The sequence below is a fragment of the Trichosurus vulpecula genome, chromosome 6 (assembly GCF_011100635.1).
Source record: "Trichosurus vulpecula isolate mTriVul1 chromosome 6, mTriVul1.pri, whole genome shotgun sequence".
Taxonomy (NCBI): domain Eukaryota; kingdom Metazoa; phylum Chordata; class Mammalia; order Diprotodontia; family Phalangeridae; genus Trichosurus; species Trichosurus vulpecula.
Window position 1 is genome coordinate 45366240 of NC_050578.1, and position 72089 is coordinate 45438328.

Here is a 72089-nt window from a genome sequence, read left to right on the forward strand (position 1 = left end):
TAACTTGGTAAGAGAGATACAAAAAAATGCTAAAGAAGATAACAACTTGTAAAAGATAATTAATTGAATGGAAAATGAGGTACAAAAACTCACTGATAAAAATAACTCCTTAAAAAACAGAATTGGAGGGTAAGGCGGGGCCAAGATGCTTCAAATAATGCTTTGAATCAAACTCTAGAGTGGTGGAGCCAACTAAAGGTCGGAGTAAAACAATCTTCTAGCCTAGGACAACCCAAGAGGTCTTTTAAGAAGGGTCTGTCTCACTGGGATGATGGTAAGACCAGAACCACAATGCAAGCCATGCTGCAGTAACACCCACAGCAAGCAATGGAGAAGATTGTAGAAGTAGCAGTAGCATAATTAATCAATCAATAACAGAAACAGCAAAGACTATACGATTATCTCAACAGATACAGAAAAAGCTTTTGAGAAAATATAATATTCTTTCCTGTTAAAATATTAAAAAAATAGGAGTTAATGGATATTTCCTTAAAATGACAAATAACATTTATATGAAACTATCAGCAAGCATTGTGTGTAACACGGTTAAGCTAGAAGACTTCTAAATAAGACCAGGGGTTGAGCAAGGAGCCCCATTACCACTACTATGTTTAGTATTGTAGTAGAAATGCCAACTATAGCAATAAAAGAAGAAAAAAGAAATTGAAGGAATCAGAATAGGAAATGGGGAAACAAAATTATCACTCTTTGTAGATGATACAATAGTAGACTTGGAGAATCCTAGAGAATCAACTAAAAAACTAGTTTAAACAATTAACAACTTCAGCAAAGACACAGGACATAAAATAAACCCACACAAATTATTAGCATTTCCATTTACTACCAATGAAATCCAACAGGAAGAGACAGAAAGAGAAATTCCATTTAAAATAGCTTTGGAAAATATAAAACACTTGGGAGTGTACCTGCCAGGACAAACCCTGGGATCATATGAACATAATTACCAAACTTTTTCACAAAATAAAGACCAGTCTAAGAAAACAGAGCAATTCTAAGCAAATCTAAGCAATCTGTTGCTCATAGGTAGACCAATTTAATAAAATAAAAATGACAATTCTATCTATTTTAATTTACTTATCCAGTGCCATACCAAACGAACTACCAAAGAATTATTTTATAAAACTAGAAAAAATTATAACAAAATTCATTTGGAAGAACAGTATTTGGTGGAAAAATTATATCTCTAAATATGTATATCAACAAAAGAGAGAAAGAGTAGATAAATAGATTGGGCATGCAGCTAAAAAACCTGGGAAAAAGAACAAATTAAAAAATTCCAATTAAACACCAAAATATAAATCATGAATACCAAAAAAGAGATTAATAAAATTGAAAGAAAGAAAAACTATTAAATAAAACCTGGAGCTGGTTTTGTAACAATGAAATAAAATAGATGAGCTTTTGGTTAATTTGATTTAAAAAGGAAAAGAAAAAAGAAAAACAAATCACCAGTTATGAAAATAAAAAGGGTGAATGCACCAGCAATGAAGATGAAACAATTATTAGGAATTGTTTTGCTGAATTATATGTCAGTAAAATTGAATATTTAAGTGAAATGGATGAATATTTACAAAAATATAAACTTTACAGATTAATGGAAGAGGGAATAGAAAAAAGAATTTGAACATGCCACGAGTTACTTAAGAAAAAAATCCCTAGGAGCAAATGGATTCACCAGTGAATTCTACCAAGCATTTAAGAAGCAATTAATCCCAACACTAAAACACTATTTGAAAAGATAAAAAAGGAGTCCTAACCAAATTCCTTTTATGACAAAATTATGGTTTTGGTACCTAAACCAGGGAGAGCAAAAACAGAGAAAAAAGCTGTAGACTAATTTCCCTAATGAATATTGATGTAAAAATTAAATAAAATACTAACAAGCACATAACAGCAATATATTGAAAAATTTATACACTAGGACCACATGGGATTTATACCAAGAATGCAGAGCTGGTTCAATATTAAGCAATCTCTCAAGATAATGGACCATATAAATAAAAACAAGAAAAAGTATATGATTGCATCAGTAGATCCAGAAAAAGTCTTTGACAAAATACCATGCCCAATCCTATTTAAAAAATAAAAATATTAGAAATGATAGAATAAATGGATGTCTTCTTAAAATGATAAGTCATATCTATCTAACACACTATCTGCAATGGGGATAAACTTGAAGCCTTCCCAATAATATTGGGGGTGAAACAGGGAAGTCTATGATCACCACTATTATTCAATATTGTACTAGAAAGGCTAGCTATAGTAAAAAGAGGGGGAAAGTAATTGTAGGAATAATAATAGTCAATGAAGAAACAAACAATTGCTCTTTGCAGATAATATGATGAAATACTTAGAGAATAATAGAGAATCAACTAAAAAAATAATTGAAATAATGAACAACTTAGGAAAGTTGTAGGATATAAAATGAACTTGCTTAAGTCATCAGCGTTCCTATATATTATCAACAAATTCCAGCAAGAAGAGATAAAAATAAAAATTCCATTTAAAATAACTGAGGACAAATATAACATACTTTGGAGTCTACCTGACAAAACAAATTAAGTAACTATATGAAAACCATTACCAAAAACTTTTCACACAAATACAGAGCTAAACAACTGGAGGGACATTAATTGCTTATATGAATTCTGAGCCAATGTAATAAAAATGACAATACTGCCTAATAAGAGATAGAGAGGATCATGAGAAGTAAAATAGATACTTTTGATTACATGAAACTTAAAAGCATTTGCATAAAATATACTAACACAGCCAAAATTGGAAGGAAAACAGGAAACTGGGAGGGGGAGGAATTTACAAGTTTTTCTGATAGTGGGCTTATTTCTTAACTATATTGGGAACTGATACAAATTTATAAAAGAATAAGAGCCATTCCCTATAGTCAAAACATATGAACAGGTCGCTTTCAGAAGAAGAAATCAAAGCTACCAACAGTCACACAAAAAATGTCCTAAATCACTGATGATTAGAGAAATGCACATTAAAATAACACTGAAATAACTTTAAAATAACACTTCATACCTATTAGATGGATAAATATGACAGAAAATGAAAATGACAAATACTGGAGGGCATATGGAAAAATTAGGATATTCATTCACTATTGGTGGGGTTGTGAACTGTTCAAATCATTCTAGAGAACAACTTGGAACTCTGCCCTGGGAGCTATAAAAACATGCATACCCTTTGACCCAGCAATGCCATGACTATGTCTGTAGGCCAAAGAGATCAAAGAAAAGGAAAAAGGAACTATTTGTACCAAAATCTTTAGAGTGGCTCTTTTTGGAGAATTGCTGAACAAGTCGGAGTATATGATTGTGATGGAATACTATTGTGTTTTAAGAAATAATGAGCAGGATCATTTCATAAAAACTCAGGAAGACTTACATGACCTGATGCAAAGTGAAGTTAGCAGAATCAGGAGCACAGTGTACACAGTAACAGCAATATTTTAAAGATGATTAACTGTGAAAGACAGTTACTCTAATTAAGACAATGATCCAAGATAATTCCAAAGGACCTATTATGAAAGATGCTATTTACCTCAAAAGAAAGAACTTATAAATTCTGAATGCAGATTGAAGCATAATTTTTACTTTACTTTTGCGTTTTTTGCAACATACCTAACGTCAAAATATTTTGCCTGACTTCACATCTATAATTGATGTTACAGATGCCAAAATAGAAGTCAAATCACTTGGTTTTTGAAGAAGGTGGGACTGATTAAGAAAAGAGTAAGAATTTGAATCTCAAAATTTTTAAAAATGAATGTTCAATTTTTTATATGTAACTGGGAAATATTTAATCAAATAAAATATATTTTAGAAAAGAATGGTTATTACCTCAAGTAAATATGCCAAATTTGTAGCCCTAAAGGCTATATACCTAAATACATGCTATAGAAATAATGTTATTGCTCTTGGTTTGGGCAAGTCAAGAAAGATATCATTTCTTAAGTCCACAGTCATGAGAGGTCAGTCACAGGTCAGTCACACCAATTCGAAATGAAATAGCAGTTAAAATGAAAAAAAAATCCTCCAAAATTGAGACTAAACTTTTACCGGTACACAGTTTATTAAATTCTCAGAAAATAAGCAAAAGCCTTCAGAGAAACTATACCTGTCGGGGTTGTTTGTGATTTCTACTGATGCAGTTTTGTTATTTGTTTGTCTTTTTAAGTTGGAAGTACATCAGGAAAACTAGCAATACAAGAACTATTCATTCTTACTTATAAAAATAAAAGCTTGGCATGGGTAAGAATGTATAAATACTAGAGTACTGGGTATTGTATGACAAAATGCTGCTTTAATATTATTCAAAAATCTGCTATTTATTTTTACCATTCTTTTAAAATTTTGATTTCTAGATTTTCCTCCTCTCTCCCATCCCTCACCTACCTGCAGAGAGGGTAAACAGTATGATATCAATCATACATGTGATATAACAAATTTCCACATTTCCATATCATGAAAAAGCAAGAAAATTATATTTAATTTGCACTCAGTTTATCAGTTCTCTCTCTGGAGGTGGGTAGCATTTTTTCATCATGAGTGCTTTGAAACTGTTTTGGATCATTGTATTGATCTGAGTAGCCAAGTTTTTCACAATTGATCATCATTACAACATTGCTGTTAGTATGTACCCTAATCTCCCAATTCTCACTTCACTTTGCATCAGTTCATACAAATCTTGCCATATTTTTTTTTTCCTGAAACCACTACCCTCATCATTTCTTATAGCGTGATAGTTTTCCATCACAATCATATGCAACAACCTGTTTAGCCCTTCCCCAATTGATGAACATCCCCTCAATTCCCAATTCTCGGCCACCAAAAAAAGATCTGCTATTGTACATGTAGGTCCTTTTTCTTTTTCTCTTTTGGGTATAGATCTAGTAGTGGTTTGCTGGGCCAACGGGTATGTGCAATTTTTTAGCCCTTTGGGGTTCCAAATTTCTTTCCAGAATAGCTGGAGCAGTTCATAGTTCCACCAACAATGCATTAGCGTCCCTATTTTTCCACATCCCTTCCAACATTTGTCATTTACCTTTCCAATTCCACAGGCGTGGAATGGTACTTCATGGTTATTTTGTTTGCTATTAAATAGACTAATGGCTGTGTAATCAAAGCTATAGTTTTTCTAGTAGCAATATATAGCTGTGAGAGCAAGCTAAGCACCACAGACTCAACACTTTCAAATTGTGGTGCTTTTGAAAGTCTTCTGAGCAGCAAAGGGGTCAAATCAGTCAATACATAAAGTAATTAATCACTGTCCATTGGGAGGTCAAATGCTGAAGTTGGAACTTAAATACTATGGCCAAATAATGAGTAGATGGGACTCACTTAAAAAGACCCTGATGCTGGGAAACAAACATTTAAGGCAAAAGGGAAAGAGGATGGTGAAGGATCAATGGTATCATTGCAGCAATGAACATGAACTTGAATAGACTTCAAGAGACATTGGAGGATATAAGAGCCTGGCATCATGACTGAACGATTGAACAACAATCATTAGTAATTTAGAGCGTTTTTAAAAATAAGATTATACATAGCTTTGCTGCTGCTGCTGTTGTTATTTTTTTGAAAACTGCCTGTTCATATGCTTTGATCATTTATCAATTGGGGAATGGTTCTTATTTTTATAAACTTGACTCAGTTCTTTATTTGTTTGAAAAATGAGACCTTTATTAGAGAAACTTGCTGTTTTTTTATATTACTTATCATCTGTGTTACCATTTATAGCAAACTTTAGTTTCCTTAATTATGTCCATTAATTAGGTTCATTTTTTCTTTTGCTTTGTCTGAGATCATGACAGCTACGCCTACATTTTTTAAAGCTCAACTGATGCATAATAGATGCTACTCCAACACTTTATTTTATATTTGTGTGTCTCTGTTTCAAGTGTGTCTCTTGTATATAACATATTGTTGGAATCTGATTTCTAATCCATTCTACCCTCTGCTTCCTTTTTGTATGGGTTAACTCATCCCATTCATATTCAGTTATGATTACTGTGTATTTCCTTCCACCCTATTTTCTTCTATTTGTTCTTTTTCTCTTTTTATACTGTTTCTTCTCAAAAGTCTATTTTCCTTCTGACCCCTGTTCTCCATTTATCATCACTTCCTCACATATCAATTATCCCCTCACCCTCATATTTCCCTATTGTGTAAGACAGATTTCTATACTGAACTGAGTCAGCATATATATTCTTCTCTCTTAGAATCAATTATGAAAAGAGTGAGGATTCAAGTATTGTCCACCACACCCCGATTTTCCCCTGCACTATAAAAACTCTACCTTGAATGCCTTTCATACGAGAAAAATTTCCCCATTCTTCCTCTCACTTCCCCCTTTTCCCAGTGCATCTTTTTCCCTCAATCCCTACATTGATTTTTGGAGATCATCCCACAATAATCAACTCACACTCATTCCCTCTGACTATGTAGAAACTTTTTAACTCTCCTAATAATGGTAAAGTTCTTAGGAGTTACAGGAATCATCTTTGCATATAGGAATATAAATAGCTTACTTTTATTGAGTACATTATTACTACTCTTTTGTGCTCACCTTTTTATGCTTCTCTTGAGTCTTCTATTTTGATGTCAAATTTTCTATTCAACTGCGGTCTTTTAATGCTTGGAAATCCTCAATTTCATGAAATATATATTTTTCCTCTCAATAATTATACTAAGTTTTGCTGGATGTGTTATTCTTGGTTATAATCCTAGCTTATTTGCCTTTTAGAATACCATATTCCCAGCCCTGCATTCCTTTTACATGGTAGCTGCTAAATATTATGTAATCCTGATTGTGGTTTCATGATATTTGAATTGTTTCTTTTTGTCTGCTTCAGAATGTCATTTTTAGAGATGAGAGTTATTTTTTTCATTCAAGAGTACATTAAAACTTGTCTGAGGAAGGCCAGGTGAGCTTGTAAGATCTTGAAATTTTCATTTAAACATAAACATCTCCCTGCTACCTACATACACACACACACACACACACACACAATTTTAAAGATCTTTTATTTTTTGTGGACTCTAAAACTTGACAAATTCTAATATTTGACATCTTAATTAAGGGAATAATAAACACTAACAAATGCTTTATATTAAATGCTTCGTATTAAAGTGAAGCAAAATTGTTTCAGAATTACATAAATCTCTAAATGAATGTAGAATATTGTGACCTGGGGCGGAGCCAAGATGGCGGCGGGTAAGCAGGGACTAGAGTGAGCTCCATACCGAGTCCCTCCAAAAACCTATAAAAAATGGCTCTGAACCAATTCTAGAACGGCAGAACCCCCAGAACAGTGGAGGGAAGCAGGGCTCCAGCCCAGGACAGCCTGGATGGTCTCTGCGTGAGGTCTATTCCACACGGAGCTGGGAGCTGGGAGCTGGGAACGGAGTGGAGCAGAGCCCAGCCTGAACGGCGTGGAACAACCAAACTTGGAGTCGGGCGGATGGGGCCCCTAGCGCCCTGAATATGTGAGCTGCGGCAGTTACCAGACCCCTCGACCCACAAACACCAAAGACTGCAGAGAAGGTTAGTGGGAAAAGCTGTGGGAGTGGAAGGAGTTCGCGGTTCCGCTTTCAGCACTGGGGGCAGTGGAGGTGGGGCAGCTACAGCTGTTGTTACTTCCGGCTCCAGGCCCACCTGGTGGGAGCAATTAAGTGGCGGATCAGAGCAAGGGTACACAGCCTGCCGAAGATCTAAGCCCAGTCCGGGTTGGGGGTTGGGGAAGGAGCAGTGCTGGTGTGGCAGAGCTGGCACCTCCCCCCCAAACATGGAACATAGAACTCGTTAGTCTACAAGCAGTCATACCCCACTGAAAAACTCAAAGGTCAAGTTAGTTGGTTGGGAATATGGCCAGGCAGCGAAAGCACACCCAGATTCAGTCTCAGACTTTGGATTCTTTCTTTGGTGATAAAGAAGACCAAAACATACAGCCAAAAGAAGACAACAAAGTCATAGAGCCTACAACAAAAGCCTCCAAGAAAAACATGAACTGGCCCCAGGCCATAGAAGAACTCAAAAAGGAGTTGGAAAAGCAAGTTAGAGAAGTAGAGGAAAAATTGGGAAGATAAATGAGAAGGATGCGAGAAAACCATGAAAAACAAGTCAATGACTTGCTAAAGGAGACCCAAAAAAATACTGAAAAATACACTGAAGAAAACAACACCTTAAAAAACAGACTAACTCAAATGGCAAAAGAGCTCCAAAAAGCCAATGAGGAGAAGAATGCCTTGAAAGGCAGAATTAGCCAAATGGAAAAGGAGGTCCAAAAGACCACTGAAGAAAATGCTACTTTAAAAATTAGATTGGAGCAAGTGGAAGCTAGTGACTTTATGAAAAATCAGGATATTATAAAACAGAACCAAAGGAATGAAAAAATGGAAGACAATGTGAAATATCTCCTTGGAAAAACCACTGACCTGGAAAATAGATCCAGGAGAGATAATTTAAAAATTATTGGACTACCTGAAAGCCATGATCAAAAAAAGAGCCTAGATACCATCTTTCAAGAAATTATCAAGGAGAACTGCCCTGATATTCTAGAGCCACAGGGCAAAATAGAAATTGAAAGTATCCATCGATCACCTCCTCAAATAGATCCCAAAAAGAAATCTCCTAGGAATATTGTCGCCAAATTCCAGAGCTCCCAGATCGAGGAGAAAATACTGCAAGCAGCCAGAAGGAAACAATTTGAGTATTGTGGAAACCCAATCAGAATAACCCAAGATCTGGCAGCTTCTACATTAAGAGATCGAAGGGCTTGGAATGTGATATTCCGGAGGTCAATGGAGCTAGGATTAAAACCTAGAATCACCTACCCAGCAAAACTGAGTATCATGTTCCAAGGCAAAATATGGATTTTCAATAAAATAGAGGACTTTCAAGCTTTCTCAGTGAAAAGACCAGAACTGAATAGAAAATTTGACTTTCAAACACAAGAATCGAGAGAAGCATGAAAAGGTAATCAAGAAACAGAAATTGCAAGGGACTTATTAAAGTTGAACTGTTTTGTTGTCATTCCTACATGGAAAGATGATGTGTATGATTCATGAGACCTCAATATTAGGGTAGTTGAAGGGAATATGCATATATACATGTTCATGTATATATATAAGTGAATGTGCATGTATGTATATATCTATGTGTATTTGTATGTATGTGTATGTATGTAGATATATATATATATATGTGTGTGTGTGTGTTTTATATATATATATATATATATATATATATATATATATGTGAAAGAGAGAGAGCAGACACAGGGTGAGTTGAAGATGAAGGGAAGATATCTAAAAGAAATAAAATGAAATTAAGGGATGAGAGAGCAACATACTGAGAGAGGGAGATAGGGAGAGATATAATGGGGTGGATTATCTCATATAAAGGTGGCAAGAGGAAGCAGTTCTGTGGGAGGAGGCGAGAGGGCAGGTGAGGGCGGAATGAATGAACCTTGCTCTCATCAGATTTGGCCTGAGGAAGGAATACCATACATACTCAGTTGGGTATCTTACCCCACAGGAAAGAAGAAGGAGGAAGATAAAAAAAAATAAAAGGGGGGGGGATGATGGAGGAGAGGGCAGATGGGGGTGGAGGTAATCAAAACAAACACTTTGGAAGGGGGACAGGGTCAAGGGAGAAAATTCAATAAATCGGGATGGGTTGGGAGGGAGCAAAATGTAGTTAGCCTTTCACAGCATGAGTATTATGGAAGGGTTATACATAATGATACATGTGTGGCCTAGGTTGAATTGCTCAACTTCTTGGGGAGGGTGGGTGAGAAGGGAAGAGGGGAGAGAATTTGGAACTCAAAGTTTTAAAAACAGATGTTCAAAAACAAAAAAAAAAGTTTTTGCATGCAACTAAAAAATAAGATACACAGGCAATGGGGCGTAGAAATTTATCTTGCCCTACAAGAAAGGAAGGGAAAAGGGGATGAGAGGGGAGGGGGGTGATAGAGGGGAGGGCTGACTGGGGAACAGGGCAACCAGAATATATGCCATCTTGGAGTGGGGGGGAGGGTGGAAATGGGGAGAAAATTTGTAATTCAAAGTGTTGTGAAAATCAATGCTGAAAACCAAATATGTTAAATAAATAAATAAATTTAAATAAAATAAAAAAAAAACAGAGAAAAAAAAAAGAATATTGTGACCTGGCATATATATATATATAAAAGGCTCAGATACTTATCCAACAAATGGACATAACCATGCTTCTACAGGAAAGGAATTCACTTCATGTAAATTAATTTGATTTTCATCTTGGGTGTTTTGGTAATTAGAATGGGACTTTTTTGTTTTCTCTTTTAAAATGCTAAGGTAATCAAGTACCTTTGATGAGTCTTCCCTTTCAAAGTGGACTTTTTTTGTCATTTGTTTCTTTTATCGAATCAAGAGTCTTTGACCTTCTTAAGAAACAAGAAAAGCTACAGACCCGCAAGCCCCACACCTTTTTGCTAAGTAGGCTGTGAGCCCTCAGGACCCTGAATAGGGTATAAGAGCTTTGAGATTGGCATTTTGTTTAGGGGCTCTCACTCACTGGAAAAGTGTTGTGTGATTTGACCAGACAAGACTCTGGGTAGCCTTTGTTAAGGAGCTCCCTGGCATTGAACACCCAAATGTCAGTGCCTCTTTCTCTGGTGATGATGTAATTCTTTGGTCAGGCAGCTAGAGGCCTGTGTGTTGATAACTGTGTTTTGCTCTGTTTATATTGTTTCTGTTTATAATTTCTCTTTGTATTTGCTCTGAAGTTCAGGGTGCTGGCTTTTCCCCCTGAACTAAGTGAATGATATATGTATGTTTGATTAAAGTGAGATTGTTAACCCCTTAAAGTTGCTTTCCTTAGAAAAGCAGATCAAAGAACCTGTGTTGACAGCCGTTCTGTGTGCTGGTGTTTGGTCTTACACCTCTACAGTAGCTACTAGCAACACTGTGGTTACACTGTGCTATGATAAATGTTCAATTTTTTCAGACTTCTCCTTAATATTCATTGTGATAAAAATGTAGTTTCTCAACGAATGAAAGAATGTGTATTAAAATCTTGTGAATTCAATGCCAACTCATGTAGTACAAATGATTGAATAAAAGGATGACATTTCACATTTAAAGTCTTTCCTAGGTATAAAAATTGTAAGGCTTACTGTATGTCAATAAATTTAGTTATTTTTCTTTGTTCCAGGAAATTTATAAATCACTGTATATTGCTTTCTTTTCCCATAGAGATCCATCCCTTGTAATAAAGAATATATCCAAAGAAAAAGAGTAACAAAAGTAATTTTTCAAAATTAACCAACACTGAATCCAAACGCATGTATGATTTTCCACATGTACAGCATAGTAAGAAAGTCATATGTACCTTTTCCTTTCTTCTTTTGGCCAAACTTGACATCTAAGTACATATTTTATCTAGTAATAAAGTACATTTCTGTATTAAAGAAATAGTCAAAGGAATCATTTGAAAGAATATAATTTAGGCAGAATGTTCCTCCAGGCAAGGAAGATATAATAATATGTTCAATTTCCCAAGATTTCTCATTATTGAAGATAATTTTCAAATCATTTTAACATTTCTATCCCTTTGCCCTTTGATTTTCAATTAGATTTTTAAAAATAGAACAATAACAAAAATAAACACTTACTTTTCCAGGCAGGATTCAGAAAAAACAAGATGATCCTCATAAAATCACACTATACACAGAAATGGAATTTCAATTCAATAAACATTTATTAAACACCTACTATCTGCAAAATACTTGATAATGTGCAGGAGACACACAGACAAAAATGAAAAAAAAAATCCTAACTTTAAGAAGCCTACATTTTACTAGTAAGCAAGAACAGGTACACAGACAATTAAATCCAGGATACTTTGAGAAAGCAGAAGACAGGTTAGGATGATTCTGAGATGGGGCTTTGAAGGAATTTCATACTAAGCATGGGGATCACTTATGCAAATGCATGGAAGTAATAGATGAAATACCATATTTAGAAAATAGCTAACTACTTTTAGATTATAATATATATGGCCTAGAAACTAATTATATGCAAGAAGCTTGGAAAAATACATTGAAACTAGTATGTAGAAGACTTTAAGTGATAGACCAAGTATTATGATTTATATCATCTAAGTAATAGGAAGCCTCTGAAGGCTTTGGAGAACATAAATGACATGATCATACCTGTTCCACAAGAAGAGAATTTTTGCAGCTATAGGGAACATACATTGCAGAAGGGATTCTACTTCCATTTTTAACATTTTCCTTACATTTTCTGGAGTATTAAGATGCATGTGAGGTTACGAAGCAAGAAGTTTGTAGCAAACTGATAATATGGTTACAGTATGATAAATACACCTTGCCTATTTGTTTAGTCTAGGGTTGCACAATAGAGATGACATTGGTAATTGGATCAATTCAAACTGTGGGGACAAATAAGGCTCTGAGGTGTTTAATGATTTTGAATGATTCATTAAAAATGTATTTTATTATCATCTGTTGACTCTATGGTCATTTATCTGGAAAGTTTTCAACATCAACTAATGCTTCCTTTTTATTTCCCTTTAACATTCATTGGAATAAAATAATAAAAATCACACATATAAATGTGTGTGTATGTGTGTGTGTGTGTGTGTGTAATGTCTAGTACTTTATTCACAACAACCCAATGAAAGTATTATCTCTATTGTGATGACTAGGTAGCATAGTGGCTTCTAGGCCTGGAATCAGAAAGACCCGAATTCAAATCCTCCCTCAAAACTTACTAACTATGTGGTCCTCAGAAAGTCACTTAATCTCTATCTTCCCCAGTTTCCTCACCAGTTTCCTGAAAATTGGGATAGTTATAGCACCTTTATTTCAGAGTTGTCACGATGGTAAGATGAGGCAGTATTTGTGAAATATTTTGCAAAGCTTAAAACACTATACAAATGTTTATCATTATTATTATTATTAGAACAGGGGAGCACTCCCATATTAATAGGAAACTGAGGCTGAGAAATATTAAATGAGTAGCCTAAAGTCATAGGGCTAGCTGGTAGCAGAGCTGAGATTCAAATCCAGGCTATCTGACATCTTTTTCAATGCTTTTTCTCTATGCTGACTTTTTCTTTTTTTATTAACTTTACATACAATATTCCATTTTTATCCCCTCCCTAATTATCTATTTCCAGGGTAAGATTTACTTTTGAATTATATTTGATGATTGTGATAACTTTGAGCTTAAAATTATCTCCTATTATTTAGTTTTCTTCCTTACTCATATATTTTAATAGATCCACTGTACTTCACATTCACTAGATTTTTAAACTCAATCAACCCCATTTACTTCTGGAAATTGAATATTATTACACCACACTATTCTACAATGAATAAGATAACAGGATTTCAAGCTGGAACCAATCTCAGAGGTCATCTGGTCCAAATAATTTATTTTAAAGAATGAGTAACTGAAGAACAGGAAAAGATATGGAATTATCCAAGGTCACACAAATAGTAAACAGGAGATCTAGGCTTGGTACCCAAGTCTTCAAATTCCAAGTTTAATCATTTTTCTTTAGCACTATATTAACATCTCCCTCCCTCCATGTTACTTCAAAAGAAAGCCTTCAAAGATGGCAGGCTTTAATAGTTGCAGCACATAGGGCCTGAGACATGTGTGCATTGTATACAATCAAGCAAGCCACTAGATCAATAAAGTGATAGATTTGGGAGAGGAGAAACATGTAAAATGTATAATATTCTAAAAGTTCAGATCTGACCATATCACTGCTCTATTCAATGAAGTAGCTTGGCTCCCTATTCCCCCTCATATCAAAGATTTATGTTTTCCTTTAAGTCCCTTTACAATCTCATTTTCATGATTTACTAGCTTCTTACATCATGCCCCATGGCATGTTCCCCTTGGACTGATTGTCCCCCAAACCTAGAATGTGCTCCTGCCTCACTTGACCTTTTAGCATTCTTAGTTTCCTTCAAGACTCAGCTCAGGATCCACGTATAGTGTTCCTGTTCAGCTAGCTGTTACTGCCACACCATCAAATAAGCTTCTATTTTTCTATCTATCTGTCTGTCTGTCTATCTACTAACTTCTCTAAAATTAACTGACCACCTAATTATTTTATAATTGTTGTTTAATAGAAGCTTTTCAATTTCAAATAGTTTAATGGCAGTTTGTCACAAATTAGGTTTAGACAAAAGACATGTTGATGAAATATGCTTGAAATGGATTTGCAGTATTAATATAAATGGTCACACTGTAAGACAATCAAAAAAGTATAAAATCAGGTGCCTTAGGGGGAAAAGTCTTAGCCAAATAAAAACTGGAAAGATTTGAAAAGATAAAATTGCTTTATCTACAACTTTTGGCTTAGATAAAATCAATAGAGAACTAGAAAATAGATTTATAGACAGATTATGTATATATACATATATATATATATATATATATACATATATACACATGTGATGTGTTAATTTATAAAATTATTTAAACAAACAGCTTTAAAAATAAAAAATTAAAAATAATCACATAAAATATAGAAATGTACTTTTTAAAATGATTCTTGACATTTTGCCTCTTACATTACAGATTGGCAAAGATTCAAGAAAATAAAGATAGCACCAACTCACATTAGAAAGCCTATGGGAAGACAAAGATGCTGATACACTATTAACAGAACCAGGGAATTGTCCAGCTGTTCTAGAATTTAGATAGGTATTGGGCGAGAAAAGTGACTAAAGTGTCGATATGCTTTCTTCAGCAATTCCTCTATGGTTCATATGTCCCCAGGTGGTCAAAAAAGAAAAAAAAGGCCCTATTATACAAAAAAGAATCACTGCAACTCTCTTCCTGTTATAAAGTAACAAAAATTAAATGGTTGTCCAAAGATATGTATTGGAATGCCTGCAACAATATATATAAAAAGATAACTAAAAGGACTGTGAACTCTGCATATTAGAACAATCAGCGGTGGTTCCATAAAACAATAATGAGATAATATATCCTTCCTCTTGGCAGCCAAGTAGAGAATGACTAAGACAGAACACTGTACATATTTTATGGAAGACTCTCTAGGTCACATTTTTTAAAAATTAATCATTTTTACTTATCATAAAAATGATTGGTTTTGGAGAGGGTTGAAAATTGTCTGGTTTAGAGAAAAAAGACATCAATAAAATGTTGAATAAATTTTGTTAAATATTGTCTCAATATGTTAACCCTTGGGATTTGGCAATTTTAAAAAAAATTATCAGTGGATTCAGTTAATAAAATATCAGTTGATAAAATGAATCAGCCATAATTGAAATTTTCTAAGTCCTGCATCTGTCAATGAAAGAATTGTTTTTCTTTATCGAATAGTAATTATACTTATTTACTATACTTTTGATTTTACACAAGTTACTTCCTCTTCAATCTTAATTTCCTCTTACTCTTCCCTTCATTCCACCTGCCAATATGGACATGTCAGTTAAGAGAATGATTTCATCCTGTTTCCATTGGGCCAATAGGTCATATTATTCATAATTTAGAAACATTTCCAGTTAATCTTCCTAATTTCCCATTTACTTTGTAGTTACTTATAGATAATTAAGTCCAGTATGTTAATATCCCTTATCTTATATTTCATCTCTCATAGAACTAACTCCCTCTTCTCTCTTATTTTACATGTTGAGATTATTTGGACTAAGCAAAAGATCCTCCCTTAATGCTCAATTTAAAGCCAACTTAATGAGCCCTGCCAGTTCTGAACACAACCGGGAGGTTGGTATCCCATCTGGTTAAGTGGAAACCAGAATAACCTCAATCATGAGGACATCTGTTTTGAGAAATCAAAGCTTCATGAGTCCCAAACTGTCCTCTCTATACCATCCAATCTTCCACTCTTTGTATTGTACTTCTTCCCTTTACTCACATAATATTAGTTGGGTATTCAAGATGACTTCCTTTACCCAATAACTTTAATGAAAAACTCTGTAGACCTTAATGTTCAATGTAAAAAAAATGATAACAAAAGGGAAATTATGTAACATCATCATCAATTTTCTTCTTTTTTTGCCAAGATATCTATCCAATTGCTGGTTTAAAAAAAAGACACTTAAAAGCAGATGTGACTGCAATAGATTATCTTTATATTACATCTATAGGGAACATTTATTCACCCATTCATTCATGAAGGCTTTATTAGGTTTCCAAAGCACTGCTCTAGGTACTAAGAATATCAGCCCTTACAGGGTTTTTGCTGTTGCTGCTGTTTTCATTTTTGCTTTCACATAAAGGTTCGGAAGTTAGAAACCAAAAAACATTACAGTTTTTTTATGCCACTGTTACCACATTGGTACAGACCCTCTTGACCACCTGCCTACACTATTACAATAGGCTTTTCTCCAGTCTTCTCATGCCAACCTCAACCTAAGCTAAGCTCAGATCTTTCCTTGGGGAAGCATAGTGCAGGGGAATAAAAGATGGATTTTGAATTACAAGACAAGGGTTTTATCATTGGTTCTATAACTTGCTACTTATATGATCTTGACAAGTCTGAACTTAGTTTTCTCATCTATAAAATAAGGAGTTTGGAGCATCACTGAGGACTTTTTTACCTGTAATTGTATGATTTGTGACCTCAATTCTCCAGATATTATCCAATGTCCATATGGAATATAGTGAAGAACAAGAAGGCATGAGAAAAATAAAATAAAAGAACACTGATTAAATAAAATAAGTAGAACGAAATTCTTATGCATGTTATTCATAAGAGAGATAATTAGGTCTTTGACTGATGTTCATTTAATGTTTCTACCATTCACATAAATGTGAAAATACATGTCATGACTACATGACTGGTAGAGATAACATGTTATATGAGAACATCAGGGAGAAGACCCAATGAAAGCAACACGTTATCATCATCATAAAACATCCAGAACCCTGCAGCATTTTAGGTCACTTTGAAAATATTGTGTCATTTGTAATCTTTTCCAGATTTTTGGAATCTTCTTCTCTTCTAATGTATTGGAAATAAACCCCTAAATTTTAAGCCATTAAATTATATTTTCTCAAGGCAAAATTTATTTTGCCTGCATTTGATATAGTACATTTACTCTTCTTCACCTCATTATCTTCCAATGAAATAATGTAATGAAAGCACTATGTGAAACTTAAAATTCTATTTAAAATCTCAGCTATCATCAGCATCATCAATATCATCATCGGCCTTCTTATCAATGTTTAAGGAGGACTAGCACCTCTTTTGTGAGGACTTGCTAAGTCCTTTTTATCCATTTTTGGTGTCCATCTGACACTCAACTCTCAACTCTCACCTGTGGTTTCAATAAACTGTAGCACACTTAGGGTCCTCACTCCAGTAAATGTCTCAGTAAATGGGCTCAACCAGGTTGGAGACAACCTTGCTCATTTTAATTAGTGTTAAGATTAATTATATCGGTCATTTTACTTACCTTGTTTTATTTGTTGCACATATTATTTTCCTGATTTTGCTGACTTCCCACCATGTCATGTTCTATAAGTCTTTGTATGCGCCTCTGAGTTTTTCATATTCAGCCTTTTTATAGCATGTTAATATCCCTTTACATTCATGTACAACAGCTTCCTTGGCCATTCCAAAATTATTTGACACCTAATCTGGCATTCTTGATTTTATCTTTGCAGTGACTGGTCACTGATATGATTATATACAGCTGATTCTGAAATGACTACTACATTACTCACCATACGGTCAGGCAGGTGGGTACGGTGGATAGAGTGCTAGGCCTTAAGTCAGAAAGACTCATCCACCTGAGTTCAAATTTAGTCTCAGATATTTAGGAGCTATGTAACTCTGGGGCAAGTAACTTAACTCTGTTTGCCTCAGCTTCCTCAACTGTAAAATTAGCTGGAGAAGGAAATGGCAAACCACTCCAAATATCTTTGCCAAGAAAATAAATGGAGTCACAGAGATTCAGAAATAACTAAAATGACTGAAAAACTGAAACACAACTACTATAGGTAGTCACTTCCTGACACTGAATATCCAGTTTTGTAATGTTCACTACTTACCACACCTAGCATCTTCTGACTCTTTCATTTTAGGAAACATTCATCATTTAAACACTTGATCTTTCAAAGTAGTCTAAAGGTCCTTGTCTGCTTTCATTTCTTAATCCTAAACTTTATCTTCCAACCTAGCTTTCACTATTACTGCTTTATCCTTTAAGTATTTATTAAGTGCCTTCTATGTGCCAAGCATTGTACTAAGCAGTTTACAAATGTCTGATCTGATCCTCATAATAACACAAAAGCACCTGTGAGGAGGTTATTATCACCATTTACAGGTAAAGAAACTGAGGTAGATAGAGCTTAAGTGACTTGGCCCAGGTCACACAGTCTGAGTTTGAACTCAAGTTTCCATGACTCCAGGTTCATTGTCCTATCTACTGCTCCAGTAAGCCACTAATGATGACTTTGCATTCAAGTCATCAACCATCAAGTCATGAACATTTGTCAATCTGTCAAGTTTTTCAAAGAATTTATCTGTTGCGGATGAGGATACAGAATAGTGAAATGCTAATCAATGTTGCAAATTTCACAATACATAATAAATTATTTTAAAACACATTGAAATCAAGATGTTTAAGATGTAGACTGAGATATTTTATGTAGAAGAGGACCATGGTTAGTGATCTTTCAAAACATTTTGTTTTTACCTTTGGGATTTTTTTCTTCATTATCAGCTCTTCTGACCAATTCACAGCCCTAAGTTGACTAATAACACAGATATTTTTCTCCTTTACAATTTCTAAATCTAGGGTGAAAATGGCCAAGTCAACTAACAAATCACTCATTTAATGATCATCCATATTCTGATCGGGGAACAAGGGTGTTTATAGACAAAAGTAGCCAGAATGAAGGACTTCAAAAAAATGGAGGAAAGAAAGTGTATGGGGGGGCAGAGGGGAAATTGGAGGGGTTGGCATCCACAGACCACAACTGGATTTTTAAGTTCTATATTTCAGCAAGAATCTGGCAAGAATCCTCCTGAAGCAACTGTCTCAAAATCAGTGGTAGCACATTGAAAAGATTTGTCATTCAATACTGTTCTTTCCCAGGACCCAGCAGTAGTCACATTGGCCAGAATGGAGCCAATCTTCACCAAAAGGGAGTACCTAGGAAAACCTCAAATATATGAACCTCATTTATTTCCAAACTTCTTTTATAAGAAATGAGGTCATGTCCTCCAAATTAGAAAATTTCCTGCCTGCCCAGTGACACTGAATCTGCTAATCAATTCCATGTCACTCATTCCTTTGGTCCAAACATGTTCTTCATCATGTTCCTTATACCCACTTATTTTCATCACATGTCACCATGACCCAGTGTGGCAAAGCAGGAAAATAACTTCAGAATCATAAAATCATAGAGTATAGATTTGAAATTGGAAAAGACCTTAGAGATAATTCATCTAGTCCAAACCTCTCAATAAGTAGTTTAGGAAAAAGAGGCTCAGAGAAGGTGAGTCACTTACCTAGAGCCACATGGCTACTGAGTGTAATTTGAATTCATGTCTTTATTATTCCAAGTCCAACATTTTTTCCATACTCCACATTGCCTAGCAGAGGAACTCAATTCAAATATCTCTTCTGAACAATTGCTATCTGATTAACCTACTTCCCTGAGCCTCCATTTGCTCATCTCTAAAATAGGAGGTTAGAGCAGATGGCCTCTGAAGTCCCTTCTAGCTCCAGATCTATGAGCCTATGACCAAAAAATGACAAAGTGACTCTAGGTTCTTTCCCTGAGAATGAAGTACCAGGATTGAGCCTCGGCTCGTTGGCCTAATTCCAGCTCTACAAGTAACTCCAAAAACATGAAGGGATCCTTTTTTTTCTTTCCAAATGCTGAAAATAAGAGACAAGGGGCTGGTGAAGCATCAGCAGTCTTTGCCAACCCACTGAGCTTGGTGCTCTTGCCAGAGCAACTGACACACTTTCCATTTCAAAATGTTTCTTCATTGACCTTTTGCTGTCTACCAGATGCTTCTGTACACATGTAATGTCTTATGATTTTTACAGAGTCAAATGAGCACTGTTTGCTCAGGGACCTCTTCTTTTGTCAGTGGCCAATTAAAGTCTCCACCCTACCTTGAGAAGCACTTCTCTGTTGGCACCATCTATATTCGGGAGACATTTTATAATTAATCATGAAAACCCTCTGTAGTGTGACCTTCAAAGGGTAGCCTGAGTTGGTTAATTCTGCTTTCCAAGTTGTTTTCATTCCCCTTCAGCTAAAGACACATCTTAAAGAAAGGGGAAAATAAGGACATTTAAAATATTCAGATAATGTTTTATGTTTTTAGTACAAATTATTTTTTTTTTAAATTACAATTCGAGTTACCACTTACATTCCTATTGATCATTGACCTATTGACTTGGTATATTTAGAAAGATCTTTTCAAGAAAACCTAGGAGGCTATTGAATTTGAAGTTGTTCCAACGCCTCTGATTTCCACCCCCTCTAGTAGAATTCTCCAAGGCAAATTGAGTAAAATATTTTGCTGGAGGGGATACTTTCCTTTCAAGAAGTATTCCTTTGCCTTGAAAAAATATAAAGGAAAGGAGGAAGAAATCAAAGGCAATGCAGAAAATGTGATAAAATGCAAAAAATGTTTTATTTTAACATCAGTGTTTGAGAGTTCTGACATTCTTCTATAAAAACAATTATTTTCGAAAAAAATTGGTGCCTGATCACATAATTCTGCATGCACAGTTTTGATTTTTCTTCATTTAAATATTCGTTGTTTTCCCTTTGATGGCATGTCAAGGGAAGAGAATGCCCTTTACTACTTATCTCAGACATCTGCTGCAGGGGAACCTTCTGTTAATTATCCTGACATATATAACCTGTGAGATTTTTGGATGAGCTAGGGACTGAGGTAAAACAAAACAAAACAAGATTAACAAAACAAAACAAAAATTCCACCACAGAACCATTTTAATTCTAAAAAATACCTAATTTTACTTTTCTATTATTAGCAATTCATTTTTTTTTTAATTTTCACAATGCTACATAAATATTTAACAACTGATTATTCAGGACATATTTTCAAAACAGATTTTAAGCTAGAAATAGGTATCTAAGATACGAATATCTTCCTCACCCCTCATGTTTGAAGGAAAAGCTCCTAGTGTATTAGGAAAAAAATGACATTGGCTTTTGGCTTTTGGGGGGGATAGAGAAAGGGGGAATATGGTGAGAAAAGTGGGGGAGGGTTAGCACCCTCAAGCCTTTAAAAGTGTCTCACGTTGAAAATAAACAAATGTATGCTATTATTAAGGAGATTTTTGCCTGAAGGAAAAAAGAAGATTTATTCCCAGGAGGTTACTTTATATATTGTGTGGATTCTAGATGGCATAGTTTTACATTTATTGAAATTGCCTTTCCCCCGGGTGCTAAGAAAATGTGCCTAAAGCTATTATCGCATCTATCGACTCTACGGGATTTCATGGATGTGGCTTCCAGCCCCAAGTGGGTTAGAAATGACCTTTATGAGCCAAAGTTCAAGCAGTGAAAGCTCAGAAACAGAGATTAGAGACCTGTCAGTTGCCTGGTAGGATAAAAGTGGAAAATCATATGTGACTCTCAGCTCAGTAACATCAAACAGCCAAGAAATGTTTACTGAATGAACTACACAGTCCCTAATTACACTTTTCCCTTAAGTATTCACATTATCATGGGCAACAAATACCAGGAGAGTCTGGGACAGGAAAGCTTCTAATAAGTATGCAACAATTACAGCAGGCATGTTTTTGCACCTTAATTTCTTACAGTAATTATTTTTACTGCAGAGATAAAGCTGCCTTGTTGTCTGTGAAGTCCCCATCCCACTCCTCCACCTCTTGGAATTAACAATGGGCAATTTCAACAGGAATCAAAGCCATCTCAGACCTGCGTAAACTCAGATTGGAAAGGCACTGACAAGATGTCCCTCTTGTGCCTTGATCTGTGTACCTTTCTCTTAACCAGGTGACTTTTTCCCATTAAAGAGATGGCTTCTTTACTAAACAGGGCTGCAACATCTGAGTAGGAGGGGAGTATTGTGAGAAGTGGTACTTGCAAGGCAATTGCAAAACAAGTACAATTACAAATGCATAGCACACCATCTTCAGGAAATCAAGATTCTGCTGTGTCTGCAGGTACAACTCCCATGAAAATGGGTTGACTGGGAATGATGACCGAAGAGGGATCAGTTCCCTCTCTCTTATACTCACCCTCCCCCAGCCTCCGGTCTTTTAATGTGCAACCTTTTGGCACTGGATACTCTTCTTCTCACAGCTGAACATTTACTGCATACCATTTTGATGTATCATTTGGAAAGTATTAGCCCACTGAGTCTTGTCATGATTTTCAGGATAGAATAGTAGATGTTTTGGGGAAGTTGTATCCTATTCTTTTATGGAAATAAAAGAAATAAATTAGACTATTTGACTAACAACAGAGGATGACAAAACATAACCACTGTAAAACTTAGACTGAGAGGGAAAAAAATTAAATGCATCAATTTGGGACAGAGAAATCCTATTTCTTAAACAGCTGAACATTTTTATTGCTACTCAAAACCAGTTTTACTGTGTTACTTTTGTTTTTAAGAGTTGGAGACCAAAATGATTTCCTGCATTGCTGACTTCCATGATGTAAGAGTTGAAATTAAGATTAGATTCAGCATTACCTCAAAGCAGATTTACAAATTTTTACTTTTTCATCAGTTCCTTTAGTTTTCTCTTTTTCTGTTCCTTTTTATTTTTCTTTCCTCTTGAATTTTTTTCTTTTTGTCTTTCTCATTCTTTCTTTGATTTTTTCTGTTTTCTGACTTTCCCCTTTCTTTACTCTTTCCTTCCTTTCTTTTCTCCTTTCTTCCTTTCTTTCTTTCATGTTGATTTCCATAGGTTGTAATGTAACTTTTAATCTTCAGTAATTCCAAATAGTGTAGCATTATAATATAGTCTGATTTTTATATTAGAGGATGACACATTTCATAATGCATTTGACAACCAACTGAAAACTGTTTTTTTTCATCTGAATGGGTATTACATACCCATGTGCACAAGTCAAATTGATCTCCCTGTATTTTACATCTTTATATATATAGATATGGAGGAATGCTGACTAAACCCTGGGTAAGTGTAACTTGTATTTACACATATTTTAATCAAATCTAAATTAGAAACATTCTTTAATACCCAGAATCATGACAGTCTATTAAGAAAAAGGACTTTGCTTACTCAAAATGATCTTCCTGCAGCCAAAGTTTTGTCTCTTTCTATGTGACCATTGAATTAAATTAAGCATGGATTTCTCACTGACATCCAAAGGAATTTTCATCACAAAAGGCAGAAAGGGAAATACATGGGTGCACCTGAGCAACTACCTGCTTTGCTCAATCATGAGAACTAAAATTTGACATTTGACACAAGATTACACATCTCAAATAATTTTAACATAATTTTCATGACTTTACAAAAGAATAATGTACTAGTATCAAATAATGTGGAATAAAAGCAACCCCTTCCTTTTAGTCATTTCTGAGAAACACCAGCAATGTTTACTGTAGATCACTAATATTAGTGACAGCATATAAACATCAGTTTAACACAATTCAGGATCAAAAAAAAATAAACACTAGCCCTCCTGATGGCCATTACTGATCCACACATTCATTTAATAATGATTTAGATTTTATTTGTTGTGTGCAAAGTATTCAGCTAGGCATGAGTATAAATAAGACCTAGCTGTTGCCCTCATTGAGCTCATAATGTATTAAGCAGAACAAATACAAATATGCAAGGATATGATAAATGTAACAATAACCATAATGTACTTCAGAAAAGATCATATTCAAGTATACACCCAGTTATAGGCTGTATCTTCTGTCCAAGGACCAACCTAAATTCAGAGAATATAATCAACAGAAGGAAACCAGAGATTTTATGAATTCTTTTTCCACTGTAAGTCATCCAAAAAATAAGGCACAGAATTGTCCTTGATACTCCTGTCCTTTGTCCTGATTCCACAGGAACAATAATGAAGTGATGTAAAAGATATCACAAGGTGTTCTTATTACTGTTTTTAACTGGTGGTCCACCAACAAACAGTAAGCAGATGAAGTACCAAAAGACATGAATCATATAAATACTGGCAACTGGAAGACAGAAGGAAGTCTAAAATAAAGGGAAAGGCAGATAAATGCTTCTTCTCAGAGAATCAAATAATGTTGTTGGTTCAGTTGGTTTCATCATATATACAAAGGCCAAAAGAAACATCATTTCATGAGACAACAGTACGTCTCACCTTAGTATACAATGACCAAAGCCAAAGAGAGCACCACAAAGAATATAAGATCATGAATCAAGAGCTGGAAATGACATCAGAAGATAGAAAATTATGAATAACATCAAATCACAAAACTGAAAAACATTTGTGTGGAAAATCAGCCTAAAGAGAATCTGGTAAGAAGTACAGTAAACGATATCATCCTAGCAGAATTTTAGACAAAACTGGACTGATGACAAGAAATAGTCTAGCATTCACATTTTACAGGTGAAAATGTGGATAATTGCAGCAACTGTTGTAGATAATTAATAATAGTCATAATATCTACCATTTATACAGGGTTTTAAAGTTTTGAAGGTGCTTTATAAGTATTACTGCATTTTATCCTCACTGCCACCAGGGACGTAGGTGGTATTATTATCTTCATTTTATAGATGAGGAAAAAGAGCCAGACAGAAATTTAGTGACTTGCCCAACCTCACACACCTAGTCAGTGTCTGTATTTGAACTAAGGTCTTCATGACTCCCAAGTGCAATGCTCTCTTCACTTTCCCACCTACTTGCCTCAAGGAGGATAGAAATTCAATAAAGATATTGACAGGAGTTCCACCCACCTACCCTAAACAACATATGCTTTTATAATATGTGATGTCATTGTAAAGTTAAATGCTGTACAGTTCAGTGAAATAAATTCTTCAAAAAGGGAGCTATCTCTTCCACGTTTCATTGGAGTTGCAGGCCAATTACAGGTGTAGATTTTTTGTACAGTCTGTCCTCGAGGCCTGGAATTTATTCTCTCCTCACCTATACCTATATGAATTTCAAATTTCCTTCAAAGCTCAGTCCTGGAGTACCTTCTATATGAGGCTTTCCTGGATCTCAATTCCACCCTCTGCTGCTAGTGCCTTCCAAAATCCTGTATATAATTTCAATACATTCATTTATATACATATTGTGTTCCCAAAAATGTAAACACTTAAAAGCAGGAATTGTTTCATTTTTGTCTTAATAACACTTGTGCTTAGCCCAGTTTCTGGTACATAGTAGGTCTTTAATAAATATTATTGAATGATTCATTAGAATATTGTACATGATCAATGCATTTTTTGGTTTTACTTAACTCAATTTGTTGTCTTTGTTGTTATAAGAGAAGGCTGAGGGGCAGTAGAGGATGGAGAAAGAAATCCAAACACCATTGACATATCAATAAAACGTTTTTTAAAAAAAGAAGCCAAAGAAAGCAGGATGTATAAGTGCCAGGAATCAATCATCACACCAAATCAACTCTATTCTAATGTGTAACAAATTATTTATTATGTGGATATAATTTCAGAGTCAGTTGTGAGCATTCAGATCATTAAAGCAAAGGTCAAAATCAGTACCTACATTTTAAAAAGGATAAAGATGAAACAACAAGAATATGTGGAATTGTAATAGCTATGAATAAAAGTATTTGAACAAGTTGATGCACATGTAAACCAGGAAATGGATAATGGCAAAGACACTGACTGATTATCAAAGGAAGTATGGTGCATTAGAAAGAGAAATATAGACTTGAAATCAGAGGACCTGAATAAAACTACATCTCTGTGACTTACTAACCATTGGCCTGGGGAAATAAATCATTTAACCTCTGCAGACTTCCATTTGCTTAGCTTTAAAATAAGAGGGCTAGACTAGAGACTTCTCAGATCCTTTATACCTCTAAATCTATGATCCTATAAATGCAGTGTCTGGCACACAGTAAGCATTTAATAAGAGATTGTTACTTATTTATTCTGCCTATTTGCCCAATCATTTCTTATAGTAGATAACCTGATATGACAGCATGTCTTTGTCACGTTAAGATTTACAAAGCATTTTACCAGCACTATTTTACTCAGTCTCCACAATCCTGTGAGTTAGGAAGCACAAAGCTTTTACATCCCTTTAACAGATAAGGAAAATAAGGCTCAGAAATATTAAATGACTTCATGGTTGTCCAGTTCATCAATGCTGGAGATGGTATTTGACCGTAGACATCTCCTGACTACAAATTCTGTATCTAGAGCATCTATTATAATATGATTTCTATTGAAATAGTTGCTGTAACTGACTCCAAAAGAATCTGAACTGACAACAGCCCACAGAGACAAGATGTCTTTGGAAAACCAAAAGACATGCTAATGAGGTACAGCACCAGTTTAGAGTATGAGCTCATTGGCAAAACATTGCAGAGGAAGGTGATAGACATCACAAAACTGAAGCAGTCATGAGGAAAATCAGCCTGAAGAAAGCCTGGTATGAGACACACTAAACCATATCGTCCTAACAAAATTTTAGATAAAATTGGAATGATGACAATAAATGTGAAATGGAAAAATTTGCCATTGTTCATAAAGTTATCAGTCCTTATCACCGAAGAAAGTGGAAACACCACACAGTGACATTCAATACGTCAGTATTTGACATGCTATATAAGCATGTTGGCCAAAAGCAACTTAACCATAAAAAATGTGCCAAAAAAGCTATCTGAGGGCAGGAATTATTTTATTTTTGTATTTGCAACCCCAGCCACTTGGAATAAAGAATACAAGAGCCTGCTTTGTTCTTTGATTACTAAAGAGGATTTGACTTGACACAGAAAAACACAGGTTCTCTTCTAACCCATGGTATGCTGGCAAATATTTAACAACGTTCTCCAGTTTAAAAAAGTACATTCACAACCCATTTTTTAAATGTAATATTATTTTTTAAAATTACACATAAAGATAGTTTTCAACATTCATTTTTTGTAAGATTTTGAGCTCTAAATTTCCCCCCTCTCTCTTTTTCTTCCCTCAACCTGAAGACAGCAAGCAATCTGATATAAGTTGTACATCTACAATCATGGTAATAATATTTCCACATTAGTCATGTTGTGAAAGAAGAATCAGAACAAAAAGGAAAAATCACAAGAAAGAAAAACACAAAAAAATGAAAATAGTATACTTTGATCTGCATTCAGACTCCATAGTTCTTTCTCTGGATGTGGATAGCGTTTTCCATCATAAGTGTTTTGGAACTGTCTTGGATCGTTGTATTGCTAAGAAGAGCTAAATCTACCTAATGTTGTTTCTGTGTATGATGTTCTCCTGGTTCTGGTCACTTTGATCAATGTCAGGTTATATAAGTATTTCCAGATTTTTCTGAAATCTTCCAGCTCATCACTTCTTATAGTACAATAGTATTCCTATATCATTCATATATCACAACTTATTCAGGCATTCCCAAATTGTTGGGCATCCCCTCAATTTCTAATTCTTTGCCACCACAAAAAAGCTGCTATAAATATTTTTGTATGCGTGGATCATTTTCCTTTTTCAATGATATATTTGGGATACAAATCTAGTAGTGGTATTGCTGGATCAAAGGGTATGCATAGGTTTATAGCCCTTTGGGCATAGTTCCAAATTGCTCTCCAGAATGGTTGGATCAGTTCACAACTCCACCAACAATGCATTAGTGTTCCAATTTTCCCACATCTTCTCCAACATTTATTATTTTCCTTTTCTGTTATATTAGCCAATCCGATGGATGTGGTTATACCTTAGAGTTGTTTTGGTTTGCATTTCTCCAATCAATGGTGATTTAGAGCATTTTTATAGGACTATAGATAGCTTTAATTTCTTCATCTGAAAACTGCCTGTTCATATCTTTTGACCATTTATCAATTGGTAAGTGACTTTTATTCTTACAAATTTCTCAACCCACTTTTAAGTTTAATTTGCATTATTAACATTTTCCTTAATGTAGGGAATCAAGAAAATAATAAATCAAGTCCTGATATATAGTCTTTGCTGATGTCTAAGTTATGAATACACTGACAACTTAACATTAAACTCTCACAATATAGTTTAATCTGGCTACAGTATACCTCTGCTTCTAAGAAAAACATATTTCTGTCAATATTTTAAAATAATACATGATTCCTTAATAGTTGCGACCATACAGCTAACTTTGTTCAATAATCTATTTTTTTAATATCAGAAGAGGTATACAACAGATAGAAATACACTCATCAGAGATTCTTACCAGTGTCATGGACAAGGTCTTCAAAGGAGAGTAAATAGAAGAGAGATTCCTTGTAAGATGAAGAAGTTCCACAGATGTTTCTGTTTGTGGACTATGTTGTTAGGATTACAATGCACTCTGGAAAAAAAGCCAGGCTTTTTCAGTTGTCCACAATGAGTCAAAAGTAGGGCACTTAGTAATCCACACAGGAAAAAAAAAAACAAGAAGAAAAAGCATCCCTATTATCTCACATATAGTTTGCAGCTGAGAAGAGCTAAGTTGACCATTGCACAATGTTGCTGCTATTATGTAAAATGTTCTCCTGGTTCGGCTCACTTCACTCAGCATCAGTTCATGTAAGTATTTCCATGTTTTTTTTTTCTGAAATCTACTTGCTCATTGTATCTTCTAGTGCAATAGTATTTTATTACATTGATATAACACAACTTGTTCAGGCATTCTTCAATTGTTGGGCAACCTCTCAATTCCCAATTCTTTCCCACAACAAAAAGAGCTAATATAAATATTTTTGCACATGTGTATCCTTTTCCAGTTTTTAATGATCTCCTTGGGATACAGATCTAGTAGTGGTATTGCGGCATAAAAAGGTATGCACAGTTTTATAGTGCTTTGGGAACAGTTCCAAATTGTTCTACAGAATGGTTGGATCAGTTTACAATTCCACCAACAATGCATTAGTGTTCCAATTTTCCACACTGAAAAACTCAACGAGAGAAAGAATACCTATTGTCTGAAGTACAGTTTGCAGCTCAATAAAACTGTCCATTGAAGTGGCCCATCATCACATACCAGATTTCTTAAAGGCACATACTATGAAGGATGTTAATCTTGGAGTCAGATAAGACATGAGTTTGAATCTAATTTCTGGCATGTATGAGTTATTTGATCATAAAGTTATTTAATCTCTTTGAGACTTATATTCTTCAAGTATATAGCAGTGCTGATAAGAGAGTAGTACCAAAACTACAGGATTACTGTGAGATTTAAAGGATACCATGTTCATAAAGCACTTTTCACACTTTAAGGTGTCACCTCCATTTCAATTAGGATTAATATATCCAGAACAGGCACTTTAGATGAAGAAAAAGCTGAGTCTAGACTTGAATAGAAAGAAGAGAGCATCCTTAAATACATTTGAGAAATTAAACAACACTTTCAAACAATAACAGACACACATCATTTTAATGTCTTCTGTGACCTCAATGTCTGTCTGGTGTAAGGAAAACCAAAAATAAACAGCCTTTGCTTCCCCAGTCTTTTCTTTCAAAAGTAGATGCAACAGCTCTATTTCTTCATTCAACCTTTCAAGAAGTAGCTATTAGTCCAGTCTCTGTAGTCTCTGAAAACCTGTAAGAGTCTCTCCTGAGACAGGTTTTCAGCTTGGCTCTGCTCATATATCTTTTGTGAGATGACTAAGCTCTATCTCATGGTGACAAACCAGAGAGAACACTGAGCTTCAAATCAGGAAAACTCATCTTAATGAGTTCAAATCTGGCTTCAGACTCTTGCTAGATGTGTGACCCTTGGCAAATCACTTAACCCTCTTTGTGTCAGTTCCTCATCTGTAAAATGAACTGGAGAAGGAAATGACAAACCACTCCAGTATCTTTGCTAAGAAAACCCCAATGGGGTCATGAAAAGTTGGACATGACTGACCAACAACAACAACGAAACTGTAACTCAGGAATATACATGTGCCCCATAATCTCCAAACAGTTCTAGGAATTAGGGATGCCTGTTAACCTTCAGAGTCTCCAAGCCAGTAATATATAAATGTAATTCTTGGAAATAGGATACTTCAGCTTTTAACCTCTGGGCCTCTTTTCTTCACCGTTGCTTTTTTTCTGTTCTCACAACTGTCTCAGTTTTTCTCCCTTTTTAATCAACCAACCTGCCCATGTCTAAATAAGGAAACCCTTTCATACTAGCAACTCCTAATACAGGTAATGAAGAACTTTATATTTTATCCTATGTATAAGGGGGAGGTACTGAAGTTTTCTGCATCAGGGAATGACATGGACAGACCTGTACTCTGAAGATTATATTAAAAGAACAATCCATTGTATTAAGTTACATGCCATATTACCCAAAAGACAGTGAATACTGAATACAATGGGATGCATAAATACATGAATGTTTTCAAACTTGTAAAAGGGCTTGTTCATCATATTATACGTATAAACTATGTAGCTCTCATTCCCAAAACTCCCTACTCCAATTTTGGGGAAAACAAGGCAGCAATGGCTCTTTTATATAATATTAATAGTGACCAAAACATTGCCTAATTTAATCATGTTGCTATTTATACTGACCCTGGATAGTTAGTCAACTGAAAATTACCACTAGAGCTTTCATCATACATTCTACAATTGTCACATGTACATTCAGGGAGAAGCACTGACAATGTCAAAATATAGTCCAAATGTTGTCAAAAATGGAATTTTTCTTAACAGTTGATCATTTGTATTTCGAAGGTGTTTTCCCAAGCCCCTGCTAGCCTTTTGGGTTAGCTTATGAAAGAGGTATGAGTATTGTCCCCATTTTACAAACGAGGAAACTGAAGTTAGGTGAGTTCCCTGAAGTCACTAAGATTGACAAGGGGAATGGAACTAGTAATTGTCCTCTCCTTTACTAAAAATTTGTTGCTTAAATTCCAGAGAGATGAAGCTCATCGTCATTGAGCTATGTGATTTTTATAGCAATAAGAAAAGTGCAGGGGTGGAATTTGATTAGAATACTGAGGATCCCAAGTTATATTTGATTACCTTGCTAACTTACATTAAAATTACATCTCCAGTATTAAGAGTACTTAAATTTGTGAGAAATCTCCTTTCCCAAATATAGTGTACTGCTATATTAATATGCCACCCCATTAGTTGTGTGACTCTTATCCTGTCAATTTATTTATCTGAGCCTCATTTCCTATGTCTATAAAAAGAGTATATTAATAGTGTCCACCTCACTATATTGCTATGATCATCAAATTCACTAAGCTTCATATCCTAAAGGTGGAGATTGTACTCAATAGACCCTAAGGTCCCTTCCAAATATGAGTTTGTCTACGGGTCCGATGTAAAGCACATTGCCAACTTTAAGGGTCTATATGTATGAGTCACCATCATCATAACATCTTCATTGTCATCATCATAACCACAAAATGTTTAAAGTTCATATTTGAAAGAATTTTGCCTGCTTTGGGTGTGTACTTGTTAAATTAAATTCATAATGTAGAAAAACTTTACAGAAACTATTTTTAAAGAAATTATGAAATAAAGTAAAATAAATAATTAAGTGCACAGGACCTTTTGTCCCCATGAATGGCTTCAACAAGGTGCCAGGAACAGAGTAGAAGGACCATAAAAAGATAGATTTTTCCTACTGTAGCGATATATCATCTCCTACTTTCTTCTTGACAATAATTAAGTTTTAAGTCCAAGAAGGAATATTGAGCTAGAAGAGTAGTGGTTGACTACATCTTAATCATAACTCATAGTGGGTAGGAATTGAATAATTGTATTTTTTTAAAATCCCCAGAAATGTGCAGAGTGCCATACATACAGTATGTGCTTAATAAACATTAATGTAACTTCAATAGGGCTAGAGCTATGGGTTAAAGAATGATGTGAGGAAATCAGAATTGCAGAATTTTTGTCAGGAGTGACCCTTTGTTGTTGAGTTCTTACTGTCATGTCTGACTCTGATCTCATTTGGAGTTTTCTTGGCAAAGGTACTGGAGTACTTTGATATTTCCTTCTCTAGCACATTTTATGGATGAGGGAACTGAGGCAAGCAGGGTTAAGTGACATGTCCAGGGTCACACAGCTACTAAGTGTCTAAACCTGGATTTGAACTCATGAAGATGAATCTTCCTGAGCCTAGGCCCCACACTCTACTGAATCACCTAGCTGCCTATAGTAGAGACCTTTGGTGGCCAGCTAATCCAACCCCATAACTAAAATAGAATACTCACTACCATACGTCTGATAGGTAGTCATCTACATTCTGCTTGAATCAATCAGCTATCATGTAGTTAGTCCTTCTCATATTCCAGGCACTTTGCTTAATGCCAAGGGTATAAAGAGAATTCAAATACTCCCTGCATTCAAGGACCTTATATACTTATGGAGAGAAACTTGGGGATATATAAATATGAACAGAAACTATATGAAAAGAATACATGGTTGATTTGGTATGGAAGACTTAAGTAACTAGGGAGAATGATGGAAAAGATTTCATGTAGGCGATGGAGAACCTATTACCCCATATGGAAATGAATTAAACTTTTGGATACATCTAATTACAAGTAAAGTTTTTTTATTATTATTATTTTCCTGATACCAATACTGAATGTATTTCTCTGCAATATCCATTGCTCCTCAGAGGATTCTGGGAAGATGGCAGGGTAGGTCAGAAAACTTTTGGTTCTCCAAATTTCCTCCACAGAAAGAGAAAGGACATTGCCTCAGAGGGAATGTAGAGCAGTGGAAATAAACAAAAGTTAGGGTAAAGCAGTTGTTCTTCTAAGACAACCTAAGAAGAGCTCAGGAAAGATCTGGCCTCCAGGGGCAGATGTTCAGCCTGAGTGAAGTACAAACACCTCCAGGCCACCTCTGCAGAATCAACAAGCAGCCTTAGAATTTCTCATCTCAGGGACAGTGTAGGATTCTGATGGCTGAGGAGAAGATTGAAGGACCTTCCACTAGAGAGGAAAGCCAAGCACAGCTGTGCTGATCAGATGCATCCCAGAGTGTGATTATGGGGAAAAGGAGCTAGCACACACTTGGAGAATAGAGTAGCAGAGGGGTGGGGACCCTGCTGTCTGTGGACACTTGCAGGAGAGCAGAGTCCCTGGTTTCAGTTCTAGGGAAGAAAGGACAGCCACTGAAAAGACCACAGGGAGTAAGATCATTTGTGGGACAACATGACCAGGGGCTCTAGCTGTGGCTTAGGAGTGGAGAGGAGAGCCCAAGGTTGAGCTGCCCAGACAGACATCAGAAAGTAACAGTAAGAAGGAACTGAGGCTTGGAGTATTTCTCCCCATACTTCAGGACTAGAACTTGATCACACTAATGGCATCCAAAAAATAAACAAGCAAACAAGCAAACAAACAAACAAACAAACAAATATAAGAAATAAAAGGAGAAAGAACTCAACCTTAGATAGCTACTATGGGGATAGAGATGATCTGGGCTGGACTCAGCGGAACATAATGGATCTAAAAAAGCCACTCCTTTTTCCAAGAGAAATGTCAAGTGGTCCCAGGAACAAAAAGATTTCTTAGAACTTAAAAGGGATTTTAAAAATCAAATAAAAGAGATCAAGGAATAAGTCAAGAAAAGAGAAATCCAATATTGCAAATCAAGAAAATTATGAAAAGAAAGTCAACGAATTTGAAATAAAGAACCAAAAACTTAAGGAAGAAAATAAATCCTTGAAAACCAGAAATGGAAGAAGGGAAGCTAATGACATTCTAAGACACAAAGAAATAATAAAATAAAATAAAAGAATTTAAAAAATAGAAAATAATTTTAAAAATCTCAGAAAAACAGCTGATCTGGAAAACAGATGGAGAAGAAATAATATAAGAGTAGTCTGACCACCTGAATATTATGATTAACAAAAAGAATCTGATACTATATTACAAGAAATTATCAAGGAAAATTGCCCTGAAGTTCTAGAAAAAGAAGGCAAAGCAGAAACAGAAAAAATATCCACTGATCACCACCTGAAAGAGATCCAAGAAGGAAAACTTACAGGAATATCATAGACAAGTTTCACACTCCCAGATTAAGTAGAAAATATTGGAAGCAACAAGGAAAAAAAACAATTTAAACAACATGGAGCTACAATAAGGATTACACAAAATCTAGCAGTTACTACATTGTAGGACTTTGGGTCTTGAAGTAATATATTCCATAGATCAAAAGAGCTATGGTTACAACCATGGGTAACTTACCCAGCAAAGGTAAGTGTAATCCTGAATGAAAAAAAGGACATTTAATGAACTGAAAGATTTTTAGGTATTTGTGACAAAACAGTAGAATTTAAGGGGAAATTTGACACATAACATCCAGGAGAAATATAAACCAAACATTAAGGACCAATTATAATGGATTCAATAAGGTCAAATCATTTACTTCTTATATATGAAAATATTATCAGTTCTATTATGACTGTTGTTTTCATTTGAGTAGTTTGAAAGAAAGGCTTGGGCTTAACTGAGTATGATGGAGTGATTCTAAAAAATAAAATTTAGGGAGAGATAATAAGGAGCAATTATCTCATACAAATAAAATTGATACAGAAGAAGCTAGGAGGGAGGGAAGTGGGTAGTGATGAAACTTTACTCTCATAAGGAATGAGTTAAAGAGGGAACAACATATATCTAGAAGGGCATAAAAGGCTTCTATATTCACAAAGAAGTAAGAGGGCAAGAGGACAGGGTGGGGGGGATAAGGGAAGGATCCTTTGAAGGGTGGGTAGGTTAAGAAATAGGAGGGCAAAGTAGCAGGTAGAAGTAAAGGAGAGGAGTGAAGAAGGATAGGAATAGGGTGAGAAGGATAGTGAAGAAAAATAGGAAGGAAGAAAATATATAACAAGTAATTATAGCTTGGAGTGTGAATGGGGTGAATTTACCCATAAAATGGAAACTCATAGCAGATCAAAAATTTGAATTTAAAAATATGTTGCTTTCAGGAAATGCTATAAAATGAGAAATGCACACAAACATAAAATAAAGGCAGGAATAGAATTTATCATATAAAAGTCAGAGGTAGTAATCATGATTTCAGACAAAATTAAAACTAAAATAGATCTAACAAAAAGAGAAAAATGGACATACTACACTGTGAGCCATTTTTTAAATAGGTTTCTAGACTATTTAAAATAACTGGACTGTATAAAATACCTGAGAGTAAACCTGCCAAAACAGACATAGGAACACTAGGAATATAAAAATAAAACACTTTTTAAACAACTAAAATTAGATATAAATAACTGAAGTAATATTTATTGTTCATGGGTAGGTAAAGCCACGATAATAAAATAAATATTTTAACTTACTAATCTATTCATTTAATGCCATTCCAATTAAATTACTAAAAATATTTATCTTGGGGTGGAGCCAAGATGGCGGCTGGTAAGCAGGGAATAGAGTGAACTCCGTACTGAGTCCCTCCAAAAACCTATAAAAAATGGCTCTGAACCAATTCTAGAACGGCAGAACCCACAAAACAGCAGAGGGAAGGAGGGCTCCAGCCCAGGACAACCTGGATGGTCTCTGGGTGAGGTCTATCCCACACAGAGCTGGGAGCTGGGAGCTGGGAGCTGGGAGCTGGGAGCTGGGAATGGAGTGGAGCAGAGCCCAGCCTGAGCGGCGTGGACCAAGAAGACCAGCAACCGGGCAGAGCATGCCCTAGCGCCCTGAATCAGTGAGCTGCGGCAGTTATGAGACTTCTCAACCAACAAACACCAAAGACTGCAGAGAATGTTAGTGGGAAAAGCTGCGGGAGTGGAAGGAGTTCATGGTTCGGCTTCCAGCCCCGGGGGCAGCAGAGGTGGGGCAGCTATGGCTGTTGCTGCTTCCGGCTCCAGGCCCACCTGGTGGGAGGAATTAAGTGGCGGATCAGAGCAGGGGTGCACAGCCTGCCAAAGATCTAAGCCCAGTTTGGGTTGGGGGTTCTTGGGGAAGGAGCAGTGCTGGTGTGGCACAGCCGGCACCTCCCCCCCAAACGTGGAACATAGAACTCTGTAGTCTACAAGCAGTCATATCCCACTGAAAAACTCAAAGGTCAAGTTAGTTGGCTGGGAATATGGCCAGGCAGCGAAAACGCACCGAGATTCAGTCTCAGACTTTGCATTCTTTCTTTGGTGACAAAGAAGACCAAAACATACAGCCTAAAGAAGTCAATAAAGTGCAAGAGCCTACACCAAAAGCCTCCAAGAAAAACATGAACTGGTCCCAGGCCATGGAAGAGCTCAAAAAGGAGTTGGAAAAGCAAGTTAGAGAAGTAGAGGAAAAATTGGGAAGAGAAATGAGAAGGATGCGAGAAAACCATGAAAAAAAAGTCAATGACTTGATAAAGGAGACCCAAAAAAATACTGAAAAATACACTGAAGAAAACAACACCTTAAAAAACAGACTAACTCAAATGGCAAAAGAGCTCCAAAAAGCCAATGAGGAGAAGAATGCCTTGAAAGGCAGAATTAGCCAAATGGAAAAGGAGGTCCAAAAGACCACTGAAGAAAATACTATAAAAATTAGATTGCAGCAAGTGGAAGCTAGTGACTTTATGAGAAATCAAGATATTATAAAACAGAAACAAAGGAATGAAAAAATGGAAGACAATGTAAAATATCTCCTTGGAAAAACCACTGACCGGGAAAATAGATCCAGGAGAGATAATTTAAAAATTATTGGACTACCTGAAAGCCATGATCAAAAAAAGAGCCTAGATATCATCTTTCAAGAAATTATCAAGGAGAACTGCCCTGATATTCTAGAGCCACAGGGCAAAATAGAAATTGAAAGAATCCATCGATCGCCTCCTCAAATAGATCCCAAAAAGAAATCTCCCAGGAATATTGTCGCCAAATTCCAGAGCTCCCAGATCAAGGAGAAAATACTGCAAGCAGCCAGAAAGAAACAATTTGAGTATTGTGGAAACCCAATCAGAATAACCCAAGATCTGGCAGCCTCTACATTAAGAGATCGAAGGGCTTGGAATACAATATTCCGGAGGTCAATGGAGCTAGGATTAAAACCTAGAATCACCTACCCAGCAAAACTGAGTATCATGCTCCAAGGCAAAATATGGATTTTCAATAAAATAGAGGACTTTCAAGCTTTCTCAGTGAAAAGAACAGAACTGAATAGAAAATTTGACTTTCTACAAGAATCAAGAGAAGCATGAAAAGGTAATTAAGAAAAAGAAATTGCAAGGAACTTACTAAAGTTGAACTGTTTTGTTGACATTCCTACATGGAAAGATGGCATGTATGATTCATGAGACCTCAGTATTAGGGTAGCTGAAGGGAATATGCATACATATATGTTTACGTATATATATGGGTGAATGTGTATGCATGTATATATCTATCTATGTGTGTGTATATATATATATATATATGGAGAGAGAGAGAGAGGGAGAGGGAGAGAGGGGAGAGAGAGAGAGAGAGAGGACACAGGGTGAGTTGAAGATGAAGGGAAGATATCTAAAAGAAATAAAATGAAATTAAGGGATGAGAGAGGAACATACTGAGAGAGGGTGATAAGGAGAGATAGAATGGGGTGGATTATCTCACATAAAGGAGGCAAGAGCAAGCAGTTCTGTGGGAGGAGGGGAGAGGGCGGATGAGGGGGGAATGAGTGAACATTGCTCTCATCAGATTTGGCCTAAGGAGGGAATACCATACAAACCCAATGGGGAATCTTACCCCACAGGAAAGAAGAGGGAAGAAGATAAAAATAATCGGGGGGATGATGGAGGGAAGGGCTGATGGGGGTGGAGGTATTCAAAAACAAACACTTTGGAAAGGGGACAGGGTCAAGGGAGAAAATTCAATAAAGGGGGATGGGTTGGGAAGGAGCAAAATATAGTTAGTCTTTCACAACATGAGTATTGTGGAAGGGTTATACATAATGATACACATGTGGCCTATGTTGAATTGCTTGACTTCTTAGGGAGGGTGGGTGGGAAGGGAAGAGGGGAGAGAATTTGGAACTCAAAGTTTTAAAAACAGATATTCAAAAACAAACAAAAATGTTTTTGCATGCAACTAGAAAATAAGATACACAGACAATGGGGTGTAGAAATTTATCTTGCCCTACAAGAAAGGAAGGGAAAAGGGGATGGGAGGGAAGTGGGGTGACAGAGGGGAGTGCTGACTGGGGAACAGGGCAACCAGAATATATGCCATCTTGGAGTGGGGGGAGGGTAGAAATGGGGAGAAAATTTGTAATTCAAACTCTTGTGCAAATCAATGCTGAAAACTAAATATGTTAAAAAAATTTAAAAAAATATTTATCTTACTGAGTTATAAAAAAATAATAAAGTTTATTTAGGATAACAAAATTTCAGGAACTTCAAAGAAACCAGGGAAAAAAGATATGAAGGAGACAGACCCAGCAGTATCAGACCTTAAATCATATTATAAGGGGAGAGCATTGTTGAAGTATAAAATGAATAATATTGATTATTTTAAATTAAAAATTTCTTGCGTAAATAAAAACTATGCAGCCAAGATTAGAAGGAATAGAGAAAATTGGGGGAAAAAACTTCATAGACAACCTCTCAGAATGGAATTGGGTTGGAATATTGATGTGGTATAGGAAACAATGAGCTGGTTGATTTAGAAAAACATGAAAAGATTTGGACTTATAAAAGAAGATTCTATCTGCCTTCAGAGAAACAGAAGAAATGTAGAAATAAGCAGAGTACAGTCTTACATATATGTGTATGAGTATATAAACATATAAGCATATATGTATGTTTATAAATATCTATATATATGCATAATATATGTATGTGTGTGTGTGTGTGTGTGTGTGTGTGTGCGATGTCCCTGCTTAACTGTAGAATTCTTGGGGAGGAGGGGAAAAATAAAGTAAAAAAGTGCACAGCAGAGGACAAAAGAAAACCTGCAAGAAAGCAAAGAAAAGCTGGATAGCTTTGAAAACAATATATAGTATTTATTATATAGGTTTTCTTGAAATGGAAATTTATTGCTTTATATTGAATCTGCTCTTATGTTCTGCTATGTACATAGCAATGATTTTTCTTTTCTTACTTTGTATTTGAATTTAAAATAAATTTAAAAACTTAAATATATATGTGTATATATTCATATATATAGACACATATATAATTCCCTTCTAACTCGACCCTATATGGAAGAGGTTCTTAAACATGAGTGTGTGCGTGTGCGTGTGCATGTGTGTGTGTGTGTGTGTGTGTGTGTTTGTGTGTGTGTGTGTGTGTGTGTGTGTTAGAGAGAGAGAGAAATAGAGAAGAGAGATTTGGCAGTCTGATGAAATTTATGGATCCATTCTCAGAATAATATTTTATGAATTCATAATTGAAGTAAATGCTAAATTCCAGCTAACTTAGTAAATATAAAAATGTATTTTCCCCATTCAAGTTCAAAAATTCCTTCCCCTAAATCAAACAATGATCTCCTTAGAGATCCATGGGCTCCAAGTTAAGAACCCTCACTCTAGGGGAAAATAGCACAAGACTAATTTTTCTGCCATGTTGTATTCCTTCAAACAGTTGAAGACACATAATATATTTCTCATGAATTGCCTCTTCTTCAGATTGAATATCACCAGAATATTCAACCAATCCTCATATAACTTGGACTTCTGTTACTTTCCAATCCTGGCTGTCAACTTTTATGCTTTCTTCTACTTATTAATAGCCTTCCTAAACTGTGATTACTCTGAGCATCCTAAAACAGATATGGCAGGACCCAGTATACTATTACTTCACTAGTCCTGAACAGTAGACCTCTCGATATAGACTAAACTTGTGTTCATCTTCTTGGCAACCACATAACACAGCTAACTCATTGAAGTCAGAGTCCACCAAAAGTCACAAATCTTTTCTCTCTGACTGCTGTCTAACAAAATCTCTTCCATCAAGCACTTATATTGAGAAGTTGATTTTGAACCCAAATGCTGGACTTTACATTAATTGTATTTATTCAGTTATATCTTATTAGATTAGATTCTACTATGATATGATCTTTGGGGATAGTGACTGTTATATAGGGTGCTAGATATCTTTCCCAGCTTTGAGTCATCTCCATATTTGATAAGCATGTCACCTATAGTTTTTCCCCACTGTCACTGATTTTTTTAAAATGTTACAGTAAAGGGCTAAGGACAGATCCTTTGCTCTCCAACCCCTTTCTGGATTGGGATTTAACCATTAATGACAACTCCAAATGTAGCCATTAAACCTGTTCTGAATCAATCCAATTGTATTTTCTCATGTGTCTCTATGTTTTACCACAACTGGCAGGTAGGTGATGCTATGAATAGAATGCTGGGTCTAGAGAGTTGGAAAGACCAGAGTTGAAATCTGACCTCAAGTACTCACTAGATGTGTGACTCTGGACAACTCACTTAACCTCTATCTATCAAAGGGGGGATAATAAGGGTTGTTTTGAGGATGAAATGAGATAACATTTGTTAAGTGTTTTGCAAAACCTTAAAGTGCTATATAAATGCTAGCTATCTTTAAGTGATAGCAATTCTAAATTTTTAAATGAACAAAAAGGAAAATGACAATTGGATAGGAAAGGATAGAAGAAAACTTGAAAAATGGATAACAAAAGGAGTACCTGAGGAGTGGAGGAAGGCAAATGTACCATCTTTTGATGTAAAAGATAAAGCATTTAAATTATCTGCAATGTGTGATTCCTGACAAAATTCTGGAATGCAAAATTAAAGAGGTGGTCAGCATGAAGCAGGTGTTCCAGAATAATATTTTTGGCAAAGTTACTAAACTTGTATGTCAGCAGAAAGCTAGAGATGTAATTTGTCTAGATTTTTATCCAAGTGCTTGACAAAGAATATCATATGATTCTTGTAGCAGCAGCAGCAGCAGCACTAGTAGTTGGCATTTAATTAATGTTTAAGGTAGTACCATCTCACTACTATATAATACCTTAGTCATTTAAATTTTTTAGCATTGACTTAGTCTAACCTGAATATTATTTATTGCCAAATTCAATGTGTGGTCCACATATGTGCTAGAAAACCTCCTTAATACTTTACTAAATTCTAGAATTAATTATGAATATGAATGAACTAAAAGGAAGATATAACTTCTTTTACTTATTTTCAGCTTAGTACCTCTTTTTATAAAACATACAAAATAATCCTTTAGCTTGTCATTTTAAAATAAATATTCGACTTTTGTGTGATATGTTCTTAGGTAAAATTGTTTCTAAAGATTGTTAACTTGTTGGAAGGTTTGCTTTGGGCTTAATCTAGGCTGGGATAAGCTCTACTAACTCTTTCATCACATGTTTTCAGCTCTTATAAAATGACTTTTTTTTTCCTTACTCAAAAGTCTCACTGCTCATGTGGAGACTCTTTCTATTTATGCTACAATGAAAGAAATTAATTGTATCTAAGAACTTTCACCTTTTTTAATACTTTCATCATTCACTATAATTTTGTAGAGCCATGAAATATTCTACCAGTGATCCTTAATGGGTATTTTTTGCCAGATAAACAAAGTCATATTTTTTTATGCCTCATCATGCCTTGGAGATAATTCTGGATACCTGATAGTTATGCCAGCAGAGGGCAAGCTCTGGCATGTTCTACCATCCTGAAAAAGACTTCCAGTATGGTTCTGGCAGTAGTTTTTGTTTCCCTTGATCTGAGTATCACCCTGATTAAGCATCAACAAATTCTCATCACCAGTGAATGTATCAGTAAGGCAATAATAACAATGTAGATGATAATTGTCAAAATGCCTATGTGGTTCTGTATCGCAAAGTATATGAGACTCTCCACATAGAAAATAGAAGAAGTAAACCATTTATTCAGACAGCAGATAATCATTTCCCATAAGCCATTTACCCAATCCATCATAGCAGTGAAGCTTTGGATATAATATCACAACATGGAGCCTCGCCATCCCAAAACCTCCCAACCCCCTGCTGGTGTCTTCCCAGAAACAAATTCACAGTACAGCTGTCGCAGTCTGCTCAGGTCTCAGAGGTTGACTTTTGTTACTTCAGCTGTAACTATCAGGATGGTCATTAACAGCCACAAGAGCTTGCTCTCTCTCTCTCTCTCTCTCTCTCTCTCAGCATTTCCTGTGACTTAACTTCCTTTTTCTCTCAGGAAGCTCCTCCCACCACATGTGACTTAGGCTTCCTGTGACATAATCAGGTCACATAGCCTATTAATAGGTGGGAAAGATCTTCAAATCTAAATTGCTATTACAGTGGATTGGCCATTTGGTGGGGAATTCTTAGGCTATAGAAAATTATGAAATGTTGATAAACAGATAAAATGTTGCAGCCCTTTCATCTTCAGCTGTGGCATAGTGGTAGGAAAGAGGGTAGAAGATACTAAGCCTCTCATAATTTTGAGACCATTTATAAATGTATACTAGTAGGAACTATGACAACTGCAACAATATTAATGAAGATTGATATAGCTCTTTAAAATTTGCATAATCATGGCCTCAAAGCTCATTTAAATAATATTCTTCCCAATGGTGTATGATAATTACTCAACATTACATACCATGATGATGGCCTCAAAGCTCATTTAAATAATATTCTTCCCAATGGTGTATGATAATTACTCAACATTACATACCATGATGACAAGTTAAGGTGGGGAGAGCTTAGTAAAAGAGATATCCTGGACTTCTCATTCCTAACTTTGGGAGATGACACACATGGTTCAAGATATTCTTCCCAGAAAGGTCCCTGAAAGGATAAAACAACTCTAGAAATAAGAAGCTGATACATAGAGAAGTTGAGACTCATATCCCTATATCCAGTTTCTAATACTAGAGACTTCAATCCATTGTTGAAAACTGGGAGTGTGTATTAGTTAAGCTATCTCAGTCCCAATTGGAAAGCTCACTCACTCTATCCATGGTCTGGTATGTTCTTAGCTGTATAACTTTTCTTATTTCTATTTGCTTTTAGCTAAGATAAATGGATTTATTTGCTATTGGTTATACACAGTCTTTGTGTAACAAGGATTTCATTGGAAGGGAGTTAAGCATTGAGTATATAGGGGGTCCTGAAAGTCTTAGTAGATTTTTAATTCATTAAATCTTAAAACTCCACTGAGATTTTGGCATACTTTATATAGCTTGGGGCCCTACTTCCCCACTAAAGGTTAGTATCCAGGAGTTCAGCTGGAAAATAAAAATTAATTCCCCTAGTCTAACAATATGTTGGAGGAGGCAGATACATATAATTCTACCCCAATACTCCCTCTCTCTGTGGAAATCAGAATGGTCATCTTTGCAATACCAATCTCTTTTTTTCCCCTCCTAATAGAAATTTTATTTTTCCTTGGAAAGGAGTGCATGGAGGAGACTCTAGAGACATCTGTTCATGCTTCCCTAAGAACCACATCTTGGTAGGTATATGTAGACCCACATCACCCAGAGGGACAAGACATACAACTACTCACATCTCATATTTGCAAAGTGCTTTTCATAGTAACTGGAAAATTAAAGGAGATCATTATCCAGTAACCAACGCATCTTACTGGGTAAGTTGAATCACATAAATTTTGACATTCTTGCCATTGCACTTGATTTATTGTTTTCCCATGGAAAACAGAATTATCATTTTGGGAGAAATTTTATCATACCCATTGATAGTTCTCCTAGGATTTGCAAAAATTCCACCCTAAAAGTAATTGCATGTTATGGTTCAACATCTGTGATAGAAGATGAAGAAGCAGAGAAAGTCTATGAAGAACAGAATCGGAAACTATATATTAAACCAGCTATTTTGCTCTTTAGCAGTTGAATACCGAAATGGGCAAGTGTGAGGAAAAAGAAAAGTGTATTGAAAATGTGGTTCATGATTAAGGAATGAGAAAATTCAAAGATGTGTAGCATACCTATAGTTTCACATCTATTCATCAAGAATACTTTCATTGAAAAAAAAAGTAGTAGGATGTGGTGAATCAAGGGGGACAAGAACCAAGTAACAATAAAAAATTAAAGTAATTATTTTTTTGAAGATCAGAAATAACTCATTAATGATGTAGGAGTCACTTAAGAATAATGCATATGCATACAATAAGACTACCAGCTTATTAGAACAAAAAATTAATATAATCTAGACTAAAGAATATAAATGAGAAAAAAGATAGAGTAAATAATTCAAACACTGTCATCCTGACTCTAAAACCAATGGGAAATATAATTGAGAAAAGATAATGATACTGGTTATAACAATTTCGTACAAAAGTTTAACCAATATAAATAGTGAAAAGATTTTTTTAAACCTTAAAAACCATCTTATTCAAGAAATACTTGAACCACTTTCTCAATGGAATGGTCAAGATTGGTTTGGAAGTTAAACTCAATTGTTAAATCTGATGTGTAATACTGGTAGGAGATTATGAACAGTAATGTATCATCAGTGAAAAATAATGGAGAGGTAATAGAGGGGGTAATCTGCCAGAGAAGACCGGATAGAAAGGTATCACTTTTACATGTAGAAGGACTTACCTTAGCAAGGAGAAGGGCAATCTTTCAATATGAGACAAGTGTAAAGGAGAGGGGTATCTGAGTCATGTGAGATAATGACAAAGGGAGGAACGGGAGCTTTTTGTGAATAGACTGTTGTTTTGTTTTTTATTTAAGTAAAATATTTGCTTAGGTTATTGGTTGAGAGGGTAGCGGAAAGAGGAGTGATAGAAATTTTTAGGAGGAATGAAAGGGTTGAAAAGAACCACTGTAGTGAGTGGAATAGTGAGGCAGCTAGGTGGCACAGTGGAATAGAGTGCTGGACGTGGAGTCAGGAAGACGTGTTCAAAACAGTTCACTCAGCCTCTGTTATCCTCAATTTCCTGTATTAGGAGGGCGGAGTTTATAATCTCAAAGAGGATCATAAACATGTCTGAAAGGTTCGGAACCGCCGGATATAAGAAACTCTCAAAGTAGAAGGCAGAAGAATCAAAACATATATTTAGGCTCCACAGTAACCAACCCATGAACCAGCATCCCCATTTTGACATATTAATGAAAAGTTTCCAGGCCTTGAAAGAGTAACCAGGAGGCTACAGAGAAGCATGATTGCATAAAGCAAAATCATGCTTCCCCCTCTATGGTAAAAAGATTACCCACTGGCCTGAAGTCTTTGTTCAGCTTCCTCCCGTAGGTCAGCTCTGCTACTGGAAGCTCCTGCTTCAGCTGTGGCTGTGGCTGTGGCTGTGGCTGTAGCAGCCTCTGGCTCCAACGGGAGCTGCTTTTAACCATTCAGCTTCTGCGGGGGTGTAAGGTACGCCGGGGAAAGTACAGGTTCTTTCAATCTGCTTAAGCAAGGTGAAGGGGTTGACCGGGAAAGCACAGGTTCTTTCCATCAGCTTAAGCAAGGGAAGCAAGGTGAAGGGGCCAACAAGCTTACTCCAGTCCAACATACAAACAGCATTCAGTTCAGGGGAAAAAGCCAAACTAGTCAAGGGCACTTGTTGACTAAGTGCTAAGGAGCCCATTTTTGGTTGCCAATACACTCCACCCCTTGTTATAGGATACATAATCTAATCAGCCATGTATCCTAGAACATACATTGTGATCTAATTACAAAGGAAAAAAAAACATATCATTCATTATAAAGCAAAACATATCATTTGGTGACATTCCTAAATATTGGTTTACGATTCAAATGTGATCCACCCCTAGGTCCCAGCAAGATAATCTCTTCAATCAATCATCCCAAAAATAATTATTAATAATTCAAATGTTCACCCCTAAATCCTTGTATCCATTACATAGGATCAATAATATCATAATAATAAAACAACATAGCAAAGATAACACAAAATAAGTAAACATAGAACACTATCATCATTCCCACCCCCACTTGAATGATTGGGGCTCAAAATCTTGGGGTAAGGGGTGAAGGTCTCATTTTCCATAGCTTCTTCATGCTGAAATTGGATGTAGAGATGGCCCTGCCCCCAAAAAGTCCCATTCCAGAGGTCAGTTCTTTAACTAGCTGGCAGGAATTCCAAGAATGCTATGTGCTTAGGCAGTCACCAGAAAGTGCAGGGTGCTTAAGCCTAAAGGAAACAGAACTAGCAACAACGTTAGCCAAAACAAAGGACAAAAAGAGTAGACAAGTATGGACTATTATTCTTCAAATAAAATCATCTCAAGTTTGGTTGAGATTTCAGTTATGCAAAGATCCAACATCAGAGCCAAACTCAGGTGGGAAATGTTTCTTTTCAAAAGGAACATAATGAGGAAGCCAAGAGGATCCCACCCTAGATAGAGACTAAGATTGTCCTCTCAGCCTTTCCCCAGATGTACAAGGAAACACAATGGGAAAACTAAACTAAGAGGATCCCATCCTAGATAGAGACTAGGATTGTCCTCCCAGCCTTTCCCCAGATGTACAAGTTTTCATCCATTAATCACACAAGGTCACCTTCACTCTGAGTGGCGTGTGGGCTTGCAGGAGCAGTTCTTATTTCCCTATTTCTCCTGTTATCAAGTTCTTTATCTCTATACATTCTGTATAATTCATTGGTTGGAATGCCATCTATCATTTCAAAACCTACCCCTGCTCTCAATAGAGCAGTAAACATTTCTTTCCTTGTTACTCTCCTTTGGCGCCAAGTTTGCTGGTTATTCACCCTTCTCTCTCGAGGAGATCTATCCCTTCCCCAGTCACCTAAGTCATGTAACTGTAAAATCTTATTTATCACTGTTGTAAGACGGCTCCCTACTTCTCCAAGTAATAAATTCAAAATTAGTTGTTTATAAGCAGGGGGAGCTGTCCTAATTATTAAATTCCTATGAGGCAGTCCCATTGGATCATTGTAATATTTGTCTGCGGTTCCTATCATAATGGCAGTCTTCATCACCTCCTCCTTTAGTCTCATGATACAATCTCTAAGTGAATACCAGGGTCTGTGCTCAGTGGGCCACATAGAATCAGTAGCATATCTCTTATTGCATCCCACAGCGGCTAACACCAACAGAGTAGTCCTGCTATCACCATCTCCTTGCTGATGATGTTCCCTAAAAGATTGTTGAACTAGAGGATCATGGCTGATACCTATGAATCTCATACAGTCTGTCCTATCTACTGATATTCCACTGGCCCCTTGATCACTGAGTCTTACCATCCAAGATATCAATGGTTCTCCTATTCTTTGGCTGAATCTACTCAAAATATCTGTGACCTCTTGCGGTGAGAAATCTTCCTGAATTTCCCTTGTAACTGAATCTTCACCTCGGGTTTCTGTCTTCCTCCTTTGTATGGGTTGAGCCCTTGTCTGATCATTTAACCATCTCCTATTCTCTGTGTGAGGGACATCCTGAACCCCGGTAGTGTTTTGTGCCTCAGCCCCTAACATTGTCTCATTTTCCCCCCACTCACTTCCTCTGCCACCATGGCTAGGACGAAGCAGGCAGTCAGGCTCTTTCTGGGCTGGGTTGAAATGCACTCTGGGCTTTTTTGGTCTCCTGTTGCTCTTAGCCACATTAATAGAAAAGTTCTCATTTGAGTCAGTTTGGTCTCCTGCTATCTGAGATTCCCCTTCTTCCTGTGGGGTAGGAGTGCCCCTATGTGTTTCACTTAATCTCAATCTTTCGTATACTAGCCGGTAGGCTGATAACACTATCCAGCTTTGCCTAGATAGTGATGCCCCTGACTGAATCCCAACTTTTCGTAAACACTTTTCCAAATCCCTAGGATCTCCTCTCCGTAGCCTTGGTTTCCAGTTTTCACAGGGTCCAGCTTTTTTAGCCAATTCTTTTGCTAGGGAGGAATAAAATGGATCCTCCCATCCTGGGATATTCATCTCTTCCTCTGAAATTGTTCTGCTTCTAAATAGAGATCTTATACCTAGCGATCCCATCCTTGTCACCAAATGTATTAGGAGGGCAGAGTTTATAATCTCAAAGAGGATCATAAACATGTCTGAAAGGTTCGGAACCGCCGGATATAAGAAACTCTCAAAGTAGAAGGCAGAAGAATCAAAACATATATTTAGGCTCCACAGTAATCAACCCATGAACCAGCATCCCCATTTTGACATATTAATGAAAAGTTTCCAGGCCCAATAAGTACGCCTTGAAAGAGTAACCAGGAGGCTACAGAGAAGCATGATTGCATAAAGCAAAATCATGCTTCCCCCTCTGTGGTAAAAAGATTACCCACTGGCCTGAAGTCTTTGTTCAGCTTCCTCCCGTAGGTCAGCTCTGCTACTGGAAGCTCCTGCTTCAGCTGTGGCTGTGGCTGTGGCTGTGGCTGTGGCTGTGGCTGTGGCTGTAGCAGCCTCTGGCTCCAACGGGAGCTTCTTTTAACCATCCAGCTTCTGCGGGGGTGTAAGGTACGCCGGGGAAAGTACAGGTTCTTTCAATCTGCTTAAGCAAGGTGAAGGGGTTGACCGGGAAAGCACAGGTTCTTTCCATCAGCTTAAGCAAGGGAAGCAAGGTGAAGGGGCCAACAAGCTTACTCCAGTCCAACATACAAACAGCATTCAGTTCAGGGGAAAAAGCCAAACTAGTCAAGGGCACTTGTTGACTAAGTGCTAAGGAGCCCATTTTTGGTTGCCAATACAAAATGGTATAATAATAGTACCTACTTCCCAGAGCTGTTGTGAGTATAAAATAACGTAATTGTAAAATGCTTTGCAAGTCTTAAAGCATCATTAAAATGTCATCTATTAAGGTTTACTATTTTCTCATCACATCCTAATGATTAATGTGGCACACCCCACTGCGAGAGATTCATGGTCTTGACTATGATATGTGATTGGATGAACAGCCTATGTAGCATTGTAAAAGACTACTGTGTAGTCCAAAACATTAGTGCATCCAACTTGATTCAGGGTTAACTACTGAAATTCATAGAAAATCTAAACTTGATTAAGAATCTTAGGAACTGAATGTTGGAAGAGGAAATCAATATAATTTATACCAACATAATCATATTTTACGGCTATCTTTTCATTTTGTAAGGTTTCATATGCTTCAAAAGCTTCCACCCCAGCAATCTTGCCTCATCTTGCTATAGCCCTGCTGCATCTCTCAACTTTCCCCAAACATTCCCCTCTGGAAATATGCCCTCTGTAAAAACACACTCCTAGTTTCTGGGGGAGTAAATGTACATGGCTTTGGAAATTCAGATCTGGGAATGAACAAAGTTGAATTTTGAGTGAGTGCATGCAATATCTAGTTAGCTCCAGAAGAAAATGCTTCATATCCAATAAAATCACCTACCACTTACATCTTTCCCCCCTACTTTACCCCACTTCTCCTCCCTTCTTGCTCTAAAGACAGTAATTAAATTAATGCTGCTTCTAGAATAGAGTATGTCAGTCACTAGTCTATTGGTCATATGAATATCTCCATGACCAAAACCCATTGCTTGGCTTTCACTCCCTTGTATGTGTTGTCTTCCCCTATAGAATGGACATTCTTCAAGGCAAGTACTTTCTCACTTTTTGTATTTGTATTCTGATAAGCTTATTACACTGACTGGTATATAATAAATGTCCAATAAATTATTGTTTGTTCCCTCCTGTCCTTCTTTCATCTCTCCTTCCCTTTTTTCCCTTTCTTTTTCTTCCATCTCTATTTCTCTCCCTCACTTTATCCCTCCCTATCTCCTTTTTCCTCTCCCTCCTCCCCTTTCCTTTTTCTTTCTTTCCCTTATAGAAATTGTGGTATAGTTGACAAAGTAGTGGATTTTGAATCAGATTACCTGAATTCAAGTTGGGACTCCACCACTTTCTAAATAAGCCTTGCATAACTCCCTTAACTTCTGGGTGCCTCAGCTTTCTCCTTTATAAAATCAATGGGTTGGCTAGAGCATCTCTATGGTTCTTTTTCTGGACCCCAAACGCTCTAATCCTTTGCAAGTTAGATACAAAGATCTTCTATGACTTGTCCAAGGCCACACAGTTAGATAGCAGGCTGTGAATTCCAGTTCTTTTGTTGAGTGCTTTTCCACTAAACTATAATTCTTAATCTGTAAGTAACTGCTTTGTAAACTGCCTAGATGAAGATGATTATGTAACACCCTCATTTCCTCCCACTTGGTCCCAGTCCTCTTTTACCATGAAAATTGGTCTTGAGGAGATAACTCCTGAAGGAGCCTGGTTCAGATTTCCTTGGCCTTTTCTATATTCTCTCCAAGGCAGACAGCACTATCACATTAACTGTAGTGTGATTTTTATATCTCACTCTCTAATTATCTCATGGTAAGCAGATCATCATGATTACAATATTTATGTGAGTTGAATTACAAAAAGAAATATGATTCTCTGCTGAAATGCCTCTTTTGGTTTAAATGTGGAAAAAAAACCTGACCCTCAGCCAGCAACATATTATTAAAATGACAAACCCAGCCAAGATGTGCAGGACTTGAGAAATTATTTGATTAGCCACTGCATTGTAAAACATATTTCCAGCCAGTCCTCTAAAGCCTATGAAGGCTGCCAGATTCAAGTCCCTATGGCTCATGCTATAAGTCTTCCTCTGGTCCTTTGGGCCACTCGGGACCAAGAACTACCATTTTCCTGTCATTGTCCCTTCACATATTTAGTCTGCAAAGCTCTCTTTGTTATTTCATTCTGTTCTATGTCTCCCTTAGGAACGTCTTTATTTTAATATAAATAGAGCGCTTCATCAGGTAATGGCACCGAACCATGGAAGGTACAACACTCAATATTCCTGGGGACAGTGCATAAAGATGAATTTCAAAATAGGTCAAAAAGCAAAAAGTTCATCATAGAAAGGCACAAATGTACTAGAGCCCAGTGTCACACAAGTTTCATATCTGTTAAATCAAGAATGAATCAAGAATTAATATGTGAGGTCACACTTCATTTTTTGTGCCATTTACTGATCTATAAAAAAGCTCTAAGAAATTTAGGAGATCTGATAGTTATTATGCATATTCATAAAATCATATAGTTTCTTTTGTTTTCCTTAGGATGAGTTGCAGTTGATTATTTTTCTTTTTGTTGAAGTGCCCTTATAATTTAATCTATTAGCATCCTTGCACTATTTCCTGGGCCTTTCTTCTTCCCTCCCTCCCTCTCTCCTTCCTTTCCTTTCTCTTTCCTTCCTTTTCCTTCCTTCCTTCTTCCCTCCTTTTCTTCTTTTCCTCCTTTCCATCTCTCCATCTCTATTTTCAATCACTAAGAAAATTATACCAACCATTGTCTTTCAGATAAAAGTATATTTGACAGTTATTTTCAGTTGATCAGTCAAATAGTATTTATTCAATGTCTATGAAGTGCCAGAAACTGTGCTAAGCACTGGGAAAACAAAAAGAAAAAGAAGAAAAAAACACAGATCCACTCTCAGGAAACTCATGGACAAATTTCATGGTAGTTCTATCTAGATCAACATTAATTATTTCTTTTAAATTATACATTCCCCCCCATCCTCTCTGTAATGCACAAAAAGTAATGTTTCATTACCTTTTTTAGTATGGCAGCATTCTGTTTTATTTTTTTTTAATTTTTATTGATTCATCAAATACCCTATTTCTACAAGACTCATAACAAACTAAACAATTAAGTAAAACTCAGAATATAATTACCCTATTTGAAAGTACATGCAAAATTCTATATCTATAGCACATCCCCAACTCTTTTATTTATTTTTAATTAGCAGAAATCTATTTTTCCTTTCATCTCCCAACCCACTAGAAAAAAAGAAAAATAAATTATTGGTAACAAACACACAAGGCCAAGCAAAGTGAATTCTCTCACTGTCTATATTATGTCCAATTGTGTTCCTTGAACCTATCCCTTCTTTCTGAGGGGACAGGAATATGTTTCTTTCTCTGTCCTCTGGAATCCTGAATGGTCATTGTATTGAGCATAGTTCCTACAGTTTTCAAAATTGTTATACAATGTTGTTGCTATTACATAAATTGATCTCTTGGGTCTGCTCATTTCCTTCCTTATTAGTTTAAAAAAGCCCTCATAATTGTTCAGTTTATAACATTGATGGTACAGAATAGATGTTCTTCTGGCTCTGCTTACAATATTCTGCATCAGTTCATTTAAGTCTTTCCATATCTGTTTGAAATAATTTATTTCCTAATTTATTATAGCACATTAATATTGTATCACATTCACCTACTTCTATGATTTCTTCAACTATTTCTCAACTGATGGATAATATCTTAATTGCCAGGCTTTTGTTTTGTTTTGTGGCCACTGACAAAGGAGTTGCAAAATATCTTATTACATGAATATTATCTAAATGTTTTTATGCAAGAATGACCATTTTCTCTTCTTTGCTCTCTTTGGCCTATATTCCTAGCAGTGGTACAGCTGGATCAAAAGGTATGCAGTAGTTATTCAGTTTTTTTTTAAAATATAATTATAAATCACTTTCTGGAATGGTTATATCCATTATATCCATTCAATGACATGTCCACCAATCCATGTGCCTAATTTTCCATAACACCTCCCCCTACAAGATTTGTCACTTTCTCCAATATTGTGTCTATAAGATAGACTATCAGAATTTCTTTAATTAGCATTTTGCTAATTAGTAACGTTTGCTTGTTTGTTTTTTCCCCATATGACCATATATCTAAAACCCTGGGTTTCTTCTCTTGAGAACTGTCTATTCATAACCTTACCAGGGATGGGGAACCCATGGCCTCAAGGCCACATGTGGCCCTCTAGGCCCTCAAGTGCAGCCTTTTAATCTAACTTCACTGAACAAATCTCCTTAATAAAAGGATTTGTTACATAAAACTTGGACTCAGTCAAAAGGCAACTCCTGAAGACCTAGAAGGCTACTTGTGGCCTCAAGGCTATAGGTTCCCCACCCCGTGACCATTTACCAATTGAGGAATGGCTCATATTTTCATAAATTTGTATTTATTGGACTTGGAAAAGGAATATTTGCTAGAGGAACTTGATAGAAAGATGTCCTTTTACTTCCCTTTTTGGTCTTAGCATGATTGCATTTCAGCACCATTTGTAGAGATGGAAAGTTGAAATCGGTCAATAGCTAATGATGTTTACTGAAAAGCTTTGAAAAGTGTAGTAATAATATTTATGATATTTTCAAAGATTTAACTTTTCCTTCTTTAAAATACCTTGAATGTTGTTTTTATCATCACCTACAAAATTGTGTTGTTTCTATCATGGGCTTTGTCTCTTCTCACTTGGTCTACACAAATTTGCTTTCTCTACTTGAGCTGTTCTTCTCACCTTTATTTCTTTAGTCTTTGCTATTTTGACTTCCTTGTGTAGCATGCCAGGAATTGTAATATTAAGGAATGAATGACAACTCTGTTTTGAATTATAGAGGAGAATGTAAGAGTATGTGTTATTGGTTCCTTGAATGGACATTTCCATTTATCATGTATTTGTTGATCTCCTTTCACAGAATCAGAATTTCTGAAATGAAATGGAACTCGGAGGCCATCTAATCCAAACTTTACTCAAAATTACTCATCAAGCATTTTCTTAAACACTTCCATTGAGGACAAAGCTATTATCTCCTGAAGCAGCTATTTCTACTTCTGGATATTGCCAAATGTCTCTAAGGCTTTCCTTAAATCAAGTCTAAGTTTATTTCTTTCCCATTTTGATTACATGTTTTCAAGTCTACCTTCTGGGGCTAAAAACAAATCTATTCTCTCTTTCAAGTGAAAGTCCTCTTAGTATTTGGAGAAAGCTTTCACAATCCTTGTAAATTTTCTCTTCTCTGGACTAAACATATGATGTTCTTTCAACTGGTCTTCATGTGGTTTCATCACAAGCCTCTCTACCATCCCGGATATTCAGCAAAATAATATTCTTCCTAAAATGTGGTAACCAGAACTGGAAAGAATATTATGATGGTATCTTTCCAGGGAAGAGTTCAACAATACTATTGTCTTTTAGTCCTGGACATTACACTTTTCAGTGCAGCCTAAGATTACATAATTTGTCTTTATTGCCATTCCATCTCACTTTTCTAAACTTATTGCAGTCTATTAAAACTACTGGAACTTTTCCATATGAACACACCTTGAGAAAAATAACACATTGAGGCACTCACTGATGCTTTTAACCCAAGAATTAGACTCTATATATATCCATATTGAATTAATTCTATTAATTTTAGTTCAGTGTTCAATCCTGTAAATATCTTTTAGGATCCAGACCCTCACCCAATGGGTTACCTCTCCCTCTTAACTTTGTGCCATTAAATGAGATGGTAGAAGTAAAATACATTGGCGATAATAATGCCAGCATTTTTGCAATTTAATTGGCAAAACATTTGCTTTTCATTACCTGAAAATAAAATCTATATTATTTCTTTATAGAAGTCGCTAATATATTTCTAAACAAGTTAAAATTGGGCATAGTTCCCTCTAACTTTCCACAAAAGATTTGCTTCTAAAATGAAAACAAATTATTAAAGACCATACTTTGGATAAAGCCATTCAACCATTTTGAATCCACTTGATTTTTCTTCTTGCCTATATCTCCCATTTTTTTTGCATAAAAATAGCTAGAGAGATTTGATCATTTACCTAGCTAAAATGCAGGTAAACTATGTCATGAATATTCCTTTGATATTTCAGTTTAGTAACAGTATAAAATAAAAATGAAAGTTAAGATACTCTTGACTAAGTCATGCTGCCTCTTTAGAGGCATTGCTTCTTCTTGCCAGCAGTCACTAATTATCCATTTAATGATAAAATTTAGAATTTTGCCAGAAATCAAACTTAAAGACAATGGTTTATCATTTGCAGGTTCCATTATCTGGCCTCAACATTCTTTTTTCCACTTACTAGTATTTTATTTTTTTTCCAATTACATGGACAGAGAGTTTCAACATTTACTTTTATAAGATTTTGAGTTTCAGATTTTCTTCTCCCTCCTTCCCAAGATGCCATGCAATCTGATATAGGCTACACAGGTACAATCAAATTAAACATATTTCCACATTTAGATATGTTGTGAAAAAAAGAGTCAGAACAAAAGAGAAAAGCCAGAAGAAAAAAAGAGAAAATAATGTTTCATACTGTACTCAGACTCCATAGTTCTTTCTCTGGATGTGGACAGCATTTTCCATCATGAGTCTTTTGGAATTTCCTTAGATCATTGCATTGCTGAGAAGAGCTAAGTCTACCAGAGTTTGTCATCACACAATGTTGCTGTTACTATGTGCAATGTTCTCCTGGTTCTGCTCACTTCACTTAACATCAGTTCGTGTTAAGTCTTTCCAGATTTTTCTGAAATCCACCTGCTCATCATTTCTTATAGAACAATAGTATTCCACTACATTCATATACCACAACTTGTTCAGCCATTCCCCAGTTGATGGGCATGCCCTCATTTTCCAGTTTTTTGCCACAACAAAATAATCTACTATAAATGTTTTTGTGCATGTGCATCCTTTTCCCTTTTTATGATCTCTTTGGGATACAGACTTTGGTATTTCTAGATCAAAGGATATGTAGTTTTATAGCTCTTTGGACATAATTCCAAATTGCTCTCCACAGTTCACAGCTCCACCTACATAGCCCCTAGATTCTTAATAGGAAACATTTTTTTCCCTACTCCAAACCAGAATTACCTCTTCTGCTGACCACTGACATTTGTGTAGCAATAATTCATTTGGACATAATGACTCAAGTCATTCAAAATTAGCAAGATGTTCACTTAGTTTTACCTTCTCCTTTTTTATCTGATATTTTTTGCAAATATTTATTTATTTATTTTTAGAATTTCAGTCTTGGGAGCTTCCTATTCCTCCTTGACTATATTCTTTTATGCAGTTTAACACATAGCAACATATTTATCCTAAGACTTTTGAAATCTTCTTTCCTAAAATCTAGGAAATATGCCAGATTATTCCTACTTCCTTACCTATCTCTAAAAAGTCCTATGATTTGATGACCACAGAAGCCAGTTCTTTGAACAGATCTGGAGGACATGTTAGGTTGATGGTTATATGATCCTGGAATGGTTTAGCTTACCTAGGTACCTTGACAAGCTTTTTTGTATTTTTTCACCCTTGTCCTCAGTCTCACTGCTTTAAAAGATGATATAGCTCATAATCTTGCATCATCCTATCCATTAGAATTCTAAAAACAAATGTATTTTCTGAGCTACTGTTGCACATAGTTGTCATAACTTTCCTGTTGGCAATAAAATCAAATATTTGAATGAGGAGGTTACTAGGTCTTTTGGTCTTCTCTTTATGATAATTGATTTACATTAGTTATACTTCCTTCAGAGTGATAGTCTGTGGCATTGCATTGTCTGTCCTTTTACCCACCTCCCACTACTGGATTTTAATAACAGAAACAGAAAAGGAGTGGTATTTATCTATCTTCCTTTCATTTACATTCTTTTTTCCAATTTGATATTTATTTTGATCAATTCTCTGAGAAGTCAATAGTTTTACTGTTCATAGAAAACTGATTTGGCAACAGTGCCTTTGTCAATGATAAGTCTTTCTGACCTGTGAAAATAGAATTGATTTCATTTTATGGAATGTCATTCTGTTTTCTACATCCCCCACTTCTTGACTCATTTTTAAAAGAAAACATTTGTTATGTGTATGTGTGATGTCCTCTTGGGGCTCACTCACCTAACTCAAACCATCTCAAACTTGGGACCCAAGAAGCATGGCTATTAATACCCTTGAGCTTATATGTTTACTCTATCAATTCCATTATTTGCCTCTACACAGATATACTTCTCTTTAGCTGCAATTTCTTTTTGTGTACAGTTTTTACTAATAACAAGGATGTCTAAAATATCCAGTTCCTTTTTTAGTATGTCCGTACCTTGTTCATACAACAAGGCTGTCACATTCAGAGTAGCAGGCATAGTAGCAGTTAATTAGTATGTGTGATGTAAAAAACTTTAAGTTGATTCTTGGTATCAACTCCAATAACATGGTTCCCAAAACCACTCATGCAACTTTAGAATGGGGCCAACATAACTAGAAAACAGGTAATGTGAAATAGAGCTGGATTTTTTGTCCACTTCAAATTCAACATTAGCCAATAGAGTAAGGGGTAGCAAAAATTATTGAAACGATTGACTGCATTAGCAGAAGCATCATGTTCAGAATGAGTCAAATTGTAATCTCAGTGCTCTGGTTGGAACACTTCAGCAACATTTTATTGAGTTTTAGGAGCCATTCATGAATAGTATATCTTGAAGTCAGGCAGAAGCAGTCAGACAGTTTCACAAGTTAATTTTATCCAACATTCAAATAATGAATTAATTCCAGTTTCACAGGAATTATTTCCCTAAATAAGAGATCCTACCAATTTCCTTCTACAATACAGATCTTGTTTTTTATATGAAAACCAGGGAAAATCAAAACAGAAAAGAAAACCAGAGACCAATATCTCCAATAAACACAGATACAAATATTTTAAATAAATATTAGTGAGGAAGCTAAAGCAATATATCACAAGAATTATACACCATGACCAGGATGGATTCATACCAGGAATGTGGAGTTGGTTTATTTTGGGGAAAACCATAAGCAGGCTAATTCAAGTCAATCCCCAGGCACATAATAGGTGCTTAACAAATGCTTGTTGACTTAAAGGAAAAAAAAACTCAAAAATTATTCTTTTTTTAGGTCTGCATCTTTCAATGTGGTTCTTTCCCCTTGGAAGTGCTCTTTAATGGGGTCCCTAATGCAAGTGGGTTAAGACCCTCCCTTTTTATTGCCAGTTTCAATCCCTCCCTTCTGTGCCAGCAAAAAAAAAATTATTCTTAAAAAATAGGATAAATCAGAGTTGATTGCCACCCTCTGAAACACCCACTCTTCCAAAGGCATATAAATGTCAAGTGGTTTCCATGAGGGATCTTTGGCATCCTAGTTCCACTGACTCTTTCTATTATCTGTTTGCATGATTACTAAAATGATTAATCACCAAGAAAAAAATGTGTAATCTGCTTTAGAAGGTCATATATTTTCTGTTATGGTAGTATGAAGCAGCGGCTTAGATGACTGCTTGGTAAGACTGTCATGGATGAGATGTTTCTTCAGGTATGGGTTCAATGACATGTCTGTGTATGGGGGGGTTGTATATGATAGCAAGTTTGTTGGCACCAAATATTCAAATACATTTCCCAATGACTTAGCACATGATGAACATTTAAATGCATTTTCACTTATTCACCATTATTGAGATTTAAACAATCTTTCTTTTTTTTGGGGGGGTTGCTATAGGAGGGATGAAGACTTCAAGCTGGGCCACGTCACCTCTTAGGTACCTTCAAGTTCCAAGATTCACATTAAAATTCATAAAAATCCATGGGCATCCAGGGAAATAATCTTTTTTATTAGTTTGTTGCTTTAGAAAAATACAAATTTTCATCACAAAAGAAAAAGATATAATGTAAAACTCTCCAAGAGCTTCCTGGATAAAATATAGCTCTTTGACAATGGCACTCATTTTGATAACAAATCAAATTGACTTAGCAATGCCTAGGATAGAAATCATGGAAAAATGCATGCTTTAGAAAGTTTAAAGGAAAAAGGATTGACAGAATATGATTGATGCTGAACTAATGACTAAATATTTGGAATATTTCTTGATTTGATTTGAAAACCAGGTTGGGATGTTAAAAAAAATCACAAAGCACAAGTTTTTCCTGCCTTTGTAATGAGCCTTTGTCTCTTTATACCAGAAGAGAGCAAATGTTCAAAATATATAATTTCCACTCCTAAGCTACACCAAATCTTATCATAAAACTTAGAACCACATAGACATTCAGTGTTTCCTTTGAAAATGAATTTCTGCTGACGTTTGAGAATTTTAGGGACAATACCTCAAAAAGTACACACACAAATTAAGAAATAACTATGCTAGGCACATTTCCATAAATACTCTTCTTCTCCAGAATTTTATATGTTAAAAAAATAAAAAGAAAAAAACAATCCCTCAAGTGAACCTAGGCAATGCAAAGAGTACTGGATTTAAATTCACAAGGCTTGGGTTCAGATCCCAATTTTGTTAATTATTATCTATGTGACTTTGAGCATATCATTAAGTCTTTATGTGCCTCAGTTTCTTTTTCCTATAAAATAAGAGTTTTGGAATAGATGACTTTGAAATTATCATCTAACTATAATCTATAATCTTGAAACTTATTTCTTATGTAGGTCTGGCACAGGCAGAAACATTAACAGGAGTTGGAAATGGTTACTATCTAGTTACAAATTCACAAGAGGTAAATGAGAAACAGGGTCGCAGTTTACAGAAAGTTGTACTTCAAATTGGGAAGACGGTGGCTTTAAGTACTGCTTAGGACACATACTAGCTATATGAGCATGGACAAGTTGCTTAATCTCTCAGTGCCCATGGGCATCTTTCTAAAACCATAAATTACAGACAAAATGCCAACTTGCAGTAAATCCATGAGCATTGATTAAAAGTCAACTACATCCCAGAGATTGTACAATATAGTGCATTGATCAAAGGGGTTTCCATGCTGGATACTCTATATATCCATGAAATCATAGATTCAGAACACAAGAAAATCATTAGTTTCTGGACAATCTATAGAAGAATACATTGAACTTCCATAGGATATGATTATTTGAGAGGAAACATGGTACAGTGAATAGGGGGAAGTCTCAGTTTCAGGAAGGATTTGATTCAAACCTTGATTCTAACTCATACTGGCTGTATGAGCAGAATCAAGTCACTTCACTTCTAGGAAATTCCAGACAATCCTCTAGGACTGAGGAGTTGCAGCTAGGTGGCAGAGTAGATAGAAATAGAATGCTGAGCTTAGACTCCTCCTCCATGGATTCAAATCTGGCTGCAGACACTAGCTGTGTGACCCTGGGCAAGTCATTTAATCCTGTTTGCCTCAGCTTCCTCATCTGTAAAATGAGCTGGAGAAGGAAATGGCAAACAACTCCAGTATCTTTGCCAAGAAAACCCAAATTAAGGTCATGAAGAATCGAACACATTTTTAAACAACTGAACGGCATAGTTGCAGCTTTTCCTCAGTGAAGGAATTTTCAATATAACATACTCCAATACCAATGCAATGACTGTTTTAGACAATAAAAAAAAGGAAAACAAAAAGAATGAAAATCAATAACTGCAAAAAGAACAATACATACTCTCTAAATTCCTCCAGATTGTTTCTGTTCATTCACTCATTTGATCTTTCATTCATTCATCCATTTATTTATCTGTTCACCTATCCATGTGTTTATTTGTCTATTCATTTGTTTGCTTATACACTTATCTGTTTATTTATTTGCATATTCATTACCACCAGGGCATTCTCCATAAAACCTGTCAGAGTGATAATCAGCAACTACTAAGGATCTAAACATAAATTTGTTGTCATCAAACAAGGTAGGCAGGGTTAAGGGCAATTTTAAGTTTAAGAGTTTGGTACCTCAAGGGTGAGATTGTTGGACAGTTTATCCTGTCACTATATTAAGTCTCTGTATCTTCTGTTGCTTCTCACATATCTAGGGAGTCTCTTGAATACTGAGAATAAAACAAGGACTCTTGGTTTGGTTTGGTTTGGTTTTTTACATATAAGCCAGAGCAGATGGTTTAAGATTAGTTTACAATTGTTAAATTGCATATGTAAAAAATATATATGTATATATTACAAATATTAAGTTTGGGGAAAATTTTAAGTTTGGGGAAAGCAAAACTTGATGTCAATCCTCTACTGCAATATTTGTGTCTTATAATCAATCAACTTGTTGGTATCATAGTTTTCATATTTGTAACTACCTGCTGTATAAAGACCTGATTATAATGAAAATTTCTGTATCTTCCCCTGTCAAATAGAAGTAACATCCATATATGGTCTGGAAATGCTAAGCTGATTAGAACCTGTCTAGTGTTTTGCCTTAAAAAAATAACATTTGAATATTTGAATCTGAATTTAAGAGGAGGAAATCCCATGTTGTATCACTCAGTACAAACTTTTCCCAGGCATTCTTCATTTACTCAATTTTTATTTTGGTTTTGATTTTTATTAAAGTTGGAAGAAAAAAAGAAACATTCTACCTGACACCTCAGTATATCATAATCCAATTTTTGGAACAATCAAAAAATAAACAAATCCAACAACTTCAACTTATTCCTGGATTGGTAATAGGGGATTTTAAAAGGTCTGCCTTAGCTTTTTCTGTCTTGAGGCAAGGTAGAGAGAACTTCATGCAAACTTTACCTTTTCAATAGCTATGGCTCAACACCAGAAGAGCCTGGGAGCATATTAATCAAATTACTTGCCCACAAAGCCATTATAATTTTTGTTCCATCTGAAGCACCCCGTTCTTCTTTCTTTCTCTCTTTTGTGATAGTGTTTGTGTGTTGGAGGAGTTGTCCTGGAGGGAACTAGATTAGGGAACAGAGGATGAGAGTACAGCCAATGCACTGGGAGGGGAGAAAACTGTATCCTTTTACAAACACACTGTGGGTGGTCCAGGGTCTGTTTGCACCTGCCCATCCTCTATATGGTGGCAGGATCAGGCTTCATATTTGTTTAAAGGTCATTAGAGTTTCATACAGTTAAATTGGACAAATTAGAATTTGTATGACTAAGGTTTCATAGAGCTTGATGGGCAATATCTACAGCATCACATAAATATTTAAAATCTACCCCTGAAGAACTGAATAGGTTGAACCCAATTCAATATGATGGTCACTTATTTTGACATTTTCACATAATGAGTAGTTGGTCATATTTTTAAACTGGTTTATTCTTAGTTGGACACATTATTTAAAAAAGAAAAATCCTTCTAGGAAAATGACCATTGCCTTGACATCGATTTCTTGTTTGAACATGAAATGAGGCTATCTTTGGAATATGCTCACACTTGCTTTTTGACATCACTCTTTGCTGGTTAATAAAAACTGTAAAATCACCACTTCAAAGTTCTTGTGACTTTCACTTGGTCAGGGTTTGGCCCCTGGCTCTAGTGAGATTTGGGAGATTTCTGTCTGTACATATGTAGATACGTAGGTATGTCTATCATGTAGCCAGGTGGCTCAGTGGATAAAGTCCTGGGACTGAAGTCAGAAAGACCTGAGTTCAAATCTGTCATCAGACATTTACTAGCTGTGTGACCCTGGGCAAGTCATTTCACCTGTTTCTCCACTTTCCTAATCTGTAAATTGGAGATAACAACGGCATACCTACCTCTTAGAGTTCTTATTAGGATCAAGTAAAACGATAATATTAAAATGCTTGGAACATAGTAAGTATTACATTAATATTACCATCATCATTATTATCTCAACATATATACACAAACACACACAGATACAGTATATTTATGTATATGCATGCACATACAACATATATTCATATGTGCACGTAGTCATACATATTTGTGCATACATGTATATATCAATACATTGTGGTGGTATACTGTGCATACATATATGTGTGTGCATGACTATATGTATCTATGCATGCATAGATTTATATATGTATATATACATATGTATACACAATAACACATGGATACATGTATACATACACACACATAGACATAAACATATATACTTACTGTCCTAAGATTTGAAGATACAAAGAAAAACAAAGACATGGCCTCTGGTCCCAAAGAACTCACCTTCTAATGGAGGAGACAACATAAAAATAACTATGTATGTCCTAGATGCACAGTGTAAAGAGAAGGAAAGCAGTAAGAGGCAGGAAGGACTTCAGTCCAGTTGACTCTGAGGCCAGTGATCTCTCCACTGTCTCACAAATTCCTATAAATAGGATTCTATAAGTGGCATGGATTAAAAAACAAAAGACAAGATTGAATCACACATCATTATTCAAATTTTATTCTCCCTTAGTGTACAACTACATTCTCACTTCGCTCAACATAGATACAATGCTTTTCCTTCAGCAGAGAGCCCTTGATTTTCAGCTGAGATGAAACCCACGACCAGTCTGTAGAGATGAAATCTGACAAGTAGCTCTTTAAATAGTTCTTAAAAGGATCATTTGATCCTCAACAGAAGAACTTTTTGACTAAAGTAATACCACTATCATTACATAATCCCATTATACAGATGACGAAAGTAAGGTTCGGATATTTGCCCAAAATTGAAAAACTAGTAAATGGAAGAGGATTCAACCCCAGAATTCCCCTGACTCCAGCTCGTATTCCATCCACTATGTTTCCTGTGTTCTGTTTTCCCATGTTTAGTTGCCTCAGGTTCCAATAATTCTCCGCATTTGTGAGCCTATTTAACCCTTACCTAGGTTGAAGACCATAAAGGAACTATCAGGGGTGGGGAACCTGTGGCCTCAAGGCCACTTGTGATCCTCTAGGTTCTCAAGTCCAGCCCTTTGACTGAACCCAAACCTCAAAGAACAAATCCCCTTAGTAAAAGAATTTGTTCTGTAAAACTTAGACTCAGTCAAAAGGTCTCACCCAAGGACCTAGCGGGTTACTTGTGGCCTGGAGGCCCCAGGCTCCCCACCCCTGATAGATGATCAAGAAACTCCCATAAGATGCTCTTCATAGCACCACTTCACTTGCCCACAGGGAGTGCGCACTTTTTCTACCTTTGTCCTGCACCTCAGCCTGCCCAGGAAAATAACAGCACCACACAGCTGTGGCCTCTGATGTTTTGTATCACCTGTGTCAAAATATCAGACTTTTTCAGCTGTTAATTGCGCTATTCTCTAGACCTGAGTAATTTTTATGGTCAATTTGAGATGAAATGTGATATTTCAGATTAATGGATGATTTAACCAGAAACCCTGTCTCCAGACATAAGCTTTAACATATGATATGTGCTAGTTATACTTATTTCTAAAGTGGATATTTAAAACAACTACCTTTTGCCACAGCAAGAAACTGAGAGTAACAGTTTCATCTATAACAAATCTCCTCTAGTATTACATGTTTGAATGAAAAAGCATCTGTATTGCAACATTCCAACCTTAGATCTGGAGCTGTCTGAGTAGTGCACCATCCTTATTTTCCAGATGAATAAATTGAAGCCCAGGGAGGCTAAATGGCATTCAAGTTACATAGGCAGTGGGCACCACAGGCAGCATTTGAACCTCCATCCAAGTATCATAGATGTACTGCTAGAAGAGATATTCATGGCTATGTAGTCTAAACTCATCAGTTTACAGATGGAGAAGTTGAAACTCAGAGAAACACCTACTCAAGGTCACACAGAGAGTACACATGAAGCATTTGAACCCAGGTCCTCTGACTTCAGAGTCAATGATTTTTCCCCTGTATGACACTGTCTTTGACAAATTCACAGATGTTCAGCCAAAATAATGGAATTCCAAAAGTCATAGCCTGGCCAACCCTTCTAGAGTAATTTGTAAAATCCAGAGATGAGGGGTGGCAAGTAAGAAAATTGGCTCATTGGAAAGGAGTTTGAGTAGCTTCTTTGAGTTACGATTTGGAAACACTTTTTTTGGTAAGTGGTCCCTCAAAAAAAGTGTGAACTTTTGTGAACAAGCTACTTCAAAGAAGGCTAATTAGTTATTTGCCATCCTTGTGAGAGGAAGATATAAGTAGGAGAGAACTGAATGCAAAGATTGATTAGGTCAGTGTCCAGAAAGTTAATTGATTTCTTACAGACATATTATCTACCACTTAAAATGCTTTTAAAAGATGAACTAGTTCGTAGTATTTCTTTTGCTAATCTCTGGCACTGCAGGGGGCTAGATTTTAAAAGGCACATTGTATATCCTCCTCAAACTCTCCCAGAATGCCTTTTACATGCTAAGGCCATTATTTTGATGGGATTGGGCTGCCAGCATTGAAAACTTTGTGAGTGGAACGCACAAATACGTTGTCATCTTCAAATGCCAAATGGTCTTTACACTACGTAGAAAGGGAGACATTGCTTTTTAAAATGAAAATGATCTCTTGTACATCCATGAAAGTGGAGCAGATAATTCAAAGCAGTTGGCAGTTTCATCTAGAGGACATAGATTTCCAAAGCTTAGAAAAATAATCAGTAAATCTTGGAGTTAAATATTAGCCTTAACATCTAATTGCACATTCCTTTAGCAGAATTTTTGGAGGCTGATTTTGAAAATTTAAAACAACAGCTTTTGGGACTCTATTTTTTTTTTATTCTTGCACATAACACTCTGCCCACAGAAATGCCACATTCATACTATGATATCACGTTCTCTTCGACAAAAATCAAAACCTTAAATTTAAAGTCATTGAAGGTCAATAAAATGTTTTCTTTATAACAGCCCTGTAAGGCAGATAGTGCCAATATTATATACATGCAAGAAACCTAAGGTTCAGAGGGGATAAATAATTTCTTTAGTCATATATCAAGGTTATAACAGACTGTAACTATCAATCCATCAATAAGCATATATCAAGCACCTACTGTATGCACTGTACTTGTCACTGGGGATATTAAGTTCCAAAATGATATATTTCTTGACCTCATGGAGCTTATATTCTATTGAAGAAGGCAACATTTATACGTGTGTGTATACATATATATATATATATATATATATATACACACGTGTGTGTGTGTGTGTGTGTGTGTGTGTGTGTGTGTGTGTAAATCAATACTAAGTGATTTATCAGAAGAGGTACCAGCATCTAGGTGGGTCAAGAAAGGCTTCAGACAGAGCTTCAAAGTGGCCCTTGAGCTGAGTTTTGGAAGAAAGGAATCTTAAAAAGTGCAAGTGAGGAAGGTCAAGGACATTATTCAATATTGTCCAATGATGCCTTGGGCAAGGGGTCTCAGGAAATCATGAAATGATTTCCTGAGACAGTGCATTTTCCATCAGTGGAGGGAGATCATCAATACTGACAAAGTCACAAATCTTTTGAAGACTTGGAGTCGGACATGACATCAGCCCTTTGTATTCAGAACCAATCAAAACCATGGAAAAAGAAGAACATTCAGAGTTGTGTTCATTTATATGTTTATGTTTTAACTAATCAAATATTTTCATATACTTCATCTTTTGGGCAAAGGTGTACATCTGTTCTCATTTCTTCCCAGCAGATGAAGACATGTATAATTCTGTGTGCTGGTATTATCTTGTTTTACCAACAACCTTTGGACTTGAGGTTAGTACTTTCAACCATCTAATTAAATTCAAGAAAACAGCAAATCAAAACACTGCTTACCAAGCTAAAAGAAGTTTAGAAAAGGCAACTAAAAATAATCTGCTGGAAAAGCCAGGGATAACGTTCCTGAAGCTTTGTCGCATTTTGCAAAGAACATAATATAGGCTCATGAATTTGTCAAATTATAGTGGATAACTTTAATGAAATACTGGAAAGAAACATTGAAGAATTCTGCCAAGTTCAGAGATGAAGCAAAATTTGCATTACTTTTACAGATTTGGCAATTTGTAGCCCATGCATGTGTATATATGTGTATATATGATATAAATATACAGATATGTATGCATATGTAAGTATAATTATACACGTGTGCATATCTATTTATAGATAGACATATATCTGTCTATGTAAACATGTAATTTATATAGTACCTACAATGTGCCAGGCACTATCTAGACACTTTATAAATATTATTTCGTTTGATCTACACAACAATCTTATTAATAATTAGTAACCTAATAATAAGTGCTATTAGCCCTATTTTAGAGTTGAGGAAACTTAGGAAATAGAGGTAAAGTGACTTGTCTGTGGTGATGCAACCAGTAAGTATTTGAGGCTATATTTGAATTCAGGTCTTTTTGATGCCAGGCCCAGCGCTAGAGTCTACTGTGACACCTACCTGTGTCATATATATGCTTCTGTGTGTATAACAAATGTGTACATATAAACTAACAAATGTATTACATTTAGCCCATATGCATTATATTTGCGTATATACAAAGACACTTCATTGGAAAATTTCTAGATTATGCATATGTGTATATGTCCACTAACACATGGATGTAAAATATTTTATATGTTGGCATGTTAGGCATATTGCATATCATAAATTATATGTGATAAATTATATGTGATAATAAATTACACACTAGTTTGTATACACACACACATGCACATGCATAGAATTTAGAGATTGTCTGATCAAATGAATAGAATGTCCCAAAAATCTTAAAGTTGCACTAAGACTTTTTGGGATAACCTTCAAAAGTGTATAAGTGCACGTACACAAACAAATACATCTACTTATCACCCATAAACAAATCTATTTAACATGACACTATGACAAGAGAGGAAGGAAAAAAAAACAAAAATTGGGAAATCTTCTAGTATTCAACCTTCTTTATAGGGAGAAGCCAAGTATATTAAAGGAGTAGACAATTTATTTGATAGGCAATTGATATCTGACAGGCCAGTGACAGCCTTGTTGCCCACAGATCCCCGTTACTGTCTCAGCTGGTGACTTTAAAAATTTCACTGGGGGAAAAATTACAGTCAGACAAGCAGTGTCCAGGCATTGCCTACGGCACAATCTGCTGATAACTAAGTCCCAGGGAAAACTGATTTGTGGCTTCTGATCACATGCAGCCAAGAGCCTTCGCTATTGACTCGATGGGGTTCATATGGATGCAGATCTATCTTGGCTAACAAGAAAGCACTCGAGGTCTTCATTTAGCCATTGAGCCTCATCCCTGGAGACTCATGTGCAGCTGTCTTTACCTTCTTACCAATCAACACATCAAAAGCAACAGAATATATTTTCACTTTAAAAAAAATGCAAGCAGCAAACGAGATAAAGTTGCCAAACGAGACTTGAAAAGGAGTGAATGATTACAGCACTGCTCCAAATATAAACAATAAATCACTGTGCCTGCCTGGAACTTTCTTATATATGTCAGAAAGAAATACAAGGGAGTCCATCTATCCACAAGACAGCCATAGCATATTAATTTCACTATCCGGGATTAAAATATTTAAACAGGGCTGCTTCTAGATAGTAGCATATTGGGAAAGAAAAATCGGAATGGGAAATTCCCTCAATCTCACACCTTCTAAGCATCATACCTCTGCAGAATTTTTTCTCCAATAGTAATAGGCTGTAATGAATTATTAATTAGCTTTAGCAACCCACAATTAATTTGACACACATATTGTATTTTCAAACCCTGGCATGGTGTACACAGTGATGCTAGACAGCACATTGCAGTTAACATTGTCATGGTACTCAATACAGACTGAGACAAGTTAGCATTTTTAAGCCAAATTCTGAAAGAAAGGTTTGGGGATCAATTTTAAATAAATACCATATCTCCAAACAGTTTTCCAAGTTGTCAAAATTTTTGACCCTTATACTGCTTCAAAAGTCGTAAAGTCTATTTTCCTCTCAAAAATTACCCTAAAAAGTTGCCTTAGAAAATTCTTCAAGATGCCTTCCACCCCACTAAAATTATTTGGTATTCTGACTCTTCAACAGGAAGTATACCAGGGGCATGGAAAGGAAAGAAGTGTGACCTCAAATTAGCTTTTTCAACCCCACGCCCCCCCCCCAAAAAAAAACCTGAGTTAAAGGTCAACATGGGAGTTTGGATTTCCTTGGCATTTTTTTTTCAGTAAAAGCTTTAAATTTCAGGACCCCCTGCAAGGCAAGTAGTGTGTGTGGTTTGGCAAGCTCACCTCTGGGTCATTCAGTTTGTTTCATATGGAGAAAACTTTCACTGATTTACTAGGCCAACTTCCTGAGGGTGGCCTCTTACAGTGCTGACATATGTTATCAGTGTATGTGGTAAGTATATCAATACCTCGGTGTGTCCATTTCTGGGCTATGTCAGCGGCTACTGTGGGAAGCATGAATCTGAGGACTCCTAACTCCATCTATGAGCTTCTCATACTCCTTCATGATGTCAGATCCCCATGCACTGACTGATTTGTGGGCACTTAGGCTATAAACTAAGTAAATTAGCTGTGTCATTTGACTCAATCACTCCTGAAATGTGATGTAACAGAAGATCTACTGAGAGTTCACTGGTGCATTATTTCATGGTGTTCTGTACTTTTTAAAAATGGATACAACCAAAGTTAGTTTTAAAGTGTCAAGTTCCGATGGGCATTGCAGTAGAAATGAGAACCTTCTATCATCAGTGGATAGAGTGCTAGGTCAAGAGACAGGAAGACCTGAGTTTGAATTTGGCCTCAGATTCAAGTCATTTGGGCAAGTCATTTGACCTTTATTGTCTCAGCTTACTCAACTCTAAAATGGGGATAACTGTAACACCTACCTCAAAAGTTGCTTGTGAGGATAAAATGAAATAATATGTTGAATGTGGTTAGCATAATGCTTTCCTTCTTTCCTTCCTTTCTTCCTTCCTTCCTTTCTTCCTTCCTTCCTTCCTTCCTTCCTTCCTTCCTTCCTTCCTTCCTTCCTTCCTTCCTTCCTTCCTTCCTTCCTTTCATCACTCCCCTTCTTTCTCCCTTCCAGCCTTCCTTCTTTCTTCCTTCCAAAAAGCAATTAAAACCAAGCAATTAAAACAATTTCCCTCATTTCTTTGGGGTGGTGGTGCACTATGGTGTTGAGCAGTTGATATTCTGTCAATCTTAATTGATTTGTTGATTAATTTTACTAAACTTTATTTCTTTCATTTTTTTTCTTTTTTTTTGAATCTTCTTTCATTTTTTTGTGATTCATCATAAGAGATGCCTGATTGGGGGAGGGGAAGGATATTGTAATAATAAGAGAAATGAAGTCAATGATAAAACAAAGGGCATCAACAAAAGTGTTATACATCAATATATACCAAGTCCATTCTAAAGTGAACTTTCTTTTCAAACTATGGGTACATTATCTATGCTCATTTCATATTTGAACATCTAATTTCAGGCACAATTTCCATGTCCTCAACTATATTAAGAGAAAATTATTCTCCTCACTTTTTCCCAGTCCATGTACTATAGAGTCTCCCAAATGGTTTCAAGAATGCCCAATTCCATAGGAAGGGGCAGACAACACATAACCTGAACTTGCAAGGCATAACCTTGCACATACCTTTGCAATGTCCAAAACAGGCTGTTCTGCTTTTCACCTGGGGCAATTCTTGAAGACCACCCAGGAAATTCAGATAACACAGAAAACCAAACCCAGCTGATTTAGGAGGAAAATATATCTGGGATAGTTGACTTTTATAATGGTTGTCTTTGTGTCCCAAACCCTCGAGGCAGCTGGGTGTTGCAGTAGAAAGAGCACTGTGCCTGAAATCAAGAACACTCATCTTTGTGAGTTCAAATCTAGCCTTAGACACTAGAGGTGTGACCCTGGGAAAGTGGCTTAATCCTGTTTCCTCAGTTTCCTCCTTCGTAAAATGAGATAGAGAAGCAAATGGCAGACTACTCTATTATCTCTGCCAAGAAAACTCCAAATGGAGTTATAAAGAGTTAGACATGACTGAAATGACTATTAAATATTAGAGATTTAAAACTGTATTCAGCCCCCTCATGTAACAGATGAAGACACTGAGGTTATAGAAGTACCCAAGGTCACACAGCTAGTAAGTGTCTGAGAAGGGATTTGAACCTAAGTCTTTCTGACTCCAAGTCCAGAGCTTGAATACAGTGTTTCCTTTCACACATTCTCCTTCCCTTCTAGTGAGAGATATGGTTTAAGTATAATCTCAGGCCGATTGCATGCATTTTTTGGCACACATTTGCAAAAGTAGTTTAAGATATCAGATATCTATTCTGTTTTGCATAAAAATTGAATTAGAAATCCAGGCTCTATAACTCTCTAATGTTTTGAATGGTTGAGTGGTTCTACAGAAAAAAGCCCAAATTGGCGTGTAAAATACGTTGTCTGCCTTAGGGTGGAAATTTGTTCAAAATGCTGATTTTGGTGTGTCATTTAGGAACTTTAGGTGTTGAGTAAGTTTTTACATATGAAAATATGAAAAGAAGAGCCAAAGTAGGTTTTGCTACTCTACATATTTTCTTCCTTTTTCTTTCCGTCTTCTACTCCCCTCATTCCTAACCTAGTCAAGACCAAATAGCAATAGCCCTGGATAACTAGCTGTTGTCTCTCAGTTTAATTTTGTCTCTCCCCATTCCCAGGCAACTTCTTTGTCCCATCCTCACTTCTATCCATTATAAGGTCATGGATATAGAATTTGAAGGGAACTTAGAGGCCATTGAGATGAGGAAAAGGAGATAAAGAAAGTTGAATTGATTCATCCAAGGTCACATGGATTATAAGAAGAAGCTCCAAAAATCAAGTTCAGGTTCTCTGATGACAGATCCATCCTGCATTTCCATTACTGACTCATTCTCAGTGAATGGTCCTAATGCTTTAGCAGCTTAGGGTGGCTCAAAAAAAAATCTCTTTCTCTAAGTGTCCCTCTCTTGTTACATAGTCTGGAAATGCTCCAAGGTATGTGGGGGATGTGGCAGAACCAACATGGTCTGCATATCTCCTTTGTTTGGTGACAGCTTAACCAGGAACTAAATGATTCCTCATTCAAGTGCAATTAAATTTGGAACGTAAGTGTTTGGGCTTTAAGCCCTCTCTTAACAAATACTAATGTGATATTTAAGTCTTCAAAACACTTTCTCCACAAGAATATTCTTGGATAGGCAGTACAAATGCCATTATTCCCATTTTATAAATAAGGAAATTAAACTCTAATCTCTTGAATTTAAGATTATAGATCTAGAGATAGAGGAACCCTTAGGGGCCATCTCACCCAATTCCCACGTCTTATACCACCCACAGAATATGAGATTAGATGGCAGGGGTCAACAGCTAGTTGGTTCAGTAGAAAGACCACTCTGTCTGGATTCAGGAAGACCTGAGTTCAAGTCCAGCTTCAGACACATATTAGCTATACCATTCTGGGTAAGCCATTTAATCTGTCTACCTCAGTTTCTTCAAAAGTATAATGGGGCTAATAGAAGCACCTATCTCTCAGGTTTGTTGTGAGGATAAAATGAGAAAATATTGATAACTATTATTACTGTTACATTGTGGAAAAGCTGGATAAAACATCTGCTTTCGTAAGTGATTAAA